General features: G+C 33.0%; 4 protein-coding genes across 4 annotated transcripts; all 4 read left to right on the forward strand.

Annotated features, from left to right (window-relative positions):
* The first annotated feature begins 31610 nt into the window (after positions 1–31610).
* On the forward strand, positions 31611–41998 carry LOC139865812 (protein EXPORTIN 1A-like). Its single transcript, XM_071853910.1, has 32 exons — positions 31611–31968; positions 32553–32669; positions 33235–33327; positions 33418–33489; positions 33576–33683; positions 33764–33846; positions 33955–34093; positions 34175–34243; positions 34380–34457; positions 34550–34612; positions 34702–34746; positions 34866–34973; positions 35831–35929; positions 36657–36860; positions 36941–37000; positions 37226–37336; positions 37455–37552; positions 37660–37768; positions 37925–37990; positions 38112–38210; positions 38308–38388; positions 38471–38560; positions 38645–38730; positions 38842–38922; positions 39037–39219; positions 39442–39508; positions 39654–39764; positions 39896–40003; positions 40084–40221; positions 40616–40753; positions 40834–40938; positions 41422–41998. Exons 1-32 carry the CDS (start codon positions 31867–31869, stop codon positions 41542–41544), a joined length of 3234 nt encoding a protein of 1077 aa, XP_071710011.1. The 5' UTR covers positions 31611–31866; the 3' UTR covers positions 41545–41998.
* A 1921-nt stretch (positions 41999–43919) lies between these two features.
* Positions 43920–46720, forward strand: LOC139865813 (uncharacterized). The gene is made up of 6 exons (XM_071853911.1): positions 43920–44147; positions 44577–44667; positions 44809–44924; positions 45033–45092; positions 45185–45250; positions 46267–46720. Exons 1-6 carry the CDS (start codon positions 44091–44093, stop codon positions 46441–46443), a joined length of 567 nt encoding a protein of 188 aa, XP_071710012.1. The 5' UTR covers positions 43920–44090; the 3' UTR covers positions 46444–46720.
* Positions 46721–47540: 820 nt separating this feature from the next.
* LOC139869413 (pentatricopeptide repeat-containing protein At3g18110, chloroplastic-like) lies at positions 47541–53158 on the forward strand. The gene is made up of 3 exons (XM_071857732.1): positions 47541–51124; positions 51448–51645; positions 52146–53158. Exons 1-3 carry the CDS (start codon positions 47541–47543, stop codon positions 52750–52752), a joined length of 4389 nt encoding a protein of 1462 aa, XP_071713833.1. The 3' UTR covers positions 52753–53158.
* Positions 53159–54062: 904 nt separating this feature from the next.
* Positions 54063–55852, forward strand: LOC139869415 (cell division cycle 20.2, cofactor of APC complex-like). The gene is made up of 5 exons (XM_071857733.1): positions 54063–54158; positions 54273–54545; positions 54636–54905; positions 55007–55588; positions 55696–55852. Exons 1-5 carry the CDS (start codon positions 54063–54065, stop codon positions 55837–55839), a joined length of 1365 nt encoding a protein of 454 aa, XP_071713834.1. The 3' UTR covers positions 55840–55852.
* Positions 55853–68053: the final 12201 nt, after the last annotated feature.

Below are 68053 nucleotides of genomic sequence, written 5' to 3' on the forward strand. Positions count from 1 at the left end.
TGAAAGTGAGTTATAGTCCCACTTTTAAAATCTAATATTTTTGGGATGAGAATACATGCAGGTTTTATAAATGATTTACAAAATAGACACAAGTACGTGAAACTACATTCTATGGTTGAATTATCGAAATCGAATATGCCCCTTTTTATTAAGTCTGGTAATCTAAGAATTAGGGAACAGACACCCTAATTGACGCGAATCCTAAAGATAGATCTATTGGGCCTAACAAACCCCATCCAAAGTACCGGATGCTTTAGTACTTCGAAATTTATATCATATCCGAAGGGTGTCCTGGAATGATGGGGATATTCTTATATATGCATCTTGTTAATGTCGGTTACCAGGTGTTCACCATATGAATGATTTTTATCTCTATGTATGGGATGTGTATTGAAATATGAAATCTTGTGGTCGATTATTATGATTTGATATATATAGGTTAAACCTATAACTCACCAACATTTTTGTTGACGTTTTAAGCATGTTTATTCTCAGGTGATTATTAAGAGCTTCCGCTGTCGCATACTTAAATAAGGACGAGATTTGGAGTCCATGCTTGTATGATATTGTGTAAAAACTGCATTCAAGAAACTTATTTTGTTGTAACATATTTGTATTGTAAACCATTATGTAATGGTCATGTGTAAACAGGATATTTTAGATTATCATTATTTGATAATCTACGTAAAGCTTTTTAAACATTTATTGATGAAATAAAGGTTATGGTTTGTTTTAAAATGAATGCAGTTTTGAAAAACGTCTCATATAGAGGTCAAAACCTCGCAACGAAATCAATTAATATGGAACGTTTTTAATCAATAAGAACGGGACATTTCAGTTGGTATCCGAGCGTTGGTCTTAGAGAACCATAATTTTACATTAGTGTGTCTTATCGAGTTTGTTAGGATGCATTAGTGAGTCTGGACTTCGACCGTGTTTACTTGAAAAATGATTGCTAAACAAATTTTGTTGGAAACTATATATTTTTAACATGTGAATATTATGTGATATATTAATCTCTTAACGCGTTTGATATTATGTGATAGATGTCTACCTCTAGAACAAGTCCCATTGACTCACCTAATAATAATGAAGAGTCAAATGTAAATTGGAATGATTCGTGGACTGATTCACAAGTTCCCGAAGAGGAACCGGAAGAAGAGTCGGAACCGGAAGAAGAATCGGAACCGGAAGAAGAATCGGAACCGGATGAAGAAATAGAACCGGTGGGGGAAATAATAAAATGGTTAAGTAAAAGAAAATCCTCAACCAACCGACCAAGGTTAATTATGGTCAATGGTGTTTCCGCCAAGGAAGCAAAATATTGGGAGGATTACCAATTCTCCGATGAATCGGATTCCGACGAGAATTCCGATGATGTTATAGAAATTACCCCAACTGAATTTAAAAAGGCAAAAGAAAATAATAAGGGAAAGGGCATAAAAATAGAGAAATCTAATTTCAACCCCGATGAACTTTATATGTATCGTCAACCCCCGAAGTCCTTAAGTTGTAACAATGACCCGGGAACCTCTAAACCACCAGGTTTTTCTAAACCAATGTGGAAAACGACGGCTCGTATTAGGGGAACATCATATATCCCTAGAAACTTGGCAAAACGAACCAAAACCGAAGAAGAAGAAACAAGCGAGTCGGAATAAGATAGTTGTATTCGTGTGGTGTAATATATGTAATATATTGTGCTTATGCTTTATGATATATGTAAAAATTGCTTGTATTAATAAGTAATTTTTTTATGAATCTAACTCTTGTCTATTTTACAGTTTAAAAACACAAAATGGATAGACAACCCAATATTTTAAGAGACCTACCCGAAGACATGATTAATGAAATCTTGTCTAGAGTCGGTCAGAATTCTTCGGCACAACTATTTACGGCGAAATCAGTTTGTAAGACATTCAAAGAACGTTCCAAGAATGTCTTGGTTTATAAGAGACTTTCGTTTGAAAGATGGGGGATATCACATTGGGAAACCTATAAGTTACGATGTGTTTACTTTGACGCATATATTGCGGGGAATCCAAATGCTATTTTACGCAACGGGTTAAGAAATTATTTTGACTCAATGTATCCGAATATAGGACTTCATGATTTAGAAAAAGCGGCTAACATGCAACATAAAGAAGCATGCTATGCTTACGGGTTAGTAATGTTCGCTTCTCACCAAAGTGAGAAAAAGAACATCGGGCTACAACTATTAAACAAAACGTTCCCACAAGTGACGGAGTCGGTAATTGGGGTAAGAAATGAGGTTTTTAGGTTATTACGAGACTGTTGGTCATTACGTAACCCTCGTCCCTTTGACAAAGTTACAACACGCTGTCTTATCAATGGCCATAACGGTTATGTTCCACAAGACCAAGGATGGGAAGTAGTCCTAGTAAAACCAGAATGCATGACTTGTTTCTCGACGTATGAATTACATGTCTTTATTGCCTTTGCTGAACGACTTGTGTACTAGCTAGAATTATCTTCACAACCATCTTGTATCAAATTTATTGTGTGCTATATTTCATGCTATATGTAAAATAAGCGGTATTGGAAGTTTGTAAAATATTGTGTAAAAGTTTGAACGCGAAATATTATTATAATCAGTTTTTCATATAGAATTATAGTAGTTGAATTGTATATTAGCTACTAAGTATGAACTTAACGGGTAGGTACTACCCGAATTTAAACTTATAAAACGCTAATATGAAGAAAAAGCTTTTATAAATGAGTTCATATTATGCTACGAAATACTATTAACTACTCTTAATATTCTGTATGATTAACTTGTTCCATTTGACTATTTTGAAGGAAATGGCACCGACTACTCGACACACCGTGAATATGAATGAAGAGGAATTCCTTACTTTTCTAGCTTCAAACATAGCCACAGTACAGGCTGCGCTACATACCAACAATAACCTTGGATCTAGCAGTACAGGAAATCGTGTAGGATGCACCTACAAAGAATTCACTGCCTGTAAACCTTTGGAATTTGATGGAACCGAAGGACCAATCGGATTGAAACGGTGGACCGAGAAGGTCGAATCGGTGTTTTCCATAAGTAAGTGTACTGAAGAGGACAAAGTGAAGTACGCTACGCATACCTTCACAGGTTCTGCGTTAACATGGTGGAATACCTATCTAGAGCAAGTGGGACAAGACGATGCGTACGCACTACCGTGGTTAGCATTCAAGCACTTGATGAACGAGAAGTATCGTCCTAGAACCGAGGTCAATAAGCTTAAGACAGAACTTAGAGGGTTACGAACCCAAGGATTTGATATTACCACGTACGAAAGACGATTCACAGAATTGTGCCTATTGTGTCCGGGAGCATTCGAAGATGAGGAAGAGAAGATCGACGCGTTTGTGAAAGGATTACCGGAAAGAATCCAAGAAGATATAAGTTCACACGAGCCCGCCTCCATACAACAGGCATGTAGAATGGCTCACAAACTAGTGAACCAGATTGAAGAAAGAATTAAAGAACAGACTGCTGAAGAGGCCAATGTGAAGCAAGTCAAAAGAAAGTGGGAGGAAAACGGTGATAAAAATCACCAATACAACAACAACAGCAATTACAACAATAATCGCAACAATTATCCCAACAATCGCAACATCAATCGCAACTACAACAAATGGCCCAACAACAACAACAACAACAACAACAACAACAGCAACTACAACAATCATCCCAACAACAATAATGAAAGGACCCGTCCTAATCCATCCAGATGAAGTCCATATCGATTATAAACGAATCACAACAGTTGATTACATCGCGAGGTACTTGACCTCTATATGATACATTTTACAAACATTGCATTCGTTTTTAAAAGACAAACTTTCATTTCATTGAAAGTTGACGATATGCATATCATTTCATAATACATCTAACTATAATTGACTTAATAATAATCTTGATGAACTCAACGACTCGAATGCAACGTCTTTTGAAATATGCCATGAATGACTCCAAGTAATGTCTCTAATATGAGCTAATGCACAGCGGAAGATTCCTTTCATACCTGAGAATAAACATGATTTAAAGTGTCAACCAAAAGGTTGGTGAGTTCATTAGTTTAACATAAATAATCATTTCATAATTTTAATAGACCACAAGATTTCATATTTCCATTTCTCATAAACATACGTCCCATGCATAGAGACAAAAATATCATTCATATGGATTGAACACCTGGTAACCGACATTCACAATATGTATATAAGAATATCCCCATCATTCCGGGATCCTCCTTCGGACATGATATTAATTTCGAAGTACTAAAGCATCCGGTACTTTGGATGGGGCTTGTTGGGCCCGATAGATCTATCTTTAGAGTTCGCGTCAATTAGGGTCTCTGTTCCCTAATTCTTAGATTACCAGACTTAATAAAAAGGGGCATATTCGATCTCGATCATTCAACCATATAATGTAGTTTCGATTACTTGTGTCTATTTCGTAAAACATTTATAAAAGCGCATGCATTCTCAGTCCCAAAAATATATATTGCAAAAGCATTTAAAAAGGGATTAATGAAACTCACCTAATGTATTTTGTAGTAAAAATACATATGACGACTTTGAACAAAGCAGGGTTGGCTTTGGATTCACGAACCTATATCATTTGTATATGTATTAAAATATATAATCGTAATCGAACAAGTATGTATATTATTAGTAATATAAATTTTAATATCAATACCTATATGTTTCACTATATTCATTTTATTCATTTTTAATAAATAATATATTAATATAGTTTACTTTTGTGTAGTAAATACATTGTTATACGAATATCCTTTGTTAGTTATTTTAATGTGAATATTAAGATATGGGTAATAATACTATCAGATTTAATAATAATAATAATAATAATAATAATAATAATAATGAAATTTTTATATAGTATTACAAGTTTAATAATATTTATAATGTTAATGATAATATCTTGCGTTATTTTCGCAATAACAATATTCATAATAATCATATTCATAATAATCACGCTTATATCAATAATACTATTAATACTTAATGATATTACATAATAATAATTAAAATGATAATAATATCAATAATCTTATTAGTCGCATTAATACTAATTATAATAATATTCATAATAATGCTAATAACCATGGTATTTTAATTACATAGTGATATTAATTCTATCAACAATAATAATTAAATTTAGAATAATACTTATAACAATTAACATAACAATAGTAATATCTAATAATATTAGTAACAATAATATTAATAATAATAATAATAATAATAATAATAATAATAATAATAATAATAATAATAATAATAATAATAATAATAATAATAATAATAATAAAGAAATTAATAAATGAACTACCTTTAAAATGCTAAAAAAATAGCAAACCGTCCGTGCAGGGACTCGAACTCACGACCTCTCATTAACCCGAACACCCACCATACCACCCTGCTGCTTCGATTTTTCTGTTAGAATCCCTATTCTAAATTTATATAACCCGTATACAAATGTCATTATCTTCTTCCCTAAACTCATTCAACCAGGAACGAAATTTCAAACATCTAAACGAAATTTAAAATTTGTTTTAGGTCTGTTACAGATACCTAAACAATTTAACTTGAGACAATTGAATTGCTATAACAGATAATAAAAAAAATGTGCAGCTGCTGCTTCGCGAAAACCATTTTTAAACTCATTATCTGATTTCAAAATTAAGGACATTTTATACAAAAATTACAAAACAATTTATATTTAAAATCACTCCTGGAAACCTTCTTAATCATCAATTTATCCAAAAACAAAACACAGAAATCGAATTTTTCTTATGAACAAAGTCTTTGACTTTTAAATAATTAACTTTGACTTGAAAATTGATGATGAATATGAGGAATTGGAAGCTCTTACTTTACAGATAGTTTAAGCAAAAGAAAACTAACAAGACTGCATTTATACTTTTTGAAATTTATTACGGAATAAAGCTTTTGTATATTGAGTTCATGAACAGGGGAAACCGCTGTTTTTATTTTAAAGAAAAAATTGTTTTCTTCTGTTTTAGCTCGACTGAAATTCGTAATGGGTTATAGAGTAATTGAATTGATTAGTTGATGTCGACTTATAACAAAATCAGACAGAAGGTACGTAAATCACAGTCAAGATGACTTTAATCCGAAAAATATATATAAAAGAAATAAAAAGGTGAAATTGATTGATAACAGTTTCCTGGATTAATGCTGTGGATTGAAGTCGACTTTTACACTGGTTTATTGAACAAATTAAATAGATAGATAGGGATGTAAACTGTATTTTATTCTCCTAAATATTAATACGTATTTAATTATTTCTATATAAGCTTATACGGTATTTATAAATATATATTTATCTATCTGTGTACTGATTGTATATATATACACAACATCTGGTATATGTATATGTATATGTATCTAATTATGAGGATATACGTATATTATTATTAATATTAATACTCATACTAATATTAAGTATCTTAATAGAATTAATAATAATGATAATAGTAATAAGGATAATATATCATTAATACTATTAAAAATACTAATAACAATAATAATAGGAGTGCTTTATTCTAATAATAAAAATAGTTAATAATATAAATAATAATAATAATAATAATAATAATAATAATAATAATAATAATAATAATAATAATAATAATAATGGTTCTTAATGATAATATTATTAGTAATATCTAATATCAATTACTAATATTAATCATAATAAAAATATAATTTTAGATGTTACTACTAGTTATAATAATAATGATATTAATAGTATTTATAATAATAATATGTACTTAATCGAATATACCAAATTTCTTATAATAATATTAATAATACTGATATTACTACTAATATTTATATAAGTAATAATTTTAATATAACAACTATATTTTAACTTGTATTATATATTATGTGACATCTATAAATCATATAACCTATTACGTAATAGTTTTTTTTTTTTTTTTTTGACTCTTTATTATTTATAGATATTATATATGTTGTATAAAAATACTTATACATAGAAATTATACATATTTATATATAGATTCCTTTTAAATTACATTATAATTATTTTGTAACTTATTTTACATATTTTAATGTTTGAATTATATTTTATAATTTTAATTTAATATACATATATTTATATTCACATATACATATTTATTTACAAACAATTGTTCGTGAATCGTCGAGAGCAGTAGAAGGTCAATTGATTTCATAAAACAGTTCAAACCTTTTGAGACTCAACCTTACAGACTTTGCTTATCGTGTCGGAAACATTAAATCATTTGAAGATTAAGTTTATATTTGATCGGAAATTCTCGGGTCATCACAGTACCTACCCGTTAAAGAAATTTCGTCCCGAAATTTGAGTGAGGTGGTCATGGCTAACAATAAAAATGTTTTCATGACGAATATGTGTTGATAAATAGGGTTTTATCATTATTGAATAATACAGATAAAATAATTTGATTATTTGAAGAGCACGAATGAAACTATCATGAGAGAGGTCCCAACGGGCATCGTCCACCTTCGCCCAAAAACTTGCCCAAATTTTTAGCCGTTAGTAAAATAAAAAAAATTCCAACGGCTATCCCAACGGTCACTTTTACTCTATAAAAACACCAACCATATACTTCATTTTAAACACTCAAACATATATTTCTTTTATATTTCCACCTTTCTCAAAAATCAAAATTAAACACTCCCAAACTGCAAAATGTTAACACTTCCCCCAATGATTGTTTCATTCGATGTTCATTACGGAGGTGATTTCCGTAATCAAATGAAGGAATATAAGTGGGGCGACAGTATTTCGTTTGAAGATATCGACATTCGTGATGTTGGTTTACAAGACTTGCTATCCTTTCTGAAGGAAAAAGTTCCGTGTGAATTCACATCTGTGTTCTTTTATAAAGACGATTATGATGCGGATTGTAGGGCAAGTTTTCTGTGTACCGATGATCAATGGTACTTTATAAAAGATACCATTGAAGATCGCGGTAAACGCATTTCTTTGTATGCGGTTCTTGAAGATGAAGAGACGTTGGGTTATCGTTACCTCGATGAATCAGCTGAAGTAGTAGTTGAAGCATCAAGAGAAATACCGATGTCTCCAGAGTACCTCACGGATGGTGAAATGACTGGTGACGCTACATTGCAGATGACAATTGACGACGACGAGTAGTTTGATTGTAATCTTTTAATTTTTAATTGTCGTGATGTTTTAATTTTTAATTATTGTAATTTTCGTGTTGTTGTCGAGTTTTATATCTTCCTTTATGTTTCGAAGCTCTTCGTATTTTTAATCTCCTCTCGATCTCTAGTAAAACGAGTAATGGTCCAGAATTTGTAAGTATGGAGTTTCGAATGAATTTAATGTTATAATCAAGAAAGAACGTAATATCACGATTTGATTTGTCAAATTACTAGATTCACTGAGAATAGAACTATCAAGAATATACTTTCTTGATATGTTCAGAAGTTAAGCAGAATGAAAGAGTTATGTAACATGGCACATGATGACGTTAGGATCTGTGAATCATCACGTCCCATTAGAAACTCAGCATGACTTACTGTAATATAATCACGTTGATCAAGTGTCATTATATTATACTAACTCATGCATCAGTTCCCAACATTACTTCAATAACATTCATATTTTAAGCTCGAAATTTTACAGAATATAGAAACTAACAGTTCCTATATGATGTATTACTGATAGTACGAAGAGATTAATGATTTCAGATAAGAATAGTTATAAAAATATCTCCAGAAATATGGAGGATATTTATAATGAAAGATACTATAATATCTCGGAGTATCTAAGATCAGAGGATGATAGAAACTATTGTCTGCAAGGGTTTAAAGTAAGGAGCAAGATATTTACTAAAGACTTCAGCAGACATTGAATCATTTGGATTCTTTGAAGTCAAACTTATTCTTTGTGATTTGCCCACGGCTTTCTTCATAGTTTCGCATAATCTGCTTTTCGGTACTAAATTTTCTATTGAATGTTTCCAATATAATGATACACAGGAAGCACGAAAAGGTATATAATTTCGGACTAGAATATTTATAAAAATATCCTCAGAAATATCAAAGATATTGATGATGATATTTTGGAGTTTCTAAGTTTGATGGTTGATGGAGAAAGATTTTTCGCAAGATTTTAACATGACTTCAGAGCAAGATATTCTCTAAAGATTTCAACAGATCCAGAATTATCTGGATTCTTTGAATATAGGGTATGGTCCTTGTATTTGTCCATGGTCTCCTTCATGGTTAACTCTATCCGTTTTCCAGTTCCAACATTTCTGATCTTTTCCAACATATTATTCTTTATCATCAAACTTCCGATGACTAAGGTCGTTTACGGTTGCCTACAGTTTCTGCTGCTTCATTCAGCTTTTTCAACATTCAGAGTATTGATTTGTGACTGAGTGCTTTTCAAAATTTCAGAATGAGAGATCATAATTCTAAGAGATAAATGTCATACATATAACTGTTGATGTAGATATTCTGTGAGTTTTCAAAGTACTGATTGTTGATTCCCGGTAATTGGTATGGCAGTTCTCATTATAAGATGCGGATGAGTATATGATAGGGTTTCAATGAATAAATATAATGATTCTCTAGAGAGGCTTAAGTAAATGAGTAATAAAATTTCTGGTAAGTTTACTGCTAAAGTGATGGGATATAAACGGTTTCCCGGTATCGATGACAAAAGACAACTTATATAACAGGGTTATAATAAGCTAACCCGAGTGAAAAGTCGAAGTTGACTTGCTGGAGCTGTGACAAAATTGGCTAATTTGGAAAGGAATTGCAAAGTTATTTTTTTTTTGGCAATAATAACGCCAATGAGCTAGCACGGATACGTGTTTAAACGTTTTACTCAGGTTCCGAGTGTTTTCAGGTGCATAACTATATGCGTCAATCTTTTCTTTCGTAGATGAAATGCGATTGATTCATCCTCTCGATTGAGATGTTTTCAAGAATCATGAAAGGCTTGAACGCAGATTGTAATTGTGATGATACGAATAGGGTTTAAAATGAAATCAAGTGGCAAATTTGAAGAATTGTTTAGTTTCATATGTTATAATCAATATTTTAATTCATTTTTTAATTGTCCAGTGTTGGTAGTCCACAGTTGATAGTCCACAGTAACAATCCAGTAATTCATATATAGTTTAATATATAATATTCGAATTAATTAATACGTATCGTTACCCGTATACGTCTCAGACTCGATCACAACTCAAACTATACATATATATATAGATGGGTCGATATGATATGTTAAAACATTGTATACGTGTCCCGATATTTAAAATGCGTAAATAATAGAATGACGATAAATAAAGTGCATAAAATAAATAACAGAAATTAAATGACGATAAATAAAATTACGAGAATGTAAATTGCGAGAATGTAAATTGAGATAATTAAATTGTGATAAATAAAATGTAACCAGTTAGCTAGGAACAGTTAGCTAGGATCTTGTTAGCGTGGTTTCTTAACAAAATTTCATATTGTTAATTAGTCTGTTTCTAATCAATTTTTATTGTGTCCATTATTTCTTTATTATGCCACTTGTTGGATTCTGATAGGTCAAAATCCAAATTTAAAATTGAATGAAAATGGTTATTCTGCGATGACGGATACGGATACCGGTGGATGTAAGTAGGATAGTGAATGACTGTTGAATCAGACTCGAAGAACGTATAGTGTAACTTATTAATGTGAAATCTAAATATTTCCTCGGGTATTACCTACCCGTTAAAATATTTTCACCATTAATAGTTTGTACGAAAGAATTTTTAATTACAATCTTTATGAAAATATATATATACATATATATTTTCTTCAGATGTAATCATCGATTTAATGAGTCAATGTGATATTAAACTCATCGGATTTATGGCTACAACTAGAGTACATAATCTCTAAAACATTAGAGATTACATAATAGTCATGAAGAACGAAGATAATAGATATAGAACGATACGTAGAATGATGATTATACTCGAAGTCCAGATAGTGATATTGAAGCATGGATTGTTGATGGTACTGGTGCTGTTACTGATGGTACTGTTGGTGCCGGTGATGTTGCTGAAGCTGGTACATTTTGCACCATATTCTCCGAATTGATTTTTCGATCGCGAAGTTCGTTGACTTCTTACTCCAGGATGATTGTCGATCGGAATGAGCAGATGAATAAGGTTCAGAATTGTGGATAGAATATAATCTTGTCGAGTTACCCTGGAAATGAGACTGAAAATGGTGTCTCGAACAGGTTCGCCGGTAAACACTTCAGGTTCATTGTCAAGAGGTGAATTCGGTTGGTGGAAGGGATTGCCTTCTGCGCGTTTCTATTAATTAAGTCGACTACGAACCCATCAGATGAATTGGGGATGACTGATTGATTGATTCATTCTGGTGGCATCGCTTTCAGAGCTTAGGTGAATATCCATGTCGGAATAGCTGTCGGAATAACTATCGGAATAGCTATCGAATCTTAGGGACTCGAACTGGTTGAGGGATTCATCTCGTACCATCAGATGAAGAATTTTCGATAAGAGATAGATTATAAGATGTAGATTAGTAACCTGCAATACATAATTTACATATGCATATATAATACTAAAATCCCATATGTTACGGAGGAATCTACGGAATATGTCAGACAAAGTTACAGTAACAGATACGCTAAGATATGAAGTAGCAGATACGCTAAGATATGAATTTTGTCTATACACTATCCATGCAGTCAATGCAGTAAAACGTGTCTAGACTAAGAATGATAAGCAAGTGATTCTCTAAGAATTATAAGCAGGTAATTTTCGACACAAAATGATAAGCAAAACTTTTGACATGCAGACACGGTCGAAGTCCAGACTCACTAATGCATCCTAACGACTTATCAGTTAGACACACTATTGCAGACCTGGTTCGCTAAGACCATCGCTCTGATACCAACTGAAAGGACCCGTCCTAATCCATCCGGACGAAGTCCATATCGATTATAAATGAATCACAACAGTTGATTACATCGCGAGGTACTTGACCTCTATATGATACATTTTACAAACATTGCATTCGTTTTTAAAAGACAAACTTTCATTTCATTGAAAGTTGATGATATGCATATCATTTCATAATACATCTAACTATAATTGACTTAATAATAATCTTGATGAACTCAACGACTCGAATGCAACGTCTTTTGAAATATGCCATGAATGACTCCAAGTAATGTCTCTAATATGAGCTAATGCACAGCGGAAGATTCCTTTCATACCTGAGAATAAACATGCTTTAAAGTGTCAACCAAAAGGTTGGTGAGTTCATTAGTTTAACATAAATAATCATTTCATAATTTTAATAGACCACAAGATTTCATATTTCCATTTCTCATAAACATACGTCCCATGCATAGAGACAAAAATATCATTCATATGGATTGAACACCTGGTAACCGACATTCACAATATGTATATAAGAATATCCCCATCATTCCGGGATCCTCCTTCGGACATGATATTAATTTCGAAGTACTAAAGCATCCGGTACTTTGGATGGGGCTTGTTGGGCCCGATAGATCTATCTTTAGAGTTCGCGTCAATTAGGGTCTCTGTTCCTTAATTCTTAGATTACCAGACTTAATAAAAAGGGGCATATTCGATCTCGATCATTCAACCATATAATGTAGTTTCGATTACTTGTGTCTATTTCGTAAAACATTTATAAAAGCGCATGCATTCTCAGTCTCAAAAATATATATTGCAAAAGCATTTAAAAAGGGATTAATGAAACTCACCTAATGTATTTTGTAGTAAAAATACATATGACGACTTTGAACAAAGCAGGGTTGGCTTTGGATTCACGAACCTATATCATTTGTATATGTATTAAAATATATAATCGTAATCGAACAAGTATGTATATTATTAGTAATATAAATTTTAATATCAATACCTATATGTTTCACTATATTCATTTTATTCATTTTTAATAAATAATATATTAATATAGTTTACTTTTGTGTAGTAAATACATTGTTATACGAATATCCTTTGTTAGTTATTTTAATGTGAATATTAAGATATGGGTAATAATACTATCAGATTTAATAATAATAATAATAATAATAATAATAATAATGAAATTTTTATATAGTATTACAAGTTTAATAATATTTATAATGTTAATGATAATATCTTGCGTTATTTTCGCAATAACAATATTCATAATAATCATATTCATAATAATCACGCTTATATCAATAATACTATTAATACTTAATGATATTACATAATAATAATTAAAATGATAATAATATCAATAATCTTATTAGTCGCATTAATACTAATTATAATAATATTCATAATAATGCTAATAACCATGGTATTTTAATTACATAGTGATATTAATTCTATCAACAATAATAATTTAAATTTAGAATAATACTTATAACAATTAACATAACAATAGTAATATCTAATAATATTAGTAACAATAATATTAATAATAATAATAATAATAATAATAATAATAATAATAATAATAATAATAATAATAATAATAATAATAATAAAGAAATTAATAAATGAACTACCTTTAAAATGCTAAAAAAATAGCAAACCGTCCGTGCAGGGACTCGAACTCACGACCTCTCGTTAACCCGAACACCCACCATACCACCCTGCTGCTTCGATTTTTCTGTTAGAATCCCTATTCTAAATTTATATAACCCGTATACAAATGTCATTATCTTCTTCCCTAAACTCATTCAACCAGGAACGAAATTTCAAACATCTAAACGAAATTTAAAATTTGTTTTAGGTCTGTTACAGATACCTAAACAATTTAACTTGAGACAATTGAATTGCTATAACAGATAATAAAAAAAAATGTGCAGCTGCTGCTTCGCGAAAACCATTTTTAAACTCATTATCTGATTTCAAAATTAAGGACGTTTTATACAAAAATTACAAAACGATTTATATTTAAAATCACTCCTGGAAACCTTCTTAATCATCAATTTATCCAAAAACAAAACACAGAAATCGAATTTTCCTTATGAACAAAGTCTTTGACTTTTAAATAATTAACTTTGACTTGAAAATTGATGATGAATATGAGGAATTGGAAGCTCTTACTTTACAGATAGTTTAAGCAAAAGAAAACTAACAAGACTGCATTTATACTTTTTGAAATTGATTACGGAATAAAGCTTTTGTATATTGAGTTCATGAACAGGGGAAACCGATGTTTTTCTTTTAAAGAAAAAATTGTTTTCTTCTGTTTTAGCTCGACTGAAATTCGTAATGGGTTATAGAGTAATTGAATTGATTAGTTGATGTCGACTTATAACAAAATCAGACAGAAGGTACGTAAATCACAGTCAAGATGACTTTAATCCGAAAAATATATATAAAAGAAATAAAAAGGTGAAATTGATTGATAACAGTTTCCTGGATTAATGATGTGGATTGAAGTCGACTTTTACACTGGTTTATTGAACAAATTAAATAGATAGATAGGGATGTAAACTGTATTTTATTCTCCTAAATATTAATACGTATTTAATTATTTCTATATAAGCTTATACGGTATTTATAAATATATATTTATCTATCTGTGTACTGATTGTATATATATACACAACATCTGGTATATGTACATGTATATGTATCTAATTATGAGGATATACGTATATTATTATTAATATTAATACTCATACTAATATTAAGTATCTTAATAGAATTAATAATAATGATAATAGTAATAAGGATAATATATCATTAATACTATTAAAAATACTAATAACAATAATAATAGGAGTGCTTTATTCTAATAATAAAAATAGTTAATAATATAAATAATAATAATAATAATAATAATAATAATAATAATAATAATAATAATAATAATAATAATAATGGTTCTTAATGATAGTATTATTAGTAATATCTAATATCAATTACTAATATTAATCATAATAAAAATATAATTTTAGATGTTACTACTAGTTATAATAATAATGATATTAATAGTATTTATAATAATAATATGTACTTAATCGAATATACCAAATTTCTTATAATAATATTAATAATACTGATATTACTACTAATATTTATATAAGTAATAATTTTAATATAACAACTATATTTTAACTTGTATTATATATTATTAATTATGTGACATCTATAAATCATATAACCTATTATGTAATAGTTTTTTTTTTTTTTGACTCTTTATTATTTATAGATATTATATATGTTGTATAAAAATACTTATACATAGAAATTATACATATTTATATATAGATTCCTTTTAAATTACATTATAATTATTTTGTAACTTATTTTACATATTTTAATATTTGAATTATATTTTATAATTTTAATTTAATATACATATATTTATATTCACATATACATATTTATTTACAAACAATTGTTCGTGAATCGTCGAGAGCAGTAGAAGGTCAATTGATTTCATAAAACAGTTCAAACCTTTTGAGACTCAACCTTACAGACTTTGCTTATCGTGTCGGAAACATTAAATCATTTTAAGATTAAGTTTATATTTGATCGGAAATTCCCGGGTCATCACAAATAATAACCGCAACAACAACAACAATCAGAAGCAGCTATGCCAAAGGTGTGAAAAGTATCACTCGGGGTTCTGCACCAAATTTTGCAACAAGTGTAAAAGAAATGGTCATAGCGCGGCGAAGTGTGAGGTCTACGGACCAGGGGTTAATAGAACGAAAGGAACAAATGGTGTCGGAACAAGCAATGGCGGAGCAAGTAGTGTCGGAGCAAGTTATGCCAATGTAGTTTGTTATAAATGTGGAAAACCGGGCCATATTATTAGAAATTGCCCGAACCAGGAGAACACGAATGGACAAGGCCGCGGAAGAGTTTTCAATATTAATGCGGCAGAGGCACAGGAAGACCCAGAGCTTGTTACGGGTACGTTTCTTATTGACAATAAATCTGCTTACGTTTTATTTGATTCGGGTGCGGATAGAAGCTATATGAGTAGAGATTTTTGTGCTAAATTAAGTTGTCCATTGACGCCTTTGGATAGTAAATTTTTACTCGAATTAGCAAATGGTAAATTAATTTCAGCAGATAATATATGTCGGAATCGAGAAATTAAACTGGTTAGCGAAACATTTAAGATTGATTTGATACCAGTAGAGTTAGGGAGTTTTGATGTGATAATCGGTATGGACTGGTTGAAAGAAGTGAAAGCAGAGATCGTTTGTTACAAAAATGCAATTCGCATTATACGAGAAAAAGGAAAACCCTTAATGGTGTACGGAGAAAAGGGCAACACGAAGCTACATCTTATTAGTAATTTGAAGGCACAAAAACTAATAAGAAAAGGTTGCTATGCTGTTCTAGCACACATCGAGAAAGTACAAACTGAAGAAAAGGGCATCAATGATGTTCCCATTGCAAAAGAATTTCCCGATGTATTTCCGAAAGAATTACCGGGATTACCCCCACATCGATCCGTTGAATTTCAAATAGATCTTGTACCAGGAGCTGCACTAATAGCTCGTGCTTCTTACAGACTCGCACCCAGAGAGATGAAAGAACTGCAAAGCCAACTGCAAGAACTATTAGAACGTGGTTTCATTCGACCAAGCACATCACCATGGGGAGCTCCTATTTTGTTTGTCAAGAAGAAGGATAGTACATTTAGGTTGTGTATTGACTACAGAGAGTTGAACAAACTTACCATCAAAAACCGTTATCCACTGCCGAGAATTGATGACTTATTTGATCAACTACAAGGCTCGTCGGTTTATTCGAAGATCGATTTACGTTCTGGATATCATCAAATGCGAGTAAAGGAGGATGATATTCCAAAAACTGCTTTTAGGACGCGTTATGGTCATTATGAGTTTATGGTTATGCCGTTTGGATTGACTAACGCACCAGCTGTGTTCATGGACCTTATGAACCGAGTGTGTAGGCCATATCTTGACAAGTTTGTCATTGTTTTCATCAATGACATACTTATTTACTCAAAGAATGATCAAGAGCACGAAGAACATTTGAGAAAAGTGCTAGAAGTATTGAGGAAAGAAAAACTGTACGCTAAGTTTTCAAAGTGTGCATTTTGGTTGGAAGAAGTTCAATTCCTCGGTCACATAGTGAATAAAGAAGGTATCCAGGTGGACCCGGCAAAGATCGAAACCGTTGAAAAGTGGAAAACCCCAAAAAATCCGAAGCATATACGTCAATTTTTAGGATTGGCTGGTTACTACAGAAGATTCATCCAAGATTTCTCCAAAATAGCAAAACCCTTGACTGCATTAACGCATAAAGGGAAGAAATTTGAATGGAAGGATGAACAAGAGAATGTGTTTCAATTATTGAAGAAAAAGCTAACTACGGCACCTATATTGTCATTGCCTGAAGGGAATGATGATTTTGTGATTTATTGTGACGCATCAAAGCAAGGTCTCGGTTGTATATGATGTGAAGCGAGGTGTATATAAAATAGTTATTATTTTACTAGGAAAAACTATTAAATACGATACAATTTTACACAAGATATTTATTTATTTATAGAATGGATATACTTAAACCTTGCTACAACACAATAGGCAGTGTACCTAGTCGCGAAGTAGTATAGTTTTTAGTAAGTCCGGTTCGTTCCACAGGGAGACGGGCTTATGAAACACTTTATTTTTATATAACAATATATAAATATAAATATAAAAAGGGGGGTTTTACCGTTTAATGACCGGTTTGTCGATTTTAAAACTTTAGTCGCAGTTAAAACCTAATGTAAAATATAAAATAAATACAAGACTTAAATTAAAGCGTAAAGTAAATAACGATAATGAAATTGCGAATAATAAAAGTGCGATAAAATAAACTTGCGATAATTAAAAAGTACGATAATTAAAAGTGCGATTAAATAACAATAAATAAAAGTGCGATAATTAGAAGTGCAATTAAATATAAAATAAAGAAAATTAAATATGAAATAAAAGAATTATGCTTATTTAAACTTCCGTAATCATGATGTTTGACGTGTTGATTTTAGTTTTATGCCCATGGGTTAATTGTCCTTTGTCCTGGATTACTTAATATGTCCGTCTGGTTTTTGTCCATAACAGTCCATCAGTCATAAATATAAAGTGCGAGTGTCCTCGTCAAATTATTCTTATACCCGAAGTTAAATATTCCAACTAATTGGGGATTCGAATTGTAACAAGGTTTTAATACTTTGTTTAATGAATACACCAGGTTATCGACTGCGTGTAAACCAAGGTTTTACTACTTTGTTAACAATTACACCAATTACCCTTGAATGTAATTTCACCCCTGTTTTAATTATTCTAGTGGCTATTAATCCATTCCCGTGTCCGGTTAAATGAACGATTATTCGTACATATAAATACCCCGCCCATCGTGTCCGATCGAGTGTATATGGTAATTTATAGGGACGCCCAATTGTAAATCTTTATATTAACATTAACAAACTATCATTTAGTTAAACAAATATAAAGCCCATTAATAGCCCATAGTCTAATTTCCACAAGTGTCGTTCTTTTGTCCAAACCCCAATTATGGTACAAAGCCCAATTACCCATTTTAGTAATTAGCCCAACATCATGATTACTTCGGATTAAATAAGCATAATAATAACTTAAGTACGAGACATTAATTTAAAAAGGAGAACATAGCTTACATTGATTATTTATCGCGTAGTGGTACACGGACAGAATTTCGACTTCAAAACCCGTAAAAATAACTTTTACATAACCCAAACTAATCTAATATAACACTAATCTATACTATATTTATTTATATATTATAAATTTATTATTATTATTTGTGTGTGGTGTCTTTAAAAACGAACGAAAACTGGCAAATTTATAGACCAGGCCTGATTCTGATCCTCATGCGACTCGCATGGGAAATAGCCTTCTGGCCATGCGAGTCGCATGGCCACCAGAATCCAGCTCAATCATTTTTGTTTTCTTGTTCGTCGACATAATTTAAAATAAATATAAATATATAAATAATTAATATAATTATTTATATATTATATTTTATTCTTGTGCATAGTAGACTAGATATTTTTGGTCCGTTGCGTCGGGCGTTTCTTCTTGGCTCGGGTCCCGGTTCCGGATTTTCGGACGTCTTCGCGTATTATTTTATATCGTGTACTTTGCGTTCCGCAACTTGTACTCTTGTCATTTTTAGACGTTCTTCATCAATAATTTGAACCACTTTAATTGTATCTTTGTACATTTGAGCATTTTGGACCTTTCCGTCTTCAATTCTTCGTTTTCGCCTTTTGTCTTCGCACTTATTAAATATAAACGAATATTACTTGAATATGGAACAATTACAACTAAATAATTTACATATTGGGAGGATATTGCTACTAAATATATGTTCATTTGGAGCACTATCAAATATCCCCACACTTGAACGTTGCTTGTCCTCAAGTAATACATAACTTGAAATTATAATACATCACACGAATCACTTCTTTATTCTTCACACTTTGTACATCAGTGATTTTGATATGGCGGTATAAATAATGATAGTAACGATAGAACCATGGTTAAAGGTGGGTGTGTCATCCACAGTTGCCTCGGGTTTAGGTCAACGACACTTGCAATCAAATAGCCGATTTACTTTCGGTTTCCAAAGCAAAGTGCACATTTGAAAGGCGGTTTACAGTCCCACATGACTATGAAAATGTAGATCCTTAAGGAAATTGGATCTTTATGAAAACATTTGATCTTTGAAAATTCAATCTAGCTTTTACCCTAGATAAGTTTTCCGGAATAACCCTTCACCGGTGTTGCAAAATATTTTTGTGGGTTTTGTGGGTTTCAGATTTGAAAATTTTAGCTTAACACTTGTGGTTTTGTGTTACCCACTTGCTAACCTTGTATTAGGAAAGCAACACGTCCAGTTTACTTGTCCCGTATATTACCTTTAGCAAACTACCGTCCGGTTGTAAAGGAAAGCGATGAACAAGCAACTGTTAAGGCAATGTCCCGTGACATGCTTTTGATTATGGTCTATAACGTGTCGGACGCAATTACTATCCTTTGTAGGAGCAATAGTAAAGTTCACCCTTATAATTTTTTTGGTCTGGCACAAGGTCCTGTCTCCGACCATGCTATGCAACCACCGTTCTTACGGTTGACACCCGATTTGGTTCAGGTGACCTAATGAATTCCAGGTGAATTCCTAGGATTTAACGTTCAATAGTAATGAACGCATTGAAAATGGATTTTCAGAAAACAAATCGGTTTGTATTTTTTATCAAAATATTTTCTCGTTCAAGCTCGAGTTTAGATATCATTGAATTCCATGAGTTTGAATTCTCAATCTTTAAGGTCAATCTCAAGGATTGAGTAATATCAGTCTTAAAAGCTGATTTTTAATCTTTAAGGAGATTATCCTTTCTGGGGATCTGATTCATTAGTCTTATCAAGCTAATTTGCACGGTGCCCCCCCATTGTACGAGATAAATCCTTCTCATGGTTAGGATAAATCTGACCACTTGGCGACCCTGTTTGATGCTGAGGTCCGTGGATTTCCAGCCGATTTTAGTGATGACTTTTCTAGATTTTTCGTCAACCTACAGCTGGTCTGGACGACAACTTCATGACCTAAATCAAGAAGCGCGTGTCTTTTTTGGAAGACTTTACTTCCTTCTAATGATGGAATTGATTCATCGTGTAGATCCATCTTTCTTTCAAAAGTATCACAATAAACCGGGTAAAACTATTAATTTAGTTCAAAACAAAAGCACCTGCAATAACTTTACAGAAACATGTGATAGATAATTTTTAATTGAATAACTTGGTATATTCTCCCCACACTTAGTTTATTTCTTTGCCTTTTTATTCTCTTCTATTCCATTCTTAAATGAATTCAAGCGTTTTGGGTTATTTCTCAATTTATGTCCTTTTTAAGGTAACGATAATTTCGGTATTAACACCTAGTTTTCATCGTTCATAAATATGTATAAACATGATTTTAAATTCATTTAGTTGAAATTTTTTTTTTCAAATTTTCAAAAAAATTTGGCAAATAAACCAAGTGTAAACCCGAGAGAATTTATAACCCTTCCCCACACTTGAGATCATGCAATGCCCTCATTTGCATGAAATCAGACTCTAATTATAAATTCATGAGGGTGATTAGTGTAGAAAAGTGATTAAGAATACCTAGTTTGTACTTACAAAGCTCGACGAATGATAGATGGCGCGCCTCATCGTTCATTCCTTCTTGTATTGTCACACATGTTTTTCTTCAAAAATGGTTGCTTTTCTGAACTGTTTGCTAATCTTTGAAAATGCATCTTTTACCCTAATTTATTATGCATGTTTATTAACGAGTTATGCACTAACCCGAACCCCTAATTTAACGTTAAGTGGGGTTAGACTTCCCCACTTAGCTGACGACATGTGAAATCGGTGGAATAAGTTCCACGAATTAAAATAGTGAGCCAGTTATTTGCATCTCGGGTGGTGTATAATATATCAATGGGTTTAAAGTTTAGACTCACCCGATCGTCACTACTTAATTCTTTTTTAAGTGTAGCTTTTAGTAAATGGATATGTCTCTTTTCTGGTTCTTGGTCAAATGGATCGATATACACCGACATACTTATATCTATAGGGTGGTCAATTCCAAAAGTGTCCTTCCGTTTATTCTCGGGATTAAAGTTTTCACCTCTATTACCCAATTGGGTGAAATCCGAGGTGTCATTATCTATTACAGCTCGTAGTTCATCTTCAGTAGATGACTCGTCTATTGAGAATATTGGGTTGGAAAGTTGTGGGATGGTAAAGTTCGGTTTGGCCTCGGGGGTAAAATTTTCAACGTTATCGTTTTCCCAAGAGTACCAATTTGTCACCCTTTCTTCTTCTTCATCCTCCATTGATGGATTGATTATTTCGTCGGTAGAGGCTAATGTGTCGATATGTTGTGAATTTGGTAAGACTGAATAAAAAGTATCATCGGGATAGTTGGTGATTTCGGAGCTCTCGAATTCATCAAAATTCGATGATTTGAGATTTTCTTGCACACGACTCCTCAGATCAACAGGTGTGTAATCTGATAGAGTTTCAGCTTGCCTATTTACAAACTCTCTCATTTGTTCCTTTTGAGCATCAAGTTCTTCGAGTTTGATTCTCATATTGTCTAAAGAATTTTCGGACAAGTAATTTTCCTCGTCTTCTGGTTGTTGAGTTTGGATATATTCTTGGGAATAATCCCAGTTTGAATTGCGTTCTTCATAATCGTTCCATTCAGGTTCTGTGGGTACGTAATTTTCCATAGGAACGTAATAATAACATTCCCATGTTGAGTGATAATCTCCACAGATTTCACAACCAGTTATTGTTTCGTCATTTGTGATCCAAGATTGACTGAACGAATTGTCATCAACACTCGGTTGAGAGTATTGATTTAATTGATTTTGGAGTTCAAAAAGAGTTTCCAAGGCCTTGTTTTCAAAATTTTCCATTTTATTGCGACGGCCAAATTTTAGCTACATTCACAAATGATCCTATTAGTTATAAAAATAGAAAAACTTATATAAGTTGTCCAATTAATAGACTTTTCTGATTTTTGCCCACGTTTCGAATAGCCAAAAGATGCAGCAGGTAGCCAGGACCCTTTAAATCGGAAGCCCACAACTAGCCACTAACAAATCCAACTATTACTACGAACCAGAAAAATGTCAACGTCCATTAACTTAACCGCTTAAATAATTTTTCTTTCCGTTTTGAGAATTAGATAAGAAATAGAGAAAATTCTAGGTCCTAAAAACTAGAGCGTCGAGAAATAAGAAAGAAATAGATTGCGCGTCGAAAAACGTCGAAAAATAAAAATAAGAAAGAAAAACGTCGAAACTTAAAAGTCTAAAAACTAAATCTAAAAAGTTGCGCCTAAAAGTCTAAAGGTAAATGCAATTCTAAAGGAAAAACGGCAATTACGTTATTTAGGCACTAAAATCTATTTAAAACTAAAGCGAAAAACGGCGTCGCAAAATTCTAAAGCAACTAAATCTTAATTTAAAGAAAAAGCACTTAAGAGATTTTACGGCAAAGCCTAAAAATCTAAAAATAAAAATAACAACAGCAAAAACTATGACTAAAAACTAAGTACGAACGATAAAAATACGAAAATTACGCTAAAAACGATTAAAAGGTACAAAAATAGAAATAAGTTTAAAATTGATAAAAATATAATTTTTATAAAAATATTATTTTTATATTATATTATATTAAAGTATTAAGTTTTATATATAATAAAACTAAATATAAGTAAATATAAATTAAATAAACTTAAAACTTAAATATAATAATAATAATAAACTAGGGTTTATAAATAATAATAATATAATACACCGTATTAAATGCGAAAATAGGGTAAAACCTGGCCTGTCAGTTGACCTCATGCGACTCGCATGGGTTTAGGCAGGGGGTCATGCGAGTCGCATGACCTGTTTGGCCAGTTCAGATGACAGTTCAAATAAAGGTTCAATTCGTTTTATTTTATATTTATATTATATTTTCTGTTTTAATATATATAACATAAAATATATATAATTTAAATAAAAACTTAATATTTTTAAAACTAAAATAAAAAGAAAATACTTTATAATTTTATAAATATATAAAAAAAACTTAAAAATAGATTTAAAAATATATTTTTTTCGGTTTTTAAATTTTTTTTTTTTTTTTTAAGTTTTTTAATTTTTAGGATTTTATATTGTTTTTCTAAAAATAAAATATAAATATATTTATAAAATAAAAATATAGAGTTTTGCCGACTTCCCCGGCAGCGGCGCCAAAAATACTTGATGTGAAGCGAGGTGTATATAAAATAGTTATTATTTTACTAGGAAAAACTATTAAATACGATACAATTTTACACAAGATATTTATTTATTTATAGAATGGATATACTTAAACCTTGCTACAACACAATAGGCAGTGTACCTAGTCGCGAAGTAGTATAGTTTTTAGTAAGTCCGGTTCGTTCCACAGGGAGACGGGCTTATGAAACACTTTATTTTTATATAACAATATATAAATATAAATATAAAAAGGGGGGTTTTACCGTTTAATGACCGGTTTGTCGATTTTAAAACTTTAGTCGCAGTTAAAACCTAATGTAAAATATAAAATAAATACAAGACTTAAATTAAAGCGTAAAGTAAATAACGATAATGAAATTGCGAATAATAAAAGTGCGATAAAATAAACTTGCGATAATTAAAAAGTACGATAATTAAAAGTGCGATTAAATAACAATAAATAAAAGTGCGATAATTAGAAGTGCAATTAAATATAAAATAAAGAAAATTAAATATGAAATAAAAGAATTATGCTTATTTAAACTTCCGTAATCATGATGTTTGACGTGTTGATTTTAGTTTTATGCCCATGGGTTAATTGTCCTTTGTCCTGGATTACTTAATATGTCCGTCTGGTTTTTGTCCATAACAGTCCATCAGTCATAAATATAAAGTGCGAGTGTCCTCGTCAAATTATTCTTATACTCGAAGTTAAATATTCCAACTAATTGGGGATTCGAATTGTAACAAGGTTTTAATACTTTGTTTAATGAATGCACCAGGTTATCGACTGCGTGTAAACCAAGGTTTTACTACTTTGTTAACAATTACACCAATTACCCTTGAATGTAATTTCACCCCTGTTTTAATTATTCTAGTGGCTATTAATCCATTCCCGTGTCCGGTTAAATGAACGATTATTCGTACATATAAATACCCCGCCCATCGTGTCCGATCGAGTGTATATGGTAATTTATAGGGACGCCCAATTGTAAATCTTTATATTAACATTAACAAACTATCATTTAGTTAAACAAATATAAAGCCCATTAATAGCCCATAGTCTAATTTCCACAAGTGTCGTTCTTTTGTCCAAACCCCAATTATGGTACAAAGCCCAATTACCCATTTTAGTAATTAGCCCAACATCATGATTACTTCGGATTAAATAAGCATAATAATAACTTAAGTACGAGACATTAATTTAAAAAGGAGAACATAGCTTACATTGATTATTTATCGCGTAGTGGTACACGGACAGAATTTCGACTTCAAAACCCGTAAAAATAACTTTTACATAACCCAAACTAATCTAATATAACACTAATCTATACTATATTTATTTATATATTATAAATTTATTATTATTATTTGTGTGTGGTGTCTTTAAAAACGAACGAAAACTGGCAAATTTATAGACCAGGCCTGATTCTGATCCTCATGCGACTCGCATGGGAAATAGCCTTCTGGCCATGCGAGTCGCATGGCCACCAGAATCCAGCTCAATCATTTTTGTTTTCTTGTTCGTCGACATAATTTAAAATAAATATAAATATATAAATAATTAATATAATTATTTATATATTATATTTTATTCTTGTGCATAGTAGACTAGATATTTTTGGTCCGTTGCGTCGGGCGTTTCTTCTTGGCTCGGGTCCCGGTTCCGGATTTTCGGACGTCTTCGCGTATTATTTTATATCGTGTACTTTGCGTTCCGCAACTTGTACTCTTGTCATTTTTAGACGTTCTTCATCAATAATTTGAACCACTTTAATTGTATCTTTGTACATTTGAGCATTTTGGACCTTTCCGTCTTCAATTCTTCGTTTTCGCCTTTTGTCTTCGCACTTATTAAATATAAACGAATATTACTTGAATATGGAACAATTACAACTAAATAATTTACATATTGGGAGGATATTGCTACTAAATATATGTTCATTTGGAGCACTATCAGTATATTAATGCAACGGACGAAGGTGATTGCTTATGCGTCTAGACAATTGAAGATTCGCGAGCAAAATTATACGACGCATGATTTGGAATTAGGCGCGGTTGTTTTTGTATTAAAGACTTGGAGGCACTACTTATATGGGGTCAAAAGTATTATATATACCGACCACAAAAGTCTTCAACACATATTTAATCAGAAATAACTGAATATGAGGCAGCGTAGGTGGATTGAATTATTGAATGATTATGACTTTGAGATTCGTTACCACCCGGGGAAGGCAAATGTGGTAGCCGATGCCATGAGCAGGAAGGACAGAGAACCCATTCGAGTAAAATCTATGAATATAATGATTCATAATAACCTTACTACTCAAATAAAGGAGGCGCAACAAGGAGTTTTAAAAGAGGGAAATTTAAAGGATGAAATACCCAAAGGATCGGAGAAACATCTTAATATTCGGGAAGACGGAACCCGGTATAGGGCTGAAAGGATTTGGGTACCAAAATTTGGAGATATGAGAGAAATGGTACTTAGAGAAGCTCATAAAACCAGATACTCAATACATCCTGGAACGGGGAAGATGTACAAGGATCTCAAGAAACATTTTTGGTGGCCGGGTATGAAAGCCGATGTTGCTAAATACGTAGGAGAATGTTTGACGTGTTCTAAGGTCAAAGCTGAGCATCAGAAACCATCAGGTCTACTTCAACAACCCGAAATCCTGGAATGGAAATGGGAAAACATTACCATGGATTTCATCACTAAATTGCCAAGGACTGCAAATGGTTTTGATACTATTTGGGTAATAGTTGATCGTCTCACCAAATCAGCACACTTTCTGCCAATAAGAGAAGATGACAAGATGGAGAAGTTAGCACGACTGTATTTGAAGGAAGTTGTCTCCAGACATGGAATACCAATCTCTATTATCTCTGATAGGGATGGCAGATTTATTTCAAGATTCTGGCAGACATTACAGCAAGCATTGGGAACTCGTCTAGACATGAGTACTGCCTATCATCCACAAACTGATGGGCAGAGTGAAAGGATGATACAAACGCTTGAAGACATGCTACGAGCATGTGTTATTGATTTCGGAAACAGTTGGGATCGACATCTACCGTTAGCAGAATTTTCCTACAATAACAGCTACCATTCAAGCATTGAGATGGCGCCGTTTGAAGCACTTTATGGTAGAAAGTGCAGGTCTCCGATTTGTTGGAGTGAAGTGGGGGATAGACAGATTACGGGTCCGGAGATTATACAAGAAACTACCGAGAAGATCATCCAAATTCAATAACGGTTGAAAACCGCCCAAAGTCGACAAAAGAGCTACGCTGACATTAAAAGAAAAGATATAGAATTTGAAATTGGAGAGATGGTCATGCTTAAAGTTGCACCTTGGAAAGGCGTTGTTCGATTTGGTAAACGAGGGAAATTAAATCCAAGGTATATTGGACCATTCAAGATTATTGATCGTGTCGGACCAGTAGCTTACCGACTTGAGTTACCTCAAAAACTCGCGGTTGTACATAACACTTTCCATGTCTCGAATTTGAAGAAATGTTTTGCTAAAGAAGATCTCACTATTCCGTTAGATGAAATCCAAATCAACGAAAAACTTCAATTCATCGAAGAACCCGTCGAAATAATGGATCGTGAGGTTAAAAGACTTAAGCAAAACAAGATACCAATTGTTAAGGTTTGATGGAATGCTCGTAGAGGACTCGAGTTCACCTGGGAGCATGAAGATCAGATGAAGAAGAAATACCCGCATCTATTTCCAGAAGATTCGTCAACACCTTCAACAGCTTAAAATTTCGGGACGAAATTTATTTAACGGGTAGGTACTGTAGTGACCCGAACTTTTCCATGTTTATATATATTAATTGAGATTGATATTTACATGATTAAATGTTTCCAACATGTTAAGCAATCAAACTTGTTAAGACTTGATTAATTGAAATATGTTTCATATAGACAATTGACCACCCAAGTTGACCGGTGATTCACGAACGTTAAAACTTGTAAAAACTATATGATGACATATATATAGATATATATATATATATATATATAGTTAACATGATACTATGATAAGTAAACATATCATTAAGTATATTAACAATGAACTACATATGTAAAAACAAGACTACTAACTTAATGAATTTTAAACGAGACATATATGTAACGATTATCGTTGTAAAGACATTTAATGTATATATATATCATATTAAGAGATATTCATACATGATAATATCATGATAATATAATAATTTAAAATCTCATTTGATATTATAAACATTGGGTTAACAACATTTAACAAGATCGTTAACCTAAAGGTTTCAAAACAACACTTACATGTAACGACTAACGATGACTTAACGACTCAATTAAAATGTATATACATGTAGTGTTTTAATATGTATTTATACACTTTTGAAAGACTTCAATATACTTATCAAAATACTTCTACTTAACAAAAATGCTTACAATTACATCCTCGTTCAGTTTCATCAACAATTCTACTCGTATGCACCCGTATTCGTACTCGTACAATACACAGCTTTTAGATGTATGTAATATTGGTATATACACTCCAATGATCAGCTCTTAGTAGCCCATGTGAGTCACCTAACACATGTGGGAACCATCATTTGGCAACTAGCATGAAATATCTCATAAAATTACAAAAATATGAGTAATCATTCATGACTTATTTACATGAAAACAAAATTACATATCCTTTATATCTAATCCATACACCAACGACCAAAAACACCTAAAAACACTTTCATTCTTCAATTTTCTTCATCTAATTGATCTCTCTCAAGTTCTATCTTCAAGTTCTAAGTGTTCTTCATAAATTCTACAAGTTCTAGTTACATAAAATCAAGAATACTTTCAAGTTTGCTAGCTCACTTTCAATCTTGTAAGGTGATCATCCAACCTCAAGAAATCTTTGTTTCTTACAGTAGGTTATCATTCTAATACAAGGTAATAATCATATTCAAACTTTGGTTCAATTTCTATAACTATAACAATCTTATTTCAAGTGATGATCTTACTTGAACTTGTTTTCGTGTCATGATTCTGCTTCAAGAACTTCGAGCCATCCAAGGATCCGTTGAAGCTAGATCCATTTTTCACTTTTCCAGTAGGTTTATCCAAGGAACTTAAGGTAGTAATGATGTTCATAACATCATTCGATTCATACATATAAAGCTATCTTATTCGAAGGTTTAAACTTGTAATCACTAGAACATAGTTTAGTTAATTCTAAACTTGTTCGCAAACAAAAGTTAATCCTTCTAACTTAACTTTTAAAATCAACTAAACACATGTTCTATATCTATATGATATGCTAACTTAATGATTTAAAACCTGGAAACACGAAAAACACCGTAAAACCGGATTTACGCCGTCGTAGTAACACCGCGGGCTGTTTTGGGTTAGTTAATTAAAAACTATGATAAACTTTGATTTAAAAGTTGTTATTCTGAGAAAATGATTTTTATTATGAACATGAAACTATATCCAAAAATTATGGGTAAACTCAAAGTGGAAGTATGTTTTCTAAAATGGTCATCTAGACGTCGTTCTTTCGACTGAAATGACTACCTTTACAAAAACGACTTGTAACTTATTTTTCCGACTATAAACCTATACTTTTTCTGTTTAGATTCATAAAATAGAGTTCAATATGAAACCATAGCAATTTGATTCACTCAAAACGGATTTAAAATGAAGAAGTTATGGGTAAAACAAGATTGGATAATTTTTCTCATTTTAGCTACGTGAAAATTGGTAACAAATCTATTCCAACCATAACTTAATCAACTTGTATTGTATATTATGTAATCTTGAGATACCATAGACACGTATACAATGTTTCGACCTATCATGTCGACACATCTATATATATTTCGGAACAACCATAGACACTCTATATATGAATGTTGGAGTTAGCGATACAGGGTTGAGGTTGATTCCAAAATATATATAGTTTGAGTTGTGATCAATACTGAGATACGAATACACTGGGTCGTGGATTGATTCAAGATAATATTTATCGATTTATTTCTGTACATCTAACTGTGGACAACTAGTTGTAGGTTACTAACGAGGACAGCTGACTTAATAAACTTAAAACATCAAAATATATTAAAAGTGTTGTAAATATATTTTGAACATACTTTGATATATATGTATATATTGTTATAGGTTCGTGAATCAACCAGTGGCCAAGTCTTACTTCCCGACGAAGTAAAAATCTGTGAAAGTGAGTTATAGTCCCACTTTTAAAATCTAATATTTTTGGGATGAGAATACATGCAGGTTTTATAAATGATTTACAAAATAGACACAAGTACGTGAAACTACATTCTATGGTTGAATTATCGAAATCGAATATGCCCCTTTTTATTAAGTCTGGTAATCTAAGAATTAGGGAACAGACACCCTAATTGACGCGAATCCTAAAGATAGATCTATTGGGCCTAACAAACCCCATCCAAAGTACCGGATGCTTTAGTACTTCGAAATTTATATCATATCCGAAGGGTGTCCTGGAATGATGGGGATATTCTTATATATGCATCTTGTTAATGTCGGTTACCAGGTGTTCACCATATGAATGATTTTTATCTCTATGTATGGGATGTGTATTGAAATATGAAATCTTGTGGTCTATTATTATGATTTGATATATATAGGTTAAACCTATAACTCACCAACATTTTTGTTGACGTTTTAAGCATGTTTATTCTCAGGTGATTATTAAGAGCTTCCGTTGTCGCATACTTAAATAAGGACGAGATTTGGAGTCCATGCTTGTATGATATTGTGTAAAAACTGCATTCAAGAAACTTATTTGGTTGTAACATATTTGTATTGTAAACCATTATGTAATGGTCATGTGTAAACAGGATATTTTAGATTATCATTATTTGATAATCTACGTAAAGCTTTTTAAACCTTTATTGATGAAATAAATGTTATGGTTTGTTTTAAAACGTCTCATATAGAGGTCAAAATCTCGCAACGAAATCAATTAATATGGAACGTTTTTAATCAATAAGAACGGGATATTTCAACAGCGGTGCACGACCAACTGACTGAAGATTTAACCGAGCATATTTGGAATCTTCTAACGTCATTTCGACCTACGAATTAGTCTTTAATTATGTAATCTTTAATTTTTTATTATTATTTTAGATTGTAATTTTTTTATTACTTATTTTATTTAATTGTTTGTATTTTGCATTTATTATTAACAAATATCTTATTATTTCAAACCTTAATTAATGTATTAAATTATATAAAAAATGTAAAATTAAAAAGCTGGTGAACCCTACTGAAACTGACACTGAAAACTGACATTTTGGGTTAAAAAATGTCAGAAAATGACACTGCTAAGTCAGAATCAGATTGTATTTTTTAGCTAAAAAATGTCAAAATTAACTGTGACGTCACATTCAGGGTTGAAAATTGTGTCTACTGTAACAACGCACCGTCCATCATTCATCTCTAGAAAACAAAAAGAACATAAAAAATCCCTAATTGGATGGACGGGGAGTCTAGAAAGACCTTTTTACATTTGGACTCTATTTATTTAACAGGAAAAAATATATTAGGGGGCCAATCCTATTCCTATTTGTTAACAAGTCAGTCTCTGAGTCGTCTGCCTTTTTCTTTATAAAACTTGACACATTCAAAACCCTCGTATAATTCTCAGAATCGTATCGCGTATACATACAATTCTTATATCTATCTATCGTAGAGTATAAAAAGAGAGGGAAAACTCGTATCACCAGTTTCAAAGTTTCAATATTTGTTCCTTTCTATCTCTTTATACTCTCTTGTGCTTCAATCTGAAGCTGTCTCTTGTTCTTCATTCATCGATCAGTTTATTTATTCTAGGGTTTTTATTCCTGTTAGGGTTTTAAACTAGGGTTTATTTCATTAATTGTTATACAATGATGGCGGCGGAGAAGCTTAGGGATTTAAGTCAGCCGATTGATGTTGGTGTGCTTGATGCTACTGTTGCTGCCTTTTATGGCACTGGATCTAAACAAGAGGTTTTTACTTTTATCCCTATTTATTATTCATTATACTTCCTGTACACTTATACACATATGTATTCATTATACCTTTTAATGTGTATATACAATATGTGTTTGTGTATCATATGTATCTGTATATTTGTATGTGCATGTCTATTCCAATTTTGTTTATGGGAAATGAATTTTAGGTGCTGTAGGTTTTAGGGTTTAGTTGGGCGTGATTTGATCATTATTATACTTTTAATTGAATTGATGGATAGACAGTAGTTATATGTTATGGTTGATGCTTGTATAACAAATTATAGGCAGTGCTTAAGAAATATATGATTATCTCAGAATTGGAGTTTGTAATTGAAGTTGCTGAAATTTATTCTAGATTGTAAATTATATTGGAGAAATAATTAATGTTTTTTTTATATCATCGATGACAAGCATTTGGTCTAATTGCTTTTGTTTAAATACTTATAACTCATGTTAGGTAACTAACTTAAGTGAAAGAAAATGCATTATAATATGAGTTTTTCGGGATGTCTTATTCTGCTAGTTGATCTTGCTGATTTAGTTATATATCTTTAGTAATGTTGCTTTTGACAATACAGAGGACCACTGCTGATCAAATATTGCGGGAATTGCAAAATAATCCAGACACGTGGCTTCAAGTGGTTCACATTCTTTCAAACACACAGAACTTGAATACCAAGTTCTTTGCTTTACAGGTCATTATTTATATCTTTTGTTACCCACTAATAATTGTTCGTATTGTTTTGTATACAAGCATAAGGAAAGGGTCTCATATAGCTAATGCAGAATGGCTCATTCACATGATTGGTTTGTGTGCTTTAGGGTCTAATTGGTAATTGGTAACTTTATAACATAAAGTAAGTTCAGTTGCAGAATGGGTTTGTTACATATGGACATATGGTTATGGATTTATTTTGGTAGTTCTTTAGTTGGCCAAACTTTACTTTTCCTCATTGTATAATCTTGAACAGAATCCTCATTAAAAGTCCAAAAATTGGGATATTACTACTTGTTTTGCAATATCCTGAAAGCACTGCTGCAAAATATTTACAATATCATTATTCTTATGGTTTATATAAATAATTTTTGGCTTTTTGGTTGAAACGGGATGGGCTAGTCCCCAAACTGAGGCCAACTCAACTGACATATACAGCAATGTTTATTGAACACCATTTCCAATATCTTGAAAGTGTTAAAAGTAGTTTAAATATAATTTTGCAAATAACTGAACGACATAATATGGCACTTTTCTTTGTACAGGTTCTTGAAGGTGTCATCAAATACAGGTGGAATGTATTGCCAGTTGAACAACGTGATGGAATGAAAAATTACATATCTGATGTTATCGTAAAGGTACAAATAACGTAGTTTTTGTTTTGTAATGAACGTTTTTATTAATTACTACCACATTCATCTAATTTTTGGAAAATTTGTTTTGTTCAGCTTTCAAGTAATGAGGGTTCTTTTCGTCAAGAACGGCTGTATGTCAATAAACTTAACATTATACTGGTCCAGGTGAACTAATGTGCTTTTATTTTGTGCATTGTGCTGTTTTAATTTTGATTTGAATTTGAATGTTTGACCTATGAATGAAAATGCAGATTTTGAAGCACGAGTGGCCTGCCAGGTGGCGCAGTTTCATTCCAGATCTGGTTACAGCAGCAAAAACTAGCGAGACAATTTGTGAGAACTGCATGGCTATACTTAAAGTATGTTTTATGAGTCTCTCATTGATTTATGTCTCTCTTTCTTTTAGTATGCGTGATCAAGTAAAAATTGTCATTTTCAGCTTTTAAGTGAGGAGGTATTCGATTTCTCGAGGGGTGAAATGACCCAACAAAAGATAAAAGAGCTGAAACAATCTTTGAACAGGTAAGTTGACTTTGTTTGGGCGTCATATTCTGCTTCTCACAATAAATGTTGATGTTGATGTCTTACATTGGACTAAGACAATATCCCTTTTTTTGTTTTATGAAACAGTGAATTTCAACTCATTCACGAGTTATGCCTATACGTACTATCAGCATCTCAAAGAACCGAGCTTATTAGGGCTACTTTAGCCACACTGCATGCTTTTCTTTCTTGGATTCCTTTAGGCTATATTTTTGAGTCTCCACTGGTGAGTACAATCTGTAGTTTATAAAAGATTTTTAATTTATTTATCATGAAATTTCAATTAATGTGATTGTGTATTTTACAGCTGGAAACACTCCTTAAATTTTTTCCCGTGCCATCGTATCGTAATCTGACCCTTCAGTGTTTGACAGAGGTAATACTTCTCTTTCATACTTTTGGATGATTATATTGATCTTGAACACAAATAAGATGTGATCATGAATGCAACTAATATGTGGTTAATATTTAATAACGAATGCAACGAATGTGTTTTTTCTTGATCGGTTCAGGTTGCATCTCTAAACTTTGGTGAGTTTTACAACTTGCAATATGTCAACATGTATAACGTCTTCATGGTCCAGTTGCAGGTATGTGCAAATATTCAAGATATACACGTATTCTCAAGTTATTTACTTCAATGGTCCTGTTGAACATATTTTGATATTGTTATTTTGTTTAGACGGTTTATCCAACGAATACAAATATACCCAATGCATATACAAATGGATCTAGTGAAGAACAGGTAGATACTCGCTTTATCTGAAACTCATTATCATGGTTTTTTTCATGTGTTTGAGCCAACTAAGAATCGTATGAATTTGTTATTTTCAGGCCTTTATCCAGAATTTGGCTTTGTTTTTCACTTCGTTTTACAAGGCAAGTTCATGTTTTATAGTATATATGGAGTAAATATCACGATAGACTACTTCTTCCGTCTATATCGTCTGCATTTGATTATTCTTTATTAGCGTATAATTTAGTGCTCCCATATGCAGTATCATATTCGTGTACTGGAATCCACTCAAGAAAACGTCAATTCACTTTTGCTTGGCCTTGAGTATCTCATAAACATTTCTTACGTTGATGATACAGAGGTCTTTAAGGTACCTTTATCCCGCTTATTGCTCTTAAGTTCAACCTATAATCTGCATTTTTTTTTTTTTTTTGATTTTTTAGTAACAATTAGTTGTCATAATTTCTTATGTTGATGATACAGAGGTCTTTAAGGTACCTTCATTCCGTTTATTGCTCTTAAGCTCAACCTAAAATCTGCATTTTTTGTTTTTGTTTTTGTTTTTTTTTTTTTTTCCGGTAAAGGGTTTTCACCCGGTAAATATAAAGCATTTTTTGTTTTTTAGTAACAACTAGTTGTGGAGCCCTCGCTTCGCGCCGGGGGCTCCGTTTTAAATGCGAGTTAAAAAAAAGTCTTGATCTATTTTGTAAAAAAGGATTTTTTTCGACATCTAACATTGAAGGGTTGTTCCTTTTGTGAAAGTTGCTTCTTTTAGCTTTCGGGTTTTTTTTTTTTTAAAAAAAAGTTAGTTGATCTATTTTGTGAAAAAAAATGTTTTTCGACATCTTTTGGTAGCATTGAAGGGTTGTTCATTTTACGAAAGTTGCTTCTTTTATCGTTGGAGACAAAAAAAGATGTAGCACAATAGTAGCGTGGTGGGTGTTATTATTCAGTATTTTTGGTGTTAGTGATGGGATAAATAATATTTTAGAATATAGGTATAAAATGAGGGGTTCGATTTGTATTTTAATGGAAGTTAGGGGTTAGGTGTGTGAAACTAACAGGCAAAATTTGTCTTATTAGTTATAAATAGTACTATTTATAACTAATAAGACAAATTTTGTCTGTTAATAAGACAAATTTTGTCTGTTAGTTATATTGGTAATTAGTTGTCATAATATGTGATACACTTTCTTTGATCTTCCATTTTTTTTTTTGTTTCAACAGGTTTGCTTGGACTACTGGAATTCCCTAGTGTTAGAGCTTTTTGAAGCAACCCACAATATCGATAATCCTGCAGCAATTGCGAACATGATGGGCTTGCAGGTGTGTCAAGTCTTAAACGTATCTTATTTATACGTGGCAATTGAGACCCATTCTCTCAAATTTGGGTCAAATGGGTCAAGCTTTCGGGTCAATTGGGTGATGAAAGAAATTAGGTCTAACCATGTAAACCAACACTTAAAAAAAGGCCCAATGAATTTTTCTTCGACCTATTGAGTCTTGTACAAAATATAAAAGAACAGGTCAAACGGGTATCAAATCCCAAGTTCAATAAATAGAGAACAAATCTAATGGGTCTCTTGTGAATGGGTTAAATGGGTCGAGTATAACAAGATCATCCGTCAATAATTTATGAAAGCATTAATGGTTATATCAATTATTATGTATATTAATATTTGCTTATATATAAAATAAATATTAATATTAATAATAACTAAAACATTATAGTAAATGTAAAGAATCAAATGTAAAAGTATATGACCTGTTTGGACCTATTTGACCCGTTACCCAAACCGACCTGTTACCTAAACCGACCCAACCTGACCCGTTTGGACTCGTTCATCTTTACCTGTTTGACCAATGATCCATTTCAACCCAAAACCGTTTTGACCCGTTACCCAAACCGACCCAACCTGACCCGTTTTCCAGGTATAATTTTATTGCACACTAATATAATTATTGGAACATTACATTTTTCCCTATCAAGTGTTAACTAAACAAATAAGCTGAAGTTAACATTATCTGAACTTTCGTTATGTTGGTAATGCAGATGCCTAGTATACCTGGCATGGGTGATGGTCTTGGTACACAATTGTTGCAAAGACGCCAACTTTATGGTGGACCCGCGTCAAAATTAAGGTTACTAATGATATCTCGCATGGCAAAGCCCGAAGAAGTTCTTATCGTGGAAGATGAAAATGGGAATATAGTTCGTGAAACTTTGAAAGATAATGATGTTCTTGTTCAGTACAAGGTCATTAAGCGTTTCATTAAATTATTGACATCATTTTGTTTATTCTATATCTATATTGCTGAGGATAGCTATTTGTGCAGATTATGAGAGAAACACTTATCTACTTGACACATCTTGATCACGATGATACTGAAAAGCAGGTTTGGAATTTTTCAGTTTCTGGTAGTTTTGTATCATTACATACATAATATTATGTGCTGGATGTATTATGTGTGATCATACAATTCTTATTGTTGTAACTTTTTATATCACTACTATAAAAAGGTTGTATATTATTTGCATAAGCTTGCTGTTGACACTCACATACATAACATTCAAATTGCAACGTCGCGACATTTTTCCATATATTTTTTTTATGTTATCAGATGCTAACGAAACTGTGCAAACAACTAAATGGTGATGATCGGTCGTGGAATAACTTGAACACACTCTGCTGGGCAATAGGATCTATCTCTGGCTCCATGTTGGAAGACCAGGTATAAATTTCTTGGTTGTTTGTTTAACATTGGTTTTTACAATTATAGATTTCATATACCACAGTAATAATTCATATACCACAGTAATAAAATATTTACTTTTGTATTTATCTTGCAGGAGAACCGATTTCTTGTTATGGTTATTCGTGATCTATTGAGCCTTTGTGAAATAACTAAAGGAAAAGACAATAAAGCAGTGATCGCGAGTAATATAATGTATCGTTGTTTGCCTCGTTTTAATCATTTACCTAAAGTGTTTTTAAAGGAATTGAGGATTGATTATGCTACTATGAGTTAAGCTGTATCCTTATATCTGTTGCCAGGTATGTTGTTGGACAATATCCAAGATTTTTGCGGGCTCACTGGAAATTCTTGAAAACTGTCGTAAACAAGCTGTTTGAGTTCATGCATGAAACACATCCAGGAGTTCAGGTTATATATCATATTCCAACTTATTTGTGTACTCTCTTTAGGTGTACATGCATTTAAGTTTCTTGTTTATATTAAAACTACTGAATTAATGAATATAGAACCAACTATACCTCATCCTAACCATGGGCTTAATTGACTGCTAATTTATGATCTCAGGATATGGCATGTGACACCTTTTTGAAGATCGTACAGAAATGCAAGCGCAAGTTTGTCATCCTGCAGGCAAAATATTCTATGCCTTACATTGTTCTTTTTCTCCTTAATATATGATTATATGATACTTTTTAAATCTGCCTAGAAATACATAATGATTGTAATTAGTTTAACTTAATACTTGTTACAGGTTGGAGAGAATGAGCCATTTGTGTCAGAACTTCTCACAACTCTTCCAACTACCATTGCTGACCTTGAACCCCACCAGATACATTCATTTTATGAATCTGTAAGTCCAAGTGTCTCGTTTTGGTTTTGATTTTACATGATTTGTTTTCCCAACATTGGTGATTTTGAACATTTGTTGCTATTTTCTTAATTTGTAGGTTGGTCATATGATTCAAGCAGAACCCGAGGCATCAAAACGGGATGAGTATCTGCAGAGGCTGATGAGTCTTCCTAATCAGGCAAGATTAATATTAAGAAACATTATGAATATGCAGTTAACAACTTGATTATAGTAGCTTACAATAATTCTTATGTATGCAGAAATGGGCCGAGATTATAGGACATGCACGTGGCAATGTTGATTTCTTGAAGGATCAAGACGTTATTAGGACTGTGCTGAACATATTGCAGGTTAGTGTTTAATCTACAGAGTGTTTAATTGGACTCTATCTAGTTATTTATCTAATCTATTTGCGTGTTGATTATCGTTTGCAGACAAATACAAGTGCTGCCACTTCACTTGGAACACATTTCTTACCACAAATAACTCTAATCTTTTTGGACATGCTTAACGTTTATAAGTATGTTGCTACAGTTGATTATTATTTATAACCATAAATTTCAGGATTAGATCTTTGGCATTGTTTTTTATCTAACAATTAACATTGAATTAAATTAAATGCAATAAACAGAATGTACAGTGAACTTATATCAGCTGGTATTGCTGAAGGGGGCCCGTATGCGTCCAGGACTTCATATGTGAAGCTTCTGAGGTAATTTATGTATATATACACACACACATACACACATACACATTTCTTGTAGAGGGTTTAAAAGCTACAGAATGAAAAAAAAAACATTGTAATCATATAATTTTGTTGTAACAGATCAGTGAAGAGAGAAACCCTTAAGCTCATCGAGACGTTTTTGGATAAGGCTGAAAATCAACCGCAGATTGGAAAACAATTTGTGCCCCCTATGATGGATCCCGTGCTCGGTGACTATGCTCGGAATTTGCCTGATGCTAGAGAATCTGAAGTCCTGTCTTTGTTTGCCACAATCATAAATAAGTACGTTTTTTTGGCAACACTCTTAACGGGTCAAATCATACTTGGGCAATAACGAGTCATTCTTAGTATGCTCGAGTGGCCGCCCCGCTCAAACACTCTTTCGTCAGTTGTTTGATTATCACACAAATGATGACCGCATTACTTTTTTATTATGAAAACAAGATTATTAATAATCAAGGTTTTCATCAAAATGATTAAAACTGCTTTGTAAAATGAATGTAGGTACAAAAGAGCAATGATGGATGATGTTCCTCGAATATTTGAAGCGGTTTTCCAGTGTACTTTGGAGGTTATACATTTTTTCGTTTAATGTTTATTTTATAAATGTTATAATCTATGTTGTATTGTAGTTAGGCGGGCAGTGTGACGTGATTTTATCTTCTAGTTGCGGTAGTTATCTATCACGTGTTTTAACATGCTAATTTTCTCAACAGATGATAACCAAGAATTTTGAAGATTACCCTGAGCACAGACTCAAGTTCTTTTCGTTACTTCGGGCCATTGCTACCTACTGTTTTCAAGCTTTAATCCTGTTGTCACCCGAGGTTTGTTTTCATACTCTTACTCATTATAATTATCTTGTTATCGGCTTTAGCTGCTTCTGTTTTACATTCTGTTTGTTTTATGAATCTATTTTTCCCATAGAATTTATTGGCTTTTTCTGTTTGTGTATCAGCAATTAAAGCTTGTAATGGATTCGGTTATGTGGGCATTTCGACACACTGAGAGGAACATTGCTGAAACTGGGCTTAATCTTTTATTGGAGATGCTTAAGAACTTTCAGGTTTGATCTGTGAGACACTTGGGTCTTCTATTAGTTTAATGTGTACATTCTTTTTTATATTTATGATGTTCTTTTTGCAGAATTCTGAGTTTTGTAACCAATTCTACCGCTCTTATTTTGTGCTGATTGTGCAAGAGATATTTGCTGTCTTGACTGACACATTTCATAAACCGGGATTCAAGTTGCACGTGTTGGTCCTACAGCATTTATTCTGCTTGGTATGCTATTTCACTTCTGGCCTTTTTCTGTCCATGTACATATGTTATATAGATATAGCTATAGACTATGGACTATAGAGCTCCTAATTTTATCTGATTGCTATAAATGGATGGTTTGAGCTAGTTTTATCACAAAAGCTGGCTAAAAGTCGAGACTTGTTAAAGTTTCTCCAATGTGTATTTAATGCATAAAATTACATAATAAGTAAGAATATTATCGAGTTAATTATAATAATTACATAATAGTGCATTCATATATGGCACACTAATTAGTATTGAAATCTGTTTTCACTTGCAAGTATAGATGTATAATTGGCTGACCCAATTCACACCTAAATACTCGTTTTGACCCAAAACCACTTATACGGTTATCAACTTATGGTGATAATTTCAGGTTGAATCTGGTTCGTTGACGGAGCCTTTATGGGATGCGTCAACTGTTCAATATCCATATCCTAACAATGGAATGTTTGTTAGAGAGTATACAATAAAGCTACTTGGCGCCTCGTTCCCCAACATTCAAGCATCTGAGGTTGGTGATGAACTTAAATTCCATGTATCTTCGTTCCTTTTTTATATTCAAAAAATATTCAACTGAGATGATTCTTTCAGGTTACAAAATTCGTGAACGGTCTTTTTGAGTCAAGAGCTGATCTTTCTACATTCAAAAACCACATACGGGACTTTCTTGTACAGTCCAAAGAGTTTTCAGCACAGGTAACAACTGAACATCATGTTAAAGCAAACAAAATTTTGTTCTATTTTGTGTTTTTTTGGCTGATATCTTTTAGTAGTATTTGGTTTCATTAGTATAAACTTGACTTTGTATGATCTCATTTTTTTTTTCTTTTTCTAAAGAGGTTGCTATTTCAACCCATTATCCTGAAATGGGCCGGTGCAAATGGAACTTTGTTAACGAGTTAAACACATATATTAGGTTGATGTGGTTAAATGGGCTGTTTCAGATGGCACTTCATTTTCATTATGAAACATTGATTAATAATCTTAACAACATAAAATATTTTATAAATGACAATTTGATGGGGACGCCTGGCCCAACGGGCTCATTTTGCCCCCTATATAACTTCAAATGTATAATTGCTTATCTTGATTACTTGCTAGAATCAAGTATATACCTGTTTATCATAATGTGCAACATGTTTTGATTTGATATAATCTTTTCAATTGCTTTTTGTGTAGGACAACAAGGATTTATTTGCAGAAGAAGCAGCCCTACAGCAAGAGAGAGAAAGACAGCGAATGCTTAGCGTTCCTGGACTTATTGCGCCAAATGAGATTCAAGACGAGATGGTTGACTCATAAAAAGGCTAATATATGAAGTTTGTAGCCATTTTTTTGTTGGTTTTCTTTTGTTGCTTAATATGTGGTACGGCAGTTTGATTCTGCTACCACACGTATGTGGAGATCCTTAGTTTCGTTCTCTCTTTTCAGAAAAAGAAAAAAAAAACTTGGTTTTCATCTGGTGCAATTTTAGTTCAAACTTTTCTCTAATTGCGAGTTGAGTGGTGTTTTGTGGAGGGTACAAATTCGGTATCGAATGGGGAAGTAGTATTAGCACTAACTTGCAGTAACTTAGGAATTAGGAATATATATAGGGATTGGGTTGTTTAGACAATTTAGTAGATAAGAAGATGGTTGTGTTTCCAAATACTTGTAATGTATGGGAATCTTTTTTAAACATATCGGTGAAGAATCGGTTTTGGTTGATGACATATTTCGTTTTTATTTTGGTTTTGTAAAGTTATTATGTTTTTGTTGAGAAATGTGAAATTTTCCTAATTTGATGTTTGGCTTTAAGGTCGATACATCAATTCAAGCCATCATGTGGCATCAACTCGCCTTGAATGAATGTTCTTGATTATGTAATGATCTCTTCAAGCATTCATGTGAATCATTACAAGATGGAATAGTGATTGGGTCTTGATTTACTCATTAGAAGATTTATATGGTCAAAAATGCTCATTGGTTAACTAGTTAAAATTAGGGATTTTATCATATATATCTAAAATTAAAACACATATATCTAAAAAAAAGGTTTAATCACATACACTTGGATAAAAAGTACTTTTTTTCTCGAATAGTTAGCAGATATAAACTCTTAAAGCCATCATGTGGTACTTTGGGTTAAGCAATGGTTAATAGCTAGTTTAGATTAGCAAGAAGTAAACTATTACTAAATTGGAACCTTGAAATAACAATATGGGATTAGAACAATCCGATCTCGAATCGGGGCTTGTTTTTTACTCGTGCCTAAAATTTTTAATATTGTTCTCAAATGATAAATGAATAAATGATATAAAAAAAAGTTCAGCTTAAATCAGTGGATCATTTTTTTATTGACGATGGTTTCGTACTCATTTGTAGGGTTGGTTTTGATGATCTAAATTGGCTGCTAATAATCTTGTTAGGTAAAATAATATCATTGAAAAATCTTAGAAAGACCATTGACTTATATAAATTCTTCTATTCGAACATTCTTAAAATCATTATGCATGTTACTTTACTTATCCGTTTAAATAATAAGTAGATAATTATATGTTTATCTCTAAATATTCGTTTGCCTAATTAAACAAATAAGCAGGTTTGATATGGGTATTTAGATATATTTACCTGCTTTTAGAATAAGCACTTAAATAAGCAATCATATATACTATTTGAATTATTACTGATTATTAAAAAATTTCCATTGATTACTATCCATATTTTATTAAAAATAATAATACTCCAAAAACAGGAGAGGCATAATAATCATATCAAATCCTATGATTTATAATACAAAAATTAATGTATTTTAGCTTTAATAGATAACTATATAAATAAAAATATGAATAAAAATAAAAATAAAAATATAATTTAATATTAATTTACAAATAAACATTAAATGTAAAATAAATTTTATCAACTATAATAAATATAAATATAATAATAGATTTAATCAAGACTCAAGAGGGAAACACTTTTTTTGAGGGGAATTGATTTTTTTTCGTTTTTTTCGAATTTTATTTTCAGGCATCAAGATAACATGAAAATATGAACATATAAAAAGACACTTTGTGATGAATGTTATTATTTTGGCGGTAAAACACTCGAAGAAAAAAATGAAAACATTCAGTGCATTAAATGTTTTGATTATGAGTTTTTTTAAGGGGTTATAAATTAGGGTTTAGAAATTAGGAGGTTAAAAATTAGGGTTTAGCTATTAGGGTTTAGAAATTAGGGTTTAGGGTTTAGAAATTAGGGTTTAGATTGAATATTTTAACACGAACGGTTTAGAGTTTAGGGTTTAGGGTTTTAGGTTTTGGGTTTAGTCCATAAACCCAAAACTCCAAACTCAAAACTCTAAATCGGGCTAATTTTTGAAAAAAACACTTCATACAAGATGAAAACAAAACGATGCAAATAAACTCAGAATCAAAACATTTAATGCATTGAATGTTTTCATTTTTTTCTTCGAGCGTTTTACCGCCAAATAATAATATTCGTCACAAAGTGTTTTTTTTAAATGTTCATATTTTTACCTAATTTTGATGTTTGAAATAAAAATTGAAAAAAACCAAAATTAAAAAAAAAAATTACTTCCCCAAAAGTGTTTCTCTTGATTCCCAATATAATAATATAAATATAAATTTATATAAATAATTACGTTGGTATGTAAAATCTTTCAGTAGGAAGAAGAACGCTACCATCATTCATACTTATTCTCCCATCTTCCGTTTTCCTTTTTTTTTTTCTTTCACAATTTCTTGTTTTGATTTCCATATCACCTCTTTGATTTCATAAAATTATACAATAGGGTTTTGATCGTTGCTTCAATTATCATAATCATAAAAAGGTGATTGCTTCAATTCATGGGTCAAGTTTTTCGCAAGCTCTTTGATGCATTCTTTGGCAATAGCGAGATGCGGGTACAATTCTGTTTTATATAAGAATCTAGGGTTTCTTCATGGGTTTTTATAAAGTTTCCATCTTTGATTTAGTTATGAACTTGAATCTATGTATGCTTATTATTTATTGGTTTCAGCTATAGAAATTTTGTGGGTATGAATAATTTGACTTTGTATTTTATACTTGTGTGTATGACTTTGTAAATTAGGTTGTAGAAGGTACTATTGTTTGATATTTATATGTGCAATCATCAATAATTGAGCTAGGCTTTAGTATATGAAGTCATCTTATAAGTGTAATTCAAATATATTGTCCAAATTCACTCAATGAAACTATTGTATATCTTAGCATCTTAGCTACAATTCTTTCGTATTTTGGTTGATATCTGATAATGCACTTGTGCATTACTTAATTAATGTAAGTTATATAACTGTTTTTTGGACATCTAGGTTGTCATGTTAGGGTTGGATGCAGCAGGGAAAACAACTATACTGTACAAGCTGCACATTGGAGAAGTTTTATCGACGGTCCCTACTATTGGTAGGTCTTCCTATTAATTTGTCGATCACGTTTTGATGAAATTAGGGAAATTCGTAAACTAGAAGTGTTTTTGTTTCTATTAATGAAGTCCTTTTGATTAAAAAATTGGTTGAGATTTGAGAATATTTTCTTTTGACGCAGGTTTTAATGTGGAAAAGGTTCAGTATAAGAATGTAATCTTCACGGTTTGGGATGTTGGTGGTCAAGAAAAGTTGCGACCATTGTGGAGGCATTACTTTAATGACACAAATGGATTGGTAAGAATAACAACTGTTTTTATTGTTTTTTGACCTATGCGATAAAATATTGTGGTTTCTTATTTATGACATGTGCTAAAAGTTGTAAACTGAGGTTATTATGTCCAGATTTATGTTGTTGACTCTTTGGACCGAGAGAGAATAAGCAAAGCAAAGGCAGAGTTTCAGGTATTATTCGTGTACTTTGTAAATTCGGTTAATATTTTATAGAAGTTGATCTTTATTTGTTTTCAATTATTCATATAAAATATAATTTTCAGGCCATTATCAATGATCCTTTCATGACCAACTGTGTCATTTTGGTGTTTGCAAACAAACAAGACATGGTATGCTTTCACTTCTAAATAAGAATATATTGCAGCATTATTTCATTACAATAGAATCGTTATGCGTTATCGTGCCATTTCTCGTATACTATCTATCTATATTTACTATTCATCTCTGACCTTGTAGACCTATTTTGCAGCCATTAAATATAGTAACTTTGTAAAATTTGTTAAGTTCTCAAACGCGTACTTATTTTAAAGTAGATAAGCACTTGTTAATAAGCAACTCCAAACACCTCCAAATCTGTAAATGAGTCCTTAATGGCACGTTGCACTTTGTCTCTTGAAATATGGCCTAATTTTTCATATCACCACTAAATCGTTCATTCTTATTAGCATTAACATTCATATATAGAAGGTAATCAACAAATGCATGAATCTAAATTAAGTTTGAAGTTCTGCTAAGAAACATGTTCCAACAGACAAATGGGAGGATAGTACATAACTATTCATTGTTTTTGAATTCAAAACTATATCAGCCATTATAGTGAAACGGATTCTGATTATATGTTCAATTTTAGATTATCAGGTTGGTAGTTAGTCGCAACAAATTTGATTAATTAGTTGTGTAGGGATCATTTTTACATGTAAGACATCCAACCACCGGTTTTATTAGAGCTGGTGATCTGATTTTATTGGTTAATTTCTTATAATCATCAACTTTTTAAAGCACTTTGACACTGAAATGGGGGTAATTTTTTTAGAAACAGAAAAGAGTCCATTACTTATTATTGATTGTTTAAATATTCTCCGTTTGCTGAAAAGAAACTGGATTATATACTTGCATAGTTGTTGGGGCCTTGATATCCTCACAAAAAGTCTTAGGCTGGAACCTCACTAGCAGCTTATCTTCAGTGGCCAGGAAAATGGGTCGGAAATGGTCACGGGATAGCCTGGTTAGGCTGCGTACATCTGGGAAAACCTTATCCGTTACCCTAGTTTGAATAGGATTATATACTTGCATATTCCAACTTTAGTTAACTGAAATCTTGTTGGGAATTTGGTTTTATATCCAGAAAGGAGCAATGGGACCAATGGAGGTGTGTGAAGGTTTAGGGCTGTATGAACTGAAAAACCGAAAATGGCATATACAAGGAACATGTGCACTCAGAGGAGACGGTCTTTATGAGGGGTTGGACTGGCTAGCTAGCACTCTGAAAGATATGAAGGCGGCTAACAGCTCTTTGTTTTGATTAACCATGGTGGTCCAATGAAGTCAGTCAACCATGTTGATCAAGAACCCAACTTTTGGTTTGTGTATATTGAGAAGAAACACATGAGCCTTGGATAGTTCACCACCCTGTGTAGTAGTACTAGTACTATTGGCATAATGTAAAAAAATCTATTACTGTTTTGAGGGTGTTGTATACAGATATCTAATTCTAGTCTATGTATTATTATGCAATTGCAGAGTGGGCTAACTGGTGCGTTCGCTTCTTGTTTGTATTCTGATAACAAACATACAAGAAACTGGAAGAGTGTTATCTTTTTTCCGCGAGTTCTTTGAATGTTTTTCGAGTGACGTGCATTTATAATGTTTATAAAGGAATGGTATTCTGGTAGAGAATCCTAATTTTACTTGAAATGAGATAGCAAAAGAGAAGTCTTTAACTTGACGTCTTTAGTAGAAAACAAGCTTGTTGATTGACTTAATTCAAATATTGCAGTAACTTTGTTTATCTCATACATGAATCACAATTCAAGTTTGTTAACTGTTGGTGTAATTTTTTGTAAAACCGCAACTCGGTATAATTTACTTTAAAGCTTATAAGTTTTTTAAGAAATAATTTGGTTCCTTGGTTTTACTCTGTTTTGCATGCGACGTCCATGCCCTTTTTTTAGCAATTTGATCTCTTAATTTTAAAAATGGTGTTCTAGTAGTCTCTCCGTCAAATTGTCATTTAAATGTGCGTGTTAAGTATTATCACGTAATTAACATTTGATGGACATTTTCGTATTTTGACTTCATTTTAGGTTTTAGTATAGATATAGAATTGCCCATCACGTGTTAACCGCGTGATGGTACTTAACAGACACATTGAATGACAATTTGACTGAGGGATCACCTGACTACCATTTTTAAAATACAGGGACCAAGTTTGAAATTGAGCAGTGTACAAAAATTTGGGATTTTTCTACTCTAAAGTTTACTCCGTATAATTTTTTAATAAATATATAAAAGTGAACATTTTTTGGAGCACAAAAATCTGGGATCCTTCTCTCGGAACCCGCCGAAACTGTATAAACCCCATGTGACAACCGATGAAAAAAAATCATAACTCAACAGATGATGTCGTTCACTTCCGGAACCTTGGCTTTTCAAGTACCATCGCCACCATTATATATCACTAAAGATTCTACAAAGGTAAGCAAAACCATCAATTCTTGTCATATTTGCTGCTCAAATTCATCATCGTCAGTTTCCGATAACATTACAACTGTTGAACAACAAAAAACTGTCAAAAAATTTAGTTACAGTAGAGCATCACCAAATGTCAGATACCCTAACTTAAAAGAGCAAGAACCCACTAAAAATCATAACTCACAACAAATCCAATTGCCAATTTCATTCACAGACCCTAAAATTGATGAATTGGATGATGGGTATTTGAAAATTGAAGAAAAGGTGCAAGCTTTGGAGAGAAATGATAGAAACCTTGAATCTTTAGGCGGTTCGAGTCGTCGAGTAGCGAAAAAAATGACTAAATTAGCTTTGAAAAGAGCTAAAGATTGGAGGGAAAGGGTTCAATATTTGACTGATAGGATATTAGGGTTGAAAGGTAATGAATTTGTGGCTGATGTGTTGGATGATAGAAAGGTACAAATGACACCCACTGATTTTTGTTTCTTGGTGAAAGAGGTTGGGAAGTCGAACTGGCAACGGGCTTTGGAGGTTTACGAATGGCTAAATCTTCGAAATTGGTACTCTCCAAACGGCCGAATGCTTGCAACTATACTATCTGTTCTTGGTAAAGCAAATCAAGAATCTTTAGCTGTAGAGATTTTTGAAAGATCAGAAGAAGGAATTGATAGTACTGTACAAGTTTACAATGCAATGATGGGAGTTTATGCTAGAAACGGTCGGTTTGTTGAGGTTCAAGAAGTACTTGATTTAATGCACGAAAGGGGTTGTGAACCGGATCTTGTTAGTTTCAATACATTGATCAATGCTCGTTTTCGGTCGACTAAAATGGAACCAAACATGGCACTTGATTTGTTAAACGAAGTAAAACGGTCTGGGATTCAACCAGATATCATCACTTACAATACACTATTGAGTGCGTGTTCTCGCGATTCCAATTTGGATGAGGCGGTCAAAGTATATAAAGATATGGAAGCTAATAAATGTCAACCTGATTTATGGACTTACAATGCCATGTTATCGATATATGGTCGATGTGGGTTGGTTAATGAAGCTGAATCACTGTTTTTTGATATTAAGTCAAAAGGGTTTGACCCAGATGCAGTAACATATAATTCTTTACTTTATGCTTTTGCTAAAGAAGGAAATGTTGATAAAGTTGAAGACTTGTGTGATGAGATGGTGAAATTAGGGTTTGGGGAGGATGAAATGGCTTACAATACTGTTATTCATATGTATGGGAAGCTAGGTCAACATGATTTGGCATTTAAACTTTATAAAGAAATGAGATCTCGTGGTTGCGATCCTGATGTTGTTACGTACACGATTCTTGTTGATTCTTTAGGAAAAGCTAATAAGATTTCAGAAGCTGCAAATGTGATGTCAGCAATGGTGGATGCGGGAATTAAACCTACGTTAAGAACATATAGTGCTTTGATATGCGGATATGGGAAAGCCGGGATGAGACTCGAGGCTGAAAAGACGTTTAATTGCATGGTGAAATCTGGTATTAAACCTGATTATCTTGCATATTCGGTCATGTTAGATATTTATTTGCGATTTGATGCAAATAAAGCAATGATTTTGTATAACAACATGACCCGTGATGGATTAACCCCCGATTTATCTTGTTATGAGACGCTAATCCAAGCTCTTAACCGTGAAAACCTCGAGGATCACGTTCAAAAATTAATTGACGATTTGCAGAAGTTATGCAATTTGAACCCACAAGTCATTTCGTGTATTCTTGTTAAGTGCGAGTGCTATGATCATGCAGCCAAAATGGTTAAACTTGCCATTTTAGAGGGTTATGATTTGGATCATGATAACTTATTATCTATTTTAAGTTCATATAGCTCATCGGGACGGCATTCAGATGCACTGAATTTACTCGATTTTTTAAAAGAACATGGACACGGGTCCCATCATATTGTAACCGAAGCTCTAATCGTGATTCTTTGCAAGTCTAATCAGTTAACTGTTGCTTTAGACGAATATAGAACGCTTAGGAGTTCTGGTCAATTTAATGGAAGTTCTTTGATGTATGAATGTCTCATAAATAAATGTGAGGAAGATGAACTTTTTCATGAAGCTTTTCAGGTGCTATCGGATATGATGTTTTTCGGAGAACAAATATCTAGAATTATTAATATAAAAGTTTCTTCGATGTACTGTAAAACGGGATTTCCCGAAACTGCTCATGATTTAGTTAACCGGGCTGAATCAAACGGAGTACCGATCGATGAGATTTCCGTTTATGTTGACCTTATCGAGTCTTACGGAAAGTCAAACTTACTCGAGAAGGCAGAAAGCATAGTGGGGAATCTTCGACAAAGATTCCCCGTTGTTGATCGAAAAGCTTGGAACGCGTTAATACAAGCTTACGCTTCGAAAGGTCAATACGAGAAAGCACGGGCGGGTTTTAATACCATGATGAGAGACGGGCCAACTCCTAGTGTTGAATCCGTTAACGGGCTTATGCAAGCTTTAATTGTTGATAAGAGGTTAAACGAGTTATACGTTGTGGTTCAAGAACTTCAAGATATGGGATTTAAAATCAGTAAAAATTCGATTGTTTTGATGCTTAATGCGTTTGCGGAATCAGGAAATGTTTTTGAAATGAAGAAGATATATAATGGAATGAAGGCTGCGGGTTATTTTCCGACTATGCATCTTTACCGAGTAATGATCGGTTTACTTTGTAAGGTAAGGCATGTTCAAGATGTTGAAGCGATGGTTAATGAAATGGAGGAAGTTGGATTCAAACCAGATCTTTTTATATATAATTCGTTACTTAGATTGTATACAAAGATCGAAGATTATAGAAAAACGGTAGATATATACCGCAAGTTAATTGAAAACGGGCTTAAACCGGACGAAGATACGTACAATACGTTAATAGTAATGTATTGTAGAGACCATAGACCCGAAGACGGGATGTTACTAATGCAAGAAATGGTTAAAGAAGGTTTAGACGCTAAGTTGTCTACTTACAAAAGTTTAATCGCCGCTTTTGGTAAGCAACAAATGGTGGAAAAATCCGAGGAGCTTTTTGAGAAGATGAGACGCGAAGGGTATAATCTTGATCGTTCGTTTTATCATTTGATGATGAAGACGTATAGAAGTGCGGGTCAATATTCTAAATCTGAAGAGTTACTTAAATTAATGAAAGAAGATGGAATTGAACCGACAGTTGCTACGATGCATTTGCTTATGATATCGTATGGGAGTTCGGGGAATCCAATTGAAGCTGAAAACGTTTTGAATAATTTAAAATCGAGTGGTGAGGGTTTAAGTACGTTAACGTATAGTTCGGTTATTGATTCTTATTTAAAAAAAAAGGATTATATTGTTGGGATTCGAAAGCTTGACGAGATGAAAGCGGAAGGGGTTGAACCGGACCATAGGATATGGACGTGTTTCGTTAGGGCTGCTAGTATGTGCAAGACTTCAAGTGAAGCAATGACGATCTTGAATGCTATTAAAGATGCTGGTTTCGATCTTCCAATCAAGTAATAATGTGTATTACTTGTTAAGGGTGGCATAATGGACGGTTTGGGTAACTGGTCAAAATGGATTTGGGTCAGAATTTGTAAATTTAGTATGGGTCGAGCCGGGCAATGGTTGATTGTGTTGAACTTTGACTCCTTTGACATGCTCGATCCGTTTGACTTTCACTTAAATCCTCTAGTTAACAAAATAAATAAATAAATAATAATTACCCATGTTGACTCATTTGTACGTAAATGGGTTGAAATTGTCACCTTTAACTATTATCTTTCTGCTTTGCTAACCATAAGGTAATGAAACTATACATGTGACTTTTGTTTTACAGGCTTTTAAAAAGTTCAGAATCCATGGTTTTGGAGATAGATCAAGTTTTGGAAGAATTGAAAACCATGGCAGATAATGCGGCCCTTAACTTTGTAAATGCTATCGAAGATCTTTTATGGGCATTTGAGTTACGGGCCACAGCTTCATGGGTTTTTCAACTGGCAGTCAAGAAAGATATATATCGGCATGATGTCTTCAGGTAACCATACCAATACCAATCATAATTATATTAAGATGTTTGAGTGTTCAACAAATTCTGATTATGATTGGGACTAATCGGATGATCAGTTCCAAATTGTAAATCCAATTTTTTTTTAAGGCAATAAATTGCAATTCAAATACGTTTGTTTTTTTTTCCTTATTAAGTCATGTTGTCTGAATGTATATAAGATGTCTAATGGGAATAAGTGATATATAAAATAAATAATCATTGTTTGTTTCATCAGTTACTAGTAATTTTTAAAAAGTTATTACTAAAATGTAATTTCACACTTATTTGAATTTTTGTATTAAGACGCATCTTATTTAATAAATTAAAAACACACCTCTTTATTACTCTCCATATTAAGGTCTATTATATTAAGCTCATTAATTCCAAATCAAACATGGTCTTATAAAAGTAACATATCCATTAAGTACATATTAATGAGATGTTTTGAAAGTTTAACCACAAAAAATGATATCTTTTTTCTTGTGCAGGGTAACCGAAAAGGATTGGGGAGCCGATTTCAGGAAGTTGTCTGCGGGTGCATCGCTTGTAGGTCTTACATTATGGCTCGACGAAATGCAAGACGCGTCGTTAGAGGGTTTCCCTTTATCTCCAAAATCGGTTGTTTTAATCACCGGAGTTTCGGAATACAACGGCGTGTCTTTAAACAGTACGCTAAAAGCTTTCTTATGGGAAATGGGATCTCCATTTTTACCGTGTAAAACAAGAAGTGGGCTCCTCATAGCGAAAGCGCATTCTTTACGAATGTGGTTAAAGGACTCGCCTTTTTGTTTGGATCTTGAATTGAAAAATAGTTTGAATGTTCCGGAAACAAACTCAATGGAACTCGTTGAGGGATGTTACATTAGACGCGGGCTCGTTCCCGCTTTTCAAGATATAACCGAGAGGCTTGGGATTATTAGGCCGAAAAAGTTCGCTAGGTTGGCTTTAATGTCTGATGAAAAAAGGGATAAAGCTATTCAGGCTGATATACAAGGGCGAAAAGAGAAACTAGAGAAGATGAAAAGATTCGGCGTTACGAAAAAGAAGTCTTTTCAGAAGAGGAAATTCATAAGGCGAGAGACGATCAAACGTTGAATTGGTTAAAGTCAAGCATTTGAAATTTGAAGATCTGATTGACTTTCTGGTCAAATCACAAATGATCGCTCTCAGCAAGATGGGGAAAAACATATAGCAGGTCCGGGTATACGATTTTTATTCGATGATTATGAAGTTGATGCATAATTAGGGCATGATGTCGAATACGGACCTGATCTGCATGAGGTCAGGCTCGAGAATTTGACAGGTGAGAACGTGTGCGTGTCGAAGAATGGGAAATGACCATGCTTACAAGTTTACCAAGTGAAAGAGGTGCAGTTTATATTTCTCTTGTTAATAATACTTGCAGTATTACTTATTAATTTGGTTAACCGAATAGATTCAATTGGATCCGACTGTTACTCATTTATAAAGTTATGTTTTAATTCTCCTGAACACAAACTCATAGTTACTCTTATTATGTTAATTATGTTATTATTTGTGGGCTCGTTACCACTTTTCAAGATCTTAATCATCCCTGCAACTATGTATAGATTATTTTTGAATTTAACAAATAAACAAATCTACTAAATTCTAAACAACAACAACAACAATACCCAATCCCATATGAATGGGGTATGGGGAGGTGGGATGTAGACAATCCTTCCCCTATCCTAGAATAAAGAGAAATCATTTCTCCACCCCGAGTTAAACACTCACAAGAGCGGAGAAAGTCCTCCCTCTCCCTACTAAATTATAAAGTACGTATTAAAATACTTAACGAGTATAAATCCACCTAAAAAATACAGTAGTTGTTTTATTTCTTGTGTTGAAGATACAAAATTAATTTTCAATTAACTGTAGAGTATTTAGCTTGGTTAGGATCAAATTAAGTAATTAGATTTCTGTAACAAGAGATTTTCAATGGCAACGTATTTGTTTGATTTTTATTTTTTATTTTTATTAATTCTAGGAATATTAGTTTTTCTTACGCAAATCTTTATTTTTTTGTTGGGCTCGGCCCTTTAAACACCCACCGGCCCTAAGGGTATATTAGTCAAAACAGTTTACAACGGATACATTTGAAGTAATAGCCGTTAATACACCGCCGCTACAAATTACAGATCATTACTAAACCCTAGTTTATAGTAGTTATATAAAACCACTACAGATCGCCATTACACAATCACAATCTCTCTTTCTATCTGTTTCTCTTGCAATCGAAGCAATTAACGACCTCATTACATTCTTTAATTTCTGTTTTATTAATTGTATTTATATTTATTTATATTATATTACTTGTTTGCCCTAATTTCAGTTTTGCAGGATTAACTTAGAAATTGATTTATATATCTGTCAGTACTAACATTATGGATGCAGGATCTGTAACTTCATCACCTTCCAAATCACAATCTCGTTGCCCTCTTCAGGAACAATTTCTTCAAAGACGCAACTCTCGTGAAAATGTAATCCTCTTTTTCTGTAATTTAGGGCTTTTTTCAGTAATTTAGGGATTTTTTTCAATTGACTGTTGATTTGGTTACTGAGATAGAGTTTTTATTTGTTTGATTAATGTGTAGTTGGATAGGTTTATACCGAATAGATCAGCTATGGATTTCGATTATGCTCGTTATATGCTAACCGAAGCTATAAAAGGTAAGGAAAACCCCATGCCGAGCTCGCCGTCGAGGGAAGCGTACAGGAAGCATTTAGCAGAGAGCCTCAACATGAACCGAACCAGGATCCTCGCGTTCAAGAACAAGCCTCCGACACCTATAGAAGCGTTCCCAAGTGAGTGTACATCATCAGTCCAACAATCGAAACCTGCAAAGGCCCGTAGATTCATTCCCCAGGTAATCATCAACACGATCCATCGTTATTTGATTAAAGTTCATGTCTTGTTTGAGTATTGTTTGAGATATGGTTATCTTTATGTTATGTAGACTTCAGAAAGAACATTGGATGCACCAGATATTGTTGATGATTACTACTTGAATCTGTTGGATTGGGGAAGCAGAAATGTTCTTGCAATTGCTCTTGGAAGCACAGTGTATCTATGGGATGCTACAGATGGTAATACATCAGAACTTGTGACTGTTGATGATGAAAGTGGTCCTGTCACAAGTGTTAAATTCGCACCTGACGGAAACCACATCTCAGTCGGATTGAACAATTCCGATGTTCAACTATGGGATTCCACCTCAAACCGCTTGGTAACTAACTAACTAACTAACTATCTCATCCTTGATTATATATTTTATTGATCCAATATGTTTTGTTGAGTTCTTTTACTAATTATTTTCATTTGAAACAGTTGAGAACATTGAAAGGCGGTCACCAATCTCGAGTTGGAGCATTGGATTGGAACAACCATATTCTCACAACCGGAGGAATGGATGGTCGGATTGTGAACAATGACGTTCGAATAAGATCACATATAGTGGAGACCTACTCGGGCCACCACCAAGAAGTTTGCGGGTTGAAATGGTCAGCTTCGGGTCAACAATTAGCCAGTGGTGGTAACGACAATCTTCTTCACATATGGGACAGATCAATGGCTTCAGTTAATTCCCCGACTCAATATCTTCACAGGCTCGAGGACCACACAGCGGCTGTAAAAGCCCTTGCATGGTGTCCATTCCAGGCTAATCTTCTCGCTTCAGGCGGTGGTGGCGGTGATAAGTGCATCAAGTTTTGGAACACACATACCGGTGCGTGTTTGAACTCGGTTGACACAGGGTCACAAGTGTGTGCACTTTTATGGAACAAGAACGAGCGTGAGCTGCTGAGCTCACACGGGTTCACTCAGAACCAGCTGACTCTATGGAAGTACCCCTCCATGGTTAAGATGGCTGAGCTCACAGGTCATACATCAAGAGTTCTTTTCATGGCTCAGGTACTGTCAAAATTATAAGTCAAACAATCCTTTTCGTTGTGTGATTAAATTATATAAAAAGTCAAAACACTGATCAATAATGATAATAAAATCAATATGTTTTGCAGAGCCCAGATGGATGTACAGTTGCATCTGCAGCAGGAGACGAGACGCTGAGATTTTGGAATGTTTTTGGGCAGCCTGAAGTAGCTGCAAAAGCTGCACCTAAAGCCACCCCTGAGCCATTTGCTAACGTGAACCGTATTCGTTGAATATATACTCGATCAGTACATTCCCCAAATAGCTTGTGAATATGTATACGATAGATATAGACACAAGAGAATAACCAGTTGTTGTAAAGATGTATATGATAGATACAAGAGAAGAAACGCTTGTTGTAAATATGTATATGATGATATAGTGGAAGAAGTTCTTGGACCGTTTGGTCCCGTGGTTTTTTCCTTCACTTTGAAGGTTTTCCACGTTAAAAAAATATCTGGTGTCGTTCTACTTTTTTCTTTATTTAATTTCATTATATTTGCTCAAAATACCTACTACTTCTGTTTATTGTGTTGCTCCTGGACACAAAATAAGGAGATATGTAGAAGAAACTTTTATTATCAAATATGAAATTTTGTTGTACTGGATATGCAACATTGGAAGTGACTCTTTTGCCCTGTGAATTAAACGATTATAAATCAACTAAGGCATATGAGTTGTTATGTTTTTTGTTTAATCTGCCAATATCCAAATTTATGAATGGTGATTGGTGTATTTATATGGATGATGGTATGTAGCTGGTGATTTAGAGCAAGCAAAGCGTTGTTTACTTTACATGTATTGAAATCACCTTTTTTTATATGACCTTTTAAGGCTTTGTTCCCGAGTTTTGTTTTGGAGAGGAATCAATGGAAGCGAAAAGAAATTAAATATAATTTGTGTTCCCTAGTTTTAGTGTGCTATTCCAAAATACCATTCAATTACGCCACGAGGTTAAAGGAAACGGGCGACAGCTTACGCTCATGGCAAGATACCCATAAGTTGAAATGAAAGTTTTGCAGTGCTAAATAAGTATCAAAAAACCAAAGTTTTGTAGGATATAATTCATGCTATGCCGCATGATGCTTATGAGATGGGTGTTTTGGTCAGCGTAATGAGTGCCCTTGTTGGAAGCTTCGACGAGCCCAACACACCCACTATAGAGGACCTAGGTTATACTCACTCACTACAACACTTTGACATTGGTTAGCCTTTAATTTTATGAATCCTTAGTGCACAATAGTATTTAGGCGACAGTGTCGACCATATATCACCGACCATGTATCACTTAGGCGGCAGAGCCGACCATATAATATAACACAAGTGCACTAAGAACTCAAACACGAACTAAGGCTTAACCGGGAAACTTAACAAAGAACACTTTTATTAATACAAAGAAACAATTACAATATTATGGACTCAACTCACACTATTACTTCTTCACAACTTCTGCTTCTAACTCTTCTTCACTTCTTACTTCTTCTCTACTTCACACTTCACTTACTCACTCCTTACACAAATGAACTACTCATCACCCATATTTATACTACCCCATGGAACATTCTAGAAACTAGATATTTTCATGGATAAATATCTAGATATTTCTATACAAATATCTATATTTTTCTTTTCTAAATTTTTCTTTTATTTTCTTATACATATTAATATCTAGATATTTTACATATATACATCTATAAATTCCATATTATTTTATAATACCAAATTTGCATTGCATTTTAACACTCCCCCTCAATGCAAATTTTCTTCCGTTGATGACTTGCAGATCATTCCAAGTGCTTCTCTGCATTTTTCAAACTTTGGTTTACTTAGGCTCTTGGTGAATATCTGCAACTTGTTCATCTGTCTTTGTTGGCACCATCTTGATCTCCCCTTCAAGGACCTTCTCGCGAACATAGTGATAGTGCACTTCTATATGTTTTGTTCTCGCATGAAAGACTGGATTTTCTGCTAGACGTATAGCTGATAAGTTATCGCAGAAAAGCTTTACTTGATAATCTGTTGATTGATGAAGATCTTCCATTAGCTGCTTCAACCAAGTAATATCTTGTGTTGCTGATGCTGCCGATCGATATTCTGCTTCGGTGCTTGATAAGGATACAGTTGGTTTGTAACGACCCGACTTTTTCGACTTGCTTTTATGCCTTGTATTTTAGCGAAACTGCGTATTTGTGCGTACTGTGTTACTTTATTACTCCGGAACCTTGACACACATGTTTTATATTCATATATACTTTAAAACATGTCTTGGTGTATGTGGAATGCTTAACTTGTCCATTGGATGCTTTATAACCGTTAGTGTTATTTAACGTTTCGAATAAACCGCGAACTGCGCGCACATTTGACTTTTGTTGAAACCGGAACTTTTGGACTGCGAAATATTAATTATTATTTTCTAATAATAATTACCTGGGCTTTTGGATGCTTAATTTTATTTATTTAATTGCTAAAGCCCAATAGTTAGTCTTGTTGGACTTTCTACCTTGTTGGGCTCAAGCCCACCCTACTCTAGCTAGTGACCCAATTAATTAGCCCAAGTATTATTACTAGTGACCCATAATAATAAATAAATAAATAAATAAATAAATAAATAATGAGTCATACTAGCCATTTGGTTAAGGATTATCCATATTGTCACTTAGGATTCTAGCATAAGTACATGCTTTAGACAACCATTATCCAAAAAGCAAAGTGGTGTCTCCCTCCCCTCCCTCAAAAATCACGACCACAAGGCCTTTGGTCTTGGCCACCTCATCAATCCATGTGAATCTCATTTGCTTATAAATACTAGCCATTTGCCTCTCATTCCAACACTTGATCATTTTGGTTTTTCACACACTAGTTCTTTCTTTCTTTCCTTACTTGTAAGTTTTCTTTTTCTTCCTCTTTTCTTCATCATTTTCGTGACCTTCATCATCATTCTTATGGAGATCAAGTTCCTTGTAGCTTTGATCTTGGTTACATCTTGTTGATTCAAGCATGAATCCTTCAAGAACATTGAAGATTCAAGCTTTCTAGCTTTGAATCTTCACCAACTTTGTAGATTCATCTTTCTTTTACTTTAATCTTGTTATTTTGTGATAAAGATTCAAACTTTTGTTTGTAATCTTCATGCATCTTCAAGATCCAAGTTTTATGCTTCAAGATCTTCAAGAACAATTAAGATGCAAGCTTTCTAGCTTGAATCTTCATATCTTTTTGTTAGATCTAAGTTCTTTTCGCTTTGATCATGTTGTTTTGTGAAAAAGATTCAAACTTTTGTTTGTAATCTTCATGTATCTTCAAGATCCAAGCTTTATGCTTCAAGATCTTCAAGAACACTAAAGGTTCAAGCTTTCTAGCTTTGCAACCTTGTAACTTGTGTGAAATGGATCCAAGCTCTCTAGCTTAGGGTTCCATCACCTCTTTTGACTTGGATTGTGCTTATACTTGTTGAATTAATGTAAAGTTTGTAGCTTTAGTTGTTATTGTGAATTGAAATTGTGTTAAGACTAAGGATATGATGTAACCTTGGTTCATCATCCATCTAAGACTCATGAATGAGTTGTGTTCTTACTTGGTCTTAACATATTGTGTATTGATGGTGAATCTTGGTCAAAATTGTTGCTAAACCATCAACGAGTTGTACACTTGAAGCTACAAGCATCAAGGATGAGAACCGTGATGAGCATCAAGCACCAAGAACCCCACCGGAGCACTTGTCCACTGATTTACGTATCTGATCAGACCACCTGGGCTACTGGAAAGTTTATTTTCAGATAGTTCGGTTCGAGTAGATGATTTTCCGTTTAGGCCTCGTCTTAATCCGAGTTATGGTTTAGGATTTATGGCCCTCCGATAGTCACTACACCCTATTAACGTTGTGCTGAAATTTCTGACCTACTCGCACTTAAACCGTCGCCACGGTCAAACGAAGACGAGTTAGGTTCTGAAAATTGGTCAGTGGTTAGGGGACTCATATACGGAGCCATAGCCACTGACTATGCGTCTTTTCGATTTACGTAGAAGTCGTAGCAGCTGACCGAAGTCAGCCTATTGTTTCGATCTCTATTCTTGTCAAACTTACTTAGCTTTTATGATGATGAACGATGATGATGATGATGACACTTAAACTTATTTTATGCACTATTAGAATTTATAAAGATAACCTACTGACCTAGTAACCTTTGATTTAGGTTGACGACCTTTCGGACCGACTTACTACTTGCGTACTTTCATTACCGACTTTACCGTTTTTATCACTGTGAGTTATAGCATCCCTTTTTACCACTTTTACTATTTTTGGGACTGAGAATACATGCGATTTTTACGTTTTACATGTTAGGCACGAGTACTTAAACTTTATGTGTGTGGGTTATACAACGGCATAAATATTCCCTTTAGCACGGTAACGTTTAGTCATTGATTTTTGAACCGGTGAACGCGAATCTTAGATATGGATCCATAGGGTTTGACATCCCCACTCGGGCTAGTCGCGCTAGCATTTAACGGGTGTTTAATACTTCGTGAACATACGCACTCGCCAAGTGTACTTTCAGGGGGTTATAAACGTTAAGTCTAGTTACCGGGTGCCCACGGTTATACATATACTTTTCATACTGTTTGATACGCTGTTTGCAGCACTGAAATCTCGTGGCCTATCTTACGTTACTATTACAACTTAAACTATAGCTCACCAACATTCGTGTTGACTTTTTAAGCGTGTATTTCTCAGGTGCCTAGAGGTTTATTGCTTCCGCTGTTAGACTTGATGTCATGCTGTTATTGAATTGCTGTTAAGGACCTGCTGTATTAGTTATCCGCTGCATTACTAGAGAATGTCTCATTCATGGAACTTTTCTGTTGCATTCGTAGTTTATGTTAATTTCAAACAATGGCTTTGTAACGACCTTAGGGTCAAATAATTATGTTTATGCTCCCATTCATAGGATGCACGCTATCTTTTGTAAAAACGTTATCTTTTATGAATGCAAATCGGTTTTCAAACAGCATATAGTGTTTGACATGTAATGATCCTGTTGATTGACGAACCGTACACGATGGTTTTGTATGGGGCGTCACATGGTTGTCTCTTGCTGCACCATGATATTACTCCCGATCCAAGACTAAACATGTATCCAGTTGTTGATCGTCGTGTATCATAGTCTCCAGCGTAATCATCGTCACAATATCCAGTCACGTGACATTCTTTTATTTTCTTGTACAAAATGCCAAAGTTAATAGTGCCTTTAACATACCTTAAGATGCGTCTTACAACATCAAGGTGAGGCTTCTTCGGATTGCTCATGTATCGACTAACCACTCCAACTGCATAAGATATGTCTGGCCGGCTTAGTGTGAGATAAATAAGACTTCCGACCATCTTTCGATACATGGTAACATCTTGAAGACTTTTTCCTTCATCTGCTCGTAGTTTTGTATTCGGATCCATCGAAGTTGAGATAGGTTTGCAATTAAGCATTCCGTACTTTTGTAAAAGATCTCGCACATATTTCTGTTGTCCCAGAAATAATCCTTCTCTTTTCTACTCTATTTCGAGTCCAAGAAAATGTTTGAGTTCTCCAAGCTCCTTCATATGAAATCTGATAGACAGATTTTCTCTTGTTCTTTGGATCTCCTCATAGTGATCTCCCGTGATGATTAAGTCATCCACATATACTAGCACTATGGCTAGTTTTCCTTGATCTTGTTTCACAAATAAACTAGAATCTGAAGGAGCAACTGTGAAACCACTTTGTAACAAGAACTCACCAATTTTTTCGTACCAAGCTCTTGGAGCCTGCTTCAAGCCGTATAGTGCTTTCTTTAATTTGCAGACATGGTCAGGATGGGACTTGTTCTCAAAGCCTCTTGGTTGCTCCATATAAATGTCTTTGTCAAGTTCTCCATGTAAGAAAGCATTCTTGACATCCATCTGCCACATCTTCTAAGATTTGCTGGCGGCTAAAGCTAGTAGAGCTCGAATTGTTGTGATCTTCGCCACTGGACTAAACGTTTCTTCATAATCCATCCCATATTGTTGAGAAAAACCTCTAGCAACAAGTCGAGCTTTATAACTTTCAATGGAGCCATCTGATCGAGTCTTCACCTTGTAAACCCATTTACAAGATATTGGTTTTACATCTTTTGGCTTTGGAACTATACTCCATGTCTGGTTTTCTTTTAGTGCATTAATTTCTTCTTCCACCGCTTTCTGCCATTCTTGACTTTGTGCTGCTTCTTCATAAGTGGAAGGCTCAATAGGTATTGATTCATCCACATGAGCAGCATTGGCATACCTCGGATTGTCATACCCCGCCCAAAATCTTCCTGAACGAACACAATAACATATGGTACCATCGCGATGAACTGACGTCTATATTCCTTGAACGACTCCAAGTAATATCTTTAAAATGAGCAAATGCACAGCAGAAGGTTTCTTTCATACCTGAGAATAAACATGCTTTAAAGTGTCAACCAAAAGGTTGGTGAGTTCATAGTTTTATCATAAAACAATAAAATTCATCATTTTGATAGACCACAAGATTTAAATCCTGCATGGTACAAATGGGCCCGAATCCTATACCCACCTGTAATGCACATGCGATATCTTTTAAATACAGTACACCTTTCTCGTGTACGAAATCATCTTTCATAAATCTTAGTAACCGTACACATATTTCGTGCACAAAAACTAATACACATAACCTGTGTATAAAAATCATTATCTCGATACATAACATTCACATCAAATGGTGGCAATTATCATGTCCACATAATTCAATGGTGGCAATTATCATATCCACATAATTCAATGGTGGCAATTATCATGTCCACATAATTCAATGGTGGCAATTATCATGTCCACATAATTCAATAATAATCCGCAGAACTTCTGTCTGCATAATAATTCATTCGAGGAATGTTTTGCTTGTGTCTATCTCGTCAAATATTTATAAAAGCATTTCATGTATTCGCAGTTCAAAATATATTTCAAAAGCATCTAATAAAGCAGTTATAAAAAAACAGCGCATGTATTCTCAGTCCCAAAAATGTAAAGTGTAAAAGGGAGCAAATGAACTCACCATACAATATTTTGTAGTAAAAATATTCATACGACGATACTGAACAAATGCAGAGTTGACCTCAGATTCATGAACCTATATTAGTTATATATATTAAAACATATAATAGAAATCACATAAATTTATTTATTAATATATATTATTTATATTATTGTAGTCATATAGAATTTATACTAAATTCTATTTAAAATCATATGCTTATATTATATCTTAAATTATGTGTTATATATGTTTATTTTGTATATATAATTAAAGTGATTAATATAGTCATATTAATATTTATATATATTTAGTATTATATTGAAAATACCTAATTTGTTATATGTAAATATTTATATAAGAAATGTTAATATGTTTTATATATAGTTATATGGAGTATCAATATAATTATAGTATATGTAATAAATGTGTTTTTATGCACAAAATATTTATTTGTTAAAAATGATAGTTTTGATATTAGTGATTTACTAATGATAATAATAATAACTTTATTAATAATGATAAGGTTAATAATAATAATGATATTGTTAATAATGATACTTATGTTAATAATAATAATAATAATCCTAATAACTATAAGAATGCTACTAATACTAATATTAATGAAAATAATAATGATAGTTCCAATACTAATGTTAATAATGATAACCATATTTTTATCAATCATTTTAATACTAATGATAATAATTCAAGTAGTAATAATAATAACACTTATATTACTTTTAATAATAACAATGATCTTATAAATTTTAAAATGATAATAATATTCCTAATATCCATAACCTTAATCATAATAATACTAATAATAATAATAATACCTGTTCTAATACTTGTTTTGATATTAATAATAGATAATATAATAATAATAATTAAAATAACAATAATAATAACAATAAGTAGTAATAATAAAAGTTTTGGTAAAGAAAAACTACCTCAAAATAGGAAGAAGATAAACTGCCCACAACGGGACTCGAACCCGCGACCTCTCCTTTCCCACAAACACCCCTAACCATCGAGCCAATCCTGTTATTCTGATAGTATACCGAACCCAAAACTATATAATTCATATATATCTAAGTTGAGCTTGGCCCAACAATAACAAGGAATGGATCTCGGCCCAGATTCCTTTCAGCTCAACTAAACACTCTCGGCCCACAATAGAAGATAAAGAAAAATTCAGCAGTCCAGCAAGAGAGGAAATAATCAGCTTATTTGATCTTACGTTAAGCTTAGGATTCGATCAGGAAAAAAAATATAGATGCCGCCTCCATTTATTCAACTTTATTACCCACTAATTCTAAATCAAGTGTCTTTATTTGATTGAGTGGCCCTTACAATAATTTGTGTGAACTGGAAAAATCGATATCCCATCAACTTTTCTTCACAACCCAACACAAAAACTAATCTTAACAGCCCGATCAAGAAAGAAGGATTCGGTTTATTCTAGTTTTAGTGGAACGGTTACAATATAAGTATGGTGCATTGGATACTCATAAATTATCAAACTTTAATTATCACCTTTCACTTTCATGATTTCATTATCAAAATCATAATCGATATCACTTATTTAACTCAACACCCACTTGTGAATCTCTTTCCCTATATAATATATTACTACTTTGTCCTCCACTTTCTCACCCAAATGATAAAAGGGACTCTTTTTAATTTGCTGAACCGAAATAGAGAGGAAAGAAGGAAAAAAAAACGCTGTAGGAACACACTTTTGAAACCGATTATAGTAGCTGCAGGTAAGCTGTTTTGGGGTGCGTTTTGGTGGCGAAACAGAAGTGAAAACTATCGTGTAACAGCAGCTGTACAGGAGCTTCGAATAGGGATGTTCAAGGTTGGTTTGCTTGTAACTGCAACATCAGTAGTTATGGTTTCGTTTTGGTGATGTTGTAACCTTCGGACAGAAACAGGAGAAAATAGAAGTAGATAGCAGTGAGTGGTGGTCTATGGTTGTTGTAGAGTGGTTGCGTTCTATCACCAAAGAGAAACAGAAAATAAATAAATAAAACGCAGGTGTTGATTATGGTGTTTCAATTGGTGGTTGTGGATTCGGTTTCAACAGAACCAGTCGTGGTAGCAGCATGAATTGTAGGAGATGGTTTTTGAGTTAAAGAAAAAGAGAAACAAAAAAGGTGAGTTGTGTGGTGGGTTGTATGGTTCGAATGATAATATTGAAATGGTTTTGGTTATCAAGAACAAGAAACAGATAGAGAAGAATGTTTCTTATTCTTTTTTTTTTTCTTTCTATTTTTAATTCCTGAGTTGTAGTGAAGGATAGTGTGATTTAGATAGTAATCGTATAATTGAGCTAGTAAAGATGATTTGATCATTTTGTTGGTATTGAGAAATTGATGCCATCGGGTACAAGTTTTGAGCACAAGAAGTACGTAAGTTGTTCAACAGATGAGGAAAAATAATAAAGCAGATTGTTACAAGTAACTGATTTTGGATTGTTTCTAATGTTTGATCCAGATTCGTACTAGATTAGAGACAAAAGTACCAATTAAGAACAGAAGAAGAAGAAAATAATTTACAACGATGGTGATGGCTAACAGAATATGTATTGGACTGTATTTAGTATGTATATACGTTTTTTATATAGATATATATCTGCATATATTTTTGAATATATATATATATATATATATATATATATATATATATATATATATATATATATATATACTGTATCTTGTATATGTATACATGTGTATCTGATTATAATTTATATAAACAAATGTATACATTAATTATTAATAATATTAATACTAATAATATGTATATAAATAATATTAATCATAATAACATTAATTATACAATTTTAATACCTAATATTAATGAAACAGATAATAATAATAACAATAAAATTAATAATGATAATAATACTAATATAAATAATAATACTTGTACATATCAAATTTCATATATAATAATATTAATGATACGAATATTGATAATAATAGTGAAATTAATCGTAATAATATTAATATTACAAATATATTACTATCAATTATATAACTTATTGACTCCTTAATATTTATAATTTACAATATATATATAATACTACTTATGTATAGAATTTATTTATACATATATATTTACACACAATTGTTCGTGAATCGTCGAGCATAGTCAAAGGGTAATTGATTACATGAATATAAATTTCAAAACTTTCGAGACTCAACATTACAGATTTTACTTATCGTGTCGGAAACATATAAAGATTAAAGTTTAAATTTGATCAGAAATTTTTGGGTCATCACACGGATTAGGTTGCCTCGGCCTTGTTGATCTCCGTAATTCTTGCACATGCTCCTCGGCATCCATTTGGCTTGGACGAACCTCTTCGGATGTAGATTGATGTACCCCAGTTTTCCATGGACTCGTTTCCTTAGAGTACGATCCATCTCCTTCTTTAATTGGATCCGATATGTGCTCTTTATGTTCTTCTTTCTCTTTTGAAACTTCTTCTAATCCATGAGATTTTGGAAGCTCTATCTTTTGAGGTGACCACCATGAAGATGCTTCATCAAATACCACATTTCTTGAAGTATGACACTTTCCAGTATTTGGATCACAACATCTCCATCCTTTTCTTGATTCATCATAACCGACAAAAATGCACCGAATTGCCTTCTTATCAAATTTGCTTCGTAGATGATCTGGTACGAAGACGTAACATACACATCCAAAAATCTTGAGATGGTTGACGGTTGGCTTGATCTTCCATAATTTTTCATAAGGTGAAATATACCCCAACTTTGTTTGTGGGAGTCTGTTAATCACGTACAACGCCGTCCTCATACATTCGGCCCAAAATCTACCTGGTACATTCTTACCATGAAGCATACTTCGACAAATTTCGGCAAGGTGGAGATTCTTGCGTTCCGCCACTCCATTCTGCTGTGGAGTATTGGGGCAAGTTAATTTCTTTCTGATCTTGTGCTTCTCAAGATAGATATTGAACTCGATTGATAAATATTCTCCTCCATTATCTGTGCGTAAGCATCAAATCTTAGTATTGAGCTCACTTTCTACCTTGTTCTTGAACTCTTTAAACTTCTGAAAAGTCTCCGACTTTTCCTTCATGAAGTAAACCCATACATACCTTGAAAATTCATCAATGAATGTCACCATATATTTCATACCTCCAAGTAATGTTTGTTTCACTGGGCCGAAGACATCTGAGTGTATGAGCTGTAGTGGTGTCTTGGACTGATGCGCTGACTCCTTGAATGGCAATTGGTGAGCTTTGCCAAATTGACATCCAACACATATTGTATCTGTTCGGATATTAATTTGAGGAAGCCCATTTACTATGTGTTTTACCATCATCTCCTTTAACTTGTTGTAGCCCACATGCCCAAGACGTTCATGCCAAAGATCAGCCGTCTCATTTTTTCGAGTCTTATCCACATATGCTGTTTCAGCAGATAGTACATAGACCGACTCTATTCTTCTTCCTTGCATAATTGGATTGCCAACCACCTTCACTCTCTTGAATACGGACACATCTTCTGGTCCAAAGAGCACATAATTCCCTTCTGCTGTCAATTGTGGTACTGACAGTAAATTCTTCTTTAGGTCAGGGACAAGATACACCTTCTCGAGTTGGAGCTTTTGAGAGTCGCCTTCATTTGAAATTATTGTCTTTCCAATGTGAGAAATAGATAACCTTGAATTGTCTGTTGTCAACACGACTCTCTTTCCTTTGTAATCCTCCATTTCTTGCAGCTTTGTCCCATTGTTGGTCATATGATTTGAGCACCCAGAATCGATGATCTAATCATCTTTGTAGTTTATTTTTGACTTTAAAGTTGTTGTAAGAGCTTGATCATCTATGTCAGCTTCAACAGAGAGTCCAGCTTCTGCATCCCATGTTTCCTCATTAATGGTTGCTTCGAATGTGACCTCTTTCTTCTCATCTTTTGCGGCGACCACATTTCCTTCAAAAGTTCGCCTTTTGGGGAATTTACAATCTCGAGCAAAATGACCCTTCTTGCCACAATTGAAGCATTCACCATTCTTTCTCTTATCATTTTCCCCGTATTGTTGGCGATGATCTCTTCTTACTTGTTGAGCTCCCCCTGAAGCGTTGCCTTTTGATTTTGGGTGACTCTTCCACCCATATGTCTTACTTTCTTTCATCGCCTCTTGTCTTCGAGATGTTGCTTTCTTCTTATTGGTGAAGAGTGCATCTTCTTCGTCTTTTATGGTTACTTTATTCATCTGCTTGGCTAATGCATCTTGATTAGCCAATAAATTCTTCAGCTCTATTAATGATGGTTGAGTAGGCCATCCTCTCACAGCGGATATAAATCCATTATACTCGGATCTTAAACCATGGATGATAATT

This window comes from Rutidosis leptorrhynchoides, chromosome 9 (genome assembly GCF_046630445.1).
Source record: "Rutidosis leptorrhynchoides isolate AG116_Rl617_1_P2 chromosome 9, CSIRO_AGI_Rlap_v1, whole genome shotgun sequence".
NCBI classification, from domain to species: domain Eukaryota; kingdom Viridiplantae; phylum Streptophyta; class Magnoliopsida; order Asterales; family Asteraceae; genus Rutidosis; species Rutidosis leptorrhynchoides.

Coding starts and splice junctions, on each gene's coding strand:
- LOC139865812 (XM_071853910.1), top strand. CDS start 31,867: ATGATGGCGGCGGAGAAGCTTAGGGATTTAAGTCAGCCGATTGATGTT. Junction 34,244..34,379: donor CCCTTCAGTGTTTGACAGAG/GTAATACTTCTC, acceptor TGATCGGTTCAG/GTTGCATCTCTAAACTTTGG. Junction 38,561..38,644: donor CTGTGCTGAACATATTGCAG/GTTAGTGTTTAA, acceptor TATCGTTTGCAG/ACAAATACAAGTGCTGCCAC.
- LOC139865813 (XM_071853911.1), top strand. CDS start 44,091: ATGGGTCAAGTTTTTCGCAAGCTCTTTGATGCATTCTTTGGCAATAGC. Junction 44,925..45,032: donor TTAATGACACAAATGGATTG/GTAAGAATAACA, acceptor TATTATGTCCAG/ATTTATGTTGTTGACTCTTT. Junction 45,251..46,266: donor TTGCAAACAAACAAGACATG/GTATGCTTTCAC, acceptor TTTTATATCCAG/AAAGGAGCAATGGGACCAAT.
- LOC139869413 (XM_071857732.1), top strand. CDS start 47,541: ATGTCGTTCACTTCCGGAACCTTGGCTTTTCAAGTACCATCGCCACCA. Junction 51,125..51,447: donor GGTTTCGATCTTCCAATCAA/GTAATAATGTGT, acceptor TTTGTTTTACAG/GCTTTTAAAAAGTTCAGAAT. Junction 51,646..52,145: donor TATCGGCATGATGTCTTCAG/GTAACCATACCA, acceptor TTTCTTGTGCAG/GGTAACCGAAAAGGATTGGG.
- LOC139869415 (XM_071857733.1), top strand. CDS start 54,063: ATGGATGCAGGATCTGTAACTTCATCACCTTCCAAATCACAATCTCGT. Junction 54,906..55,006: donor ATTCCACCTCAAACCGCTTG/GTAACTAACTAA, acceptor CATTTGAAACAG/TTGAGAACATTGAAAGGCGG. Junction 55,589..55,695: donor GAGTTCTTTTCATGGCTCAG/GTACTGTCAAAA, acceptor TATGTTTTGCAG/AGCCCAGATGGATGTACAGT.